General features: G+C 48.5%; 3 protein-coding genes across 4 annotated transcripts; 1 reads left to right on the top strand and 2 right to left on the bottom strand.

Moving 5' to 3' along the window:
• Positions 1 to 1,849: 1,849 nt before the first annotated feature.
• Positions 1,850 to 14,589, bottom strand: MKRN2 (makorin ring finger protein 2). Of its 2 annotated transcripts, XM_054387266.1 has the most exons (8): positions 14,564 to 14,589; positions 13,962 to 14,090; positions 12,424 to 12,599; positions 9,637 to 9,941; positions 7,465 to 7,679; positions 5,704 to 5,814; positions 3,233 to 3,377; positions 1,850 to 2,202 (listed from the first exon to the last, which is right to left on the bottom strand). In XM_054387266.1, the coding sequence occupies exons 1-8, from the start codon at positions 14,587 to 14,589 to the stop codon at positions 2,062 to 2,064; spliced, it is 1,248 nt and encodes a 415-aa protein (XP_054243241.1). In that variant the 3' UTR covers positions 1,850 to 2,061. The 2 variants fall into 2 exon arrangements, with proteins under 2 accessions (XP_054243241.1, XP_054243242.1); XM_054387267.1 differs by lacking the exon at positions 13,962 to 14,090.
• Positions 14,590 to 14,778: 189 nt separating this feature from the next.
• Positions 14,779 to 21,450, top strand: MKRN2OS (MKRN2 opposite strand). Its single transcript, XM_054387687.1, has 4 exons — positions 14,779 to 14,984; positions 15,397 to 15,446; positions 17,085 to 17,247; positions 21,230 to 21,450. The coding sequence occupies exons 1-4, from the start codon at positions 14,779 to 14,781 to the stop codon at positions 21,447 to 21,449; spliced, it is 639 nt and encodes a 212-aa protein (XP_054243662.1). The 3' UTR covers position 21,450.
• Positions 21,451 to 23,217: 1,767 nt separating this feature from the next.
• Positions 23,218 to 34,199, bottom strand: TSEN2 (tRNA splicing endonuclease subunit 2). The gene is made up of 12 exons (XM_054387686.1): positions 34,183 to 34,199; positions 33,262 to 33,457; positions 32,430 to 32,511; positions 31,841 to 31,877; positions 30,138 to 30,669; positions 29,946 to 30,023; positions 29,032 to 29,082; positions 28,473 to 28,611; positions 26,793 to 26,829; positions 26,048 to 26,159; positions 24,731 to 24,820; positions 23,218 to 23,486 (listed from the first exon to the last, which is right to left on the bottom strand). The coding sequence occupies exons 2-12, from the start codon at positions 33,433 to 33,435 to the stop codon at positions 23,427 to 23,429; spliced, it is 1,392 nt and encodes a 463-aa protein (XP_054243661.1). The 5' UTR covers positions 33,436 to 33,457; positions 34,183 to 34,199; the 3' UTR covers positions 23,218 to 23,426.
• Between the last annotated feature and the right edge of the window lie 26,749 nt (positions 34,200 to 60,948).

Here is a 60,948-nt window from a genome sequence, read left to right as displayed (position 1 = left end):
AAGATTATTTTCCTTTATTTCTAACTTCTCAAAAGAAACCTTTAACTCCTAATTGTTAAAAAAGGTTCTTTATTGTGTGTCTTGAAAAATGATTTTTGGTAAGTAGGTTTGTTTTGACCAGCATTTGATGCCAGATTTAGATGATGCCTGAGTTTCTGAGGGCAAGGGCTTGGAATCAGATGATCTTTAGGCTGGTATGGGTTGGAAGCAGCCTTTATTCTATTTTAGGGTAGAAAGAGTGCCTGGGCAAGTGTCCTTGAGCACTCCTTCTGGAGAGCTACATCTCTCTTGGTGATAGTTTATTTTCTTTCACCTTTTAATGATGAAGAATTACACTAATGACTTTCTGGAGTAAGACCTTCGCTGCTGCCTTCATATGCCAGGTCTAAAAAGCAGCTGACAAATGCTTTTAGACACTGACAGGCTAAGGCCTGACTTGCAGGAAACCCTGTTAAAAATTAATTTAAGGGGCAAATGCTTGTGGAAAAGAAGAGAGCAAAACATGCATGTTCCATGGGAGGGAGCTGTTGGCCAGCAGAGATTGGAGGAGCTTTCTCCTCTTGAGACCTTCACAGAAATGCAGTATGCCCATCTAGAATGTTTCTCAGCTTCACTTTTGACCCAGAAATGCCAACCAGCAGCTGAAGTAGATAATCCCAGAGTCACTGATTTGGTGCTGTTTAAAAATGTTTTAATCCCAGATGAAGGTTCCTGCTGTTTGCCTTATGGCAGTGACCCAGATCCTAGTTTTCCCCCATCAAAGCAGCACTCAGTTTGCAGAGGGCTGTTCCCCAGGTGCTTCTAACTATCCTCTTCTTCACAATACAAAAAATGTTTGTCTCTACACAGTTAACACAAGGGACTTAGCAGAACCGACTGCCTATGTCAAACTTCACTCTCTGCTTTTGCAACACAAAAATGAATGGAGTTTTAGCACAGAAGGCAGTAACGGTTTTGTTACCTCTGAAGTGCTGTGCCCCAACACCTCCCATCTAGGCCTTCAGCACTGCTGGCCTTCAGCTGGAGAAGGCAAAAGGCAGCTGGAGATGGAGACCTCCTAAAAAAGAACTAGAGGGGAAGGAATCTCACTCTGACAGAGGTACATGGGGATGGAAGAGCCCCACTCCCTGTGATAAGAAAAGCAGCAGATAAAACTGCTTGAGTCATTTGTAACTGAAATGATTTGTTGTGTAGTGGGAAACTGTAAGATCACTGACAGAAGGGGATCAGAACATTATTTACTGCATTTAGTTTTGGCTGCTTCATTTAACTGACTGAGGGTTTCCTTTCCAGTTAAATCCATTTGAACAGATGAAACTGAACCAGACCATGACTTTGGCTGTTGCTGGAGGTACCTCCTCACTTTTCCTTTCCATAACCCAATCTGTGCTGTCAGCTGGATTTAGCTGTGCTGTGACTCCAGTGAGTGCACTGGAGATCTCCATCAGTCTGGTTGTGATGGCTTTAGCAGTGGGGCACCAGGAGATGCCTGCTGTCACTCCAGATGGGGGCAGGGATTGAGCTGTGACACAGCCTTTGGGAGCCAGGCACTGTCCAGACCCCACTGAACCACTCACTGCAAGAACTTATTCTGCACTCCAGCCACTACTTTGGGGTGTCCTGGATTAGTTCTTACCTTTCCTTTTTAAGGGAGAAAAAGCTACACTGACCATTATCCCCAGTGGGTTTTTGTAGATGGACATTTAGTTGCTTTAGTAAGAAATAAAACACCCAAAGTAGCTTTAGCAACAATTTCAGCAGTTAAGCTTCAGGTGACAAGAGTGGATCTGTATGTATGCTACTGTTCAGCTCGCTGTTAGGCCAGAGAGGGAGAAAACCCTCTTGGGATTCAGGGATTTTTTTTTTCCCATGCAATTGATTTAACTTTTTTTAAAATGTGTTTTTAGTATTTTTGTTGCCATACAAAAGCTATCTGGAACCTTGACCAGGACTGCACAAGTAAACCACAGGGCACGTTCATTCTAACTGCTGTAGAGAGTAAAAGCACTGCTAAAGAGTGAGCTGGAGGGCTGCAGGAGCCAGCACCTTGAGGTCTCTCTGTTAAGAAGCAGCAGGATCCTCCTCAGCCCCAGAAAGGTGCATGAAAAGTTCTCCCAGTTCTGTGACTTCGTCATCTGCGTTGGTCACAGTCCTGCTTTCTCTGTCCTCAATGAAGTCCCACAGGCGAACAGAGTTGAAGAACTGCAACAGAAGAGAATCTGCCTGAGCATGAGCTGGTACCTGTCACAGCCCCACCTAAGGATTCTCCCTTCTCAGTCTTCTCTGGTTTTTAATGAAGAAAGGAGGTGAGGCTGACAAGCTGGGTTTGTGCTGGGATTTACTAACCCTGAGCAGCGCTGCCTGGCAAGGTGACCACCCCCCAGTTCAAGAGGGACAGGGATCTGCTGGAGAGAGTCCAAGGGAGGGATACAAGGATGATGAATGGACTGGAGCACTGCCTGGTGAGGAGAGGCTGAGAGCCCTGGGGGTGTTCAGTCTAGAGCAGAGAGCCCTGGGGCTGTTCAGTCTGGAGCAGAGACGACGGAGAGGGGACTTAATAAATGTCCATAAATATCTGAGGGCTGGGAGGCAAGAGGGAGGGGACAGCCTCTGCTCAGTTGCACCCTGTGATAGGACAAGGGGCAGTGGATGGAAACTACAGCACAGGAGGTTCCTCGTAAACATGAGCAGGAACTTTTTCACTGTGAGGATCACAGAGCACTGGAACAGTGCTCCTCAAGAGAGGTTGTGGAGCCTTCTTCTCTGGAGGCTTTCAAACCCTGTCTGGATGAGTTCCTGTCTCACCTCTCTTGGATTCTCTGGTCCTGCTCTGGCAGGGGGGTTGGAGTTGAAGCTCTCTAGAGGTCCCTTCCAACCCCTAACATACTCTGATCCTGTGATTACAGAGCTAAGGGGCTGTACTGACCTTGCTCAGGCTGCTGGCCAGGTCAGAAGAAGCTTTTGAGGTAGCTCTAACTTTTGTAGTTAGTTTGCCAGCTGCACCCAGGCATGGGAAATGAGGCTTCAATGCTGCAGCTGAAAGCTTCAGCAGCACAACTCCTCTGAAGGAAGATTTGCCATCAAAAAAAAAAGCGCTACTAGATTTGTGCTCCTAAAAGGTGCCTTTGCCTCTCCTTACTAACAGACCTTTACCTCAAGGTGTTTCCTTCACTTCTCCAAGGGGTCTGACACATAGCTAAGGAGCTGGTTTTAGTGGTGCTGGTTGCCTTACCCGCACTGTCCCCTCGGAGCTGAGCTGTTTCCTTGGTTTCTCAGGCTCAGCTCGGGTCCCATCTGGATAAGCATGAAGGTATAGACACTTCCCTCCAAAGGGGCAGGTTCCTTTCCCCTGTTCAAAGTACTTGCAGGGCTTCTTCCTGATTGAATTAGAAGAGAGAATTACTGGTGAGGAAGTAAAGAGTTCACTCTCTAGGGCTGCCTATCTCAGCCTTAGAGCTGCCAGGTGCTGCTGCTGGTAAGATACTGAGAGCTCTGCTCCCCCAGCCCCTCCTGAACAGCCAATAGAGTTGGGAAACATTATTAAAAGCAAACAAAACTAGATCAAATAACAGTATCCTGAGTCAAAACCATTAAACTGGCTTAGGAGATGGGAAGTGAAGGATGGTCAAATAATGGCATCCATCCTACACAGCTGCAGTTTCAACTACCATGAACAAATCCTTTGCTGGCTTTCCACAACCTTCCTCTCCTGTGTTTCCCACCACTCCATTTTTATGAACCAGTTCCTCCCATCACCTCCTTTGGAAGATGGTTTAATGGTCATGGTGGTCTTAGGATGATGGTTGGACTCCATGAGCTTGGAGGTCTTTTTCAACTGAAACTATGATTCTATGGTCTCTGGAAATACTTTGTAAATCCAAATTTCCAGCAGCTCTGTGGCTGAACCAAGCTGGTGTGTGTGGGCAGTTTGCACACAAGTGTCCCCTACAGGAGCAGAGGGGTGGAGGGTTCTGGAGAGAAAATGCCACTGGTCAGCTGAACCTGCACCTAGTACTTAATATGTGAGCTTTAATGAAACTGCTTCCTAAGACAGACACAATCTGGAAAATAGCAACTAAATGGAGAAGAAAGTCCAGCAGTAACAAAACCCCACAACTCAGACCCTGCAGAATGAATTGGTCTTGTTTTGGAAGTTAAATGGTCTGTGACTCCCAGGGTCCTAGGCCTGGCTCTTCTTCATCCTGCACCCATATAAAAAATGTGACCCCTGCTCTTTCCACTCCATTTTTTCATCCCATGCACTATGAAATCTTCACATGAACCTAACTGCCCAGAGCTCTGCCCCTAGAATTTCCACACCAAAGATGCTTTTCTCTACAACACAATGTATTGCTCTTAGCTCAGCTGATAAGCAGTGCCCCTTTTTGCGTTCTCTTCCATCCAAGAGGTTGCCAAAAGCCAATGCCCAGCACTGCCTGATACCTCCATTCCAGAGACAGCAGCTGATGTGTAAAAAGCACCAAACTGAGGCTGCCCTCAAAGTCCTCATGGAAAACCAAAGCAGCAGCAGGATACTGGAAACAAACTGTACCTGATGAAGAACCTCAAAATCATTCCTTTTATTCAAGTATCTTGCCTGCCTGTGAGCATAACAAACAAGATGCTGCATTAAACATGCAGCAGAGTAGTTCTGCTTCCAGCTCTTCTGCTGCTGCATCAGGAGAGGACTGTAGGCCTGCCAGCTCCCCCAGCAGCTGAGCACCTCATAGCAACAGCCCCACACAAGGTTTGTTTTGTTCTGCACTGCCGAGAGCAGCTTTGAAGGTTGGTGCACATCACAGAAACAAAGCTGCACAACCTTCAGTCCGTGCTGGCTCAGGTCAGGCACAGCCCTGCTTGTTTACCTTAGAGCAGGCAAGGAGATAAAGCCAGGGGGGCCTGCTGTGAACCACTGAACCCCTACGCATTCCAGGCAAAGCTGCTGGAAAACCACCCCTCAGGAGACCTCTCCCAGTGCTCCAAGCAGGACACAAATCATTACTAGACAATAAAAGGAATGCAGCCAGGTGATATGTTCTATTTCCAGGAGACATGACAAAAGCCCTGTGAATTCTTATCCCTTACTTCTAAAGGCTATCACATTTCCCTCCCCTCTTTGTTCTCCTCAGTAGCTGCCAAGCTCCCAGGCACTTAGGGCTCAGCAAAATGCAAGTTGGGCAACTGAACTGGAACAGCTTCAGCACTGCAGAGCTCTCTGCAGCTCCTGAGGGGAGGCTGGAGCCAGGTGAGGGCCAGCTTCTTCCTGGTAACAAGTGACAGGACAAGAGGAAGCGGCCTCAAGTTGCACCAGGGGAGGTTTAGGTTGGACATGAGGAACAATTTCTTTGCTGCAAGAGTGGTCAGGCATTGGAGCAGGCTGCCCAGGGAGGTGGTGGAGTCACCGTGGAGGTGTTCAAAAAAACATCTGAATGAGGAGCTTGGGGACATAGTCTAAGATGTTAGATTATGGATGGACTCAATGATCTCTGAGGTCTTTTCCAACCAGGCAGTCCTATGATTCCATGACTGTGAAGACTTTCTGAACCACAGTGCTGTGTCAGACCCTTCTGCAGCAGAGGCAAAGGGCAGTGCTGAGAGAGCTGCAGAGTCCTCTGCAGAAAGGTCTGTAATTACCCTCTGACTAAGTGTCACTGTACCTCTCTTGAGGCTGATGTAAACAGTGTCTGTGGGTGCTGGACTCACCCCACTCCCTGCTTAAAGGCTTCAATCAGTTGGTTCTTCTTCTCCTGCTCCTCCACCCAGTAGGCGCTGGGGATGACGAACTCGGAGATGACGCGGCACTCGGGGCACGACCTGCGTGCAGCAAACCAGCAAAGCTGTCACTGCCCCACAGCAAGGGCTCAGCCAGCCTGCCCCCAACAGCAGTCTCTGAGGGAAAGGCAGATGGTTTGCCACCCCTCCTCACACACACACACACAGAAGCCTCTTTCTTATTTCTTACTTTTTCCAGAAACTCCTAGCCTGGTGGGGTTGGAAGGGACCTCTGGTCCCTACAGCAGGGTACCCACAGCAGCTTGCCCAGGATCACAATGGCCAGGGGGGGAGTTGGGATCTCTCCAAAGACTCCACAACCTCACTGGGCAGCCTGCTCCAGGGCTCCAGCACCCTCACACCACAGAAGTTTCTCATGATGCTCAGGTGGAACGTCCTGGGTTCCACTTTGTGCCCACTGCTCCTTGTCCCATCATTGAGCACACTGAGAAGTGTCTGATTCCATCCCCTCGCCCCCCCACCCTTTAGCTGTTGCTGAGCATTGCTCAGATCCCTTCTGGGGCTGCTCTTCTCCAGGCTCAACAGCCCCAGGGCTCTCAGCCTTTGCTCCTCACAGAGATGCTCCAGGCCCCTCAGCATCTTCATCGCTTCTGCTGGACTCTGCTGTCTCTCTTGAACTGGGGAGCCCAGAACTGGATGCACTACTCCAGATGTGGCCTCGCCAGGGCAGAGCAGAGGGGAGCTTGAGGAAGCTTGAGAAAAGTCCACTAATGAAGCACAGAGGACTAAAGTCACTGTGCACCAGGGTACTGTCAGGGAGAGGTTACCAAGATCTAAGCTGTTCCAGGGTCCACTATGCCCAGCACCAACACCACGAGAGGGCTACAGCTCCATGAGCCAATCTCTTCCCACATGGAACTGCAGCACCAAAGGATACCTGATGTGCCCTGTTGATCCTGGGGGTGCTTCTCACAGCCACGCTCCAAAATCTGCAACCTGTCAGCACCTGGACCAGGATTTTCTGAGCTCAGAACTTACTGCCCTCTAAGTCATTCTTTACAGCTAGGAATCCCTTCTCAGCAAGGAATCCCTTCTCAGCAGCGTCATTTCCACATGGAGACAAAGCCCATCTCACCTGCCCAGCCCACAGGAGAACTCTTGTTAATCACAAGAGATTGGGATTCATGGAATGGTTTGGGTAGGAAAGGAAAAGACCTTGAAGATCAGCCAGTTCCAACCCCCTGCCATGGGCAGGGACACTTTCCGCTAGCCCAGGTTGCTCAAGGCCTCATCCAGCCTGGCCTTGAACGCTTCCAGGCAGGGGGCATCCACAGCCTCCCTGGGCAGCCTGTGCCAGTGTCTCTCCACCCTCACTGTAAAGCTCTTTCTGGTGGTGTGCAGTAGTAAGACAAGGGACAACAGGTTCAAGCTTGAACAGAGAAGGTTTCACCTCAGCACGAAGAGAAACTTTACAGTGAGGTGACAGAGCCCTGGAGCAGACTGTCCAGGGGGGTTGTGGAGTCTCCTTCTTTGGAGACTTTCCAACCCCACCTGGATGCATTCCTGTGCAGACTGCCCTGGGTGATGCAGCTCTGGCAGGGGGGTTGGACCTGATGATCTCTGGAGGTCCCTTCCAACCTCTAATGTTCTATGACTCTATGATCATAGAATCACAGAGCCTTGATTAGAGGCTCTGAACATGAACTTAACTCTCACTGCACATCAACTTACTTGATGATCGGGTTCTCAAACTGCTTGGCACATCTCCACTGCCGGATGCAGGACAAGCAGTAGGTGTGATTGCAGTTGGAGAGGATCCCAAACCTCCTCTCAGAGGCCGATGGCTTCTCGTACACCACTTCCATGCAGATGCTGCACACTTTGTCCTGGCTTGCCTGGAAGGCAAAGGCCTTCTCCATCTCATGCTCAAACGTTGCCATGCACATCTGTCACAGGAGAGATGACACTGGTTACTGCACCCAGGCACCACCCTCTTCCCTGCCAAACACAAGTGTCTGTGGAAGGGCATCATTCCTACCCCTCAGCATCCTCACTCAAAGGTGGTGAAATTCAATCCCAGCTTCCAGCCCTTCAATCTTCTCTGCAGCTTCAGGAGTACCAGAACTGAGCTTGTGCCAACCCTCTGACTTTACACCTTTCCCTATCTCTGTCATGGAACAGGTATTGCCCAAGGAGGTCTTCAAACACCCCTCAAGCCACCTCTGTCAGATGGGTGCCACACTGAGGACAGCACTCTGCTTGTTGTTAAGGCCACACTCAATCAGCAGATCAACACCAAGCCCCAGCTGAGGGATCCATCTCTTCTGACAGGCTTTCCACAGCACTTCTCCAGCACCTCGATGTCCTTCTTGGAGTGAGGGCCCCAAAACTGAAACCAGTACTGAAGACAGGGCCTCACCAGTGCCCAGCAGAGGGGCACAATCCCTTCCCTGCTCTTGCTGATCCAGGCCAGGATGCTGGTGGCTTTCTTGGCCACCTGGGCACTGCTGGCTCATCTTCAGCCAGCTGTCCATCAGCATCCCCAGGTCCTCTTCTACTGGGCAGTTTTCAGCCACTCTGCCCCGAGCCTGCAATGTCTGTGGGGTGGTTGTGACCCAAGTGCAGGACCCAGCACTTGGCTTTGTTGTGTCTCAGCCCAGTGGCCTTGGCTCAGGTCCCTCCAAAGAGCCTCCTACCCTACTCCCACCCAGCCTGGTGTCATCTGCAGATCACTGATAAAGGTATTAAAGAGAACTGGCCTCAAAACCGAGCCATGGGGAACACCACTTGTGACTGGATTTAACTCTTTGGGCCCAGGCAGCCAGCCAGGTTTTACCCAGTGAAGAGCACACCTGGTCTGAGGCCTGAGCAGCCAATAACGGTGACCCTGGCTGCTCAGGATCAGTTTTAAAGATAGAAAAACAACAAACCAGCAGCTTTTTGGAACAGGGGCCTCTTCTGCAAAGCAAATCAACCAAACTCTTCAGTGAGCACAGCAAAGCACCCACCAATTACAATCACAGAATTGTTTTGGCTGGAAAAGACCTTTAAGATCATCACTCTGCCAAGGCTGAGGCTAAATCATGTCCCTCAGCACCACATCTCTGCCTCTTTTAAACCCCTCCAGGGATGCAGATTCAACCATCTCCCTGAGGAGCCTGTTCCAGGGTTTAAGAACCCTTACAGGGAAGAAGTTTCATATAATGTCCAACCTAAACCTCCCCTGGGGCAACTTGTGGCCATTTCCTCTCTTCACAGAATCACAAAACAGTGGGGATTGGAAGGGACCTCTGAGGATCTTTTGAGTCCAAAAAGCAGGATCACCTAGTTGCATCCAGATGGGGCTTGAAAGTCTCCAGAGAAGGAGACTCCACCATCTCTCTGGGCAGCCTGCTCCAAGGCTCCAGCACCCTCACAGCAAAGAAGTTTCTCCTCATGTTGAGGTGGAACTTCCTCCAGTTTGTATCCACTGCCCCTTGTCCTGTCACAGGACACCACCAAAAAGAGCCTGGCCCCTTCTTGACACCACCCCTCAGACACCTAAGAAAACTGATCATAGAATTGTCAGGGCTGGAAGGGACCTCAAGGCTCAGCCAGTTCCAACCCCCCTGCCATGGGCAGGGACACCTCACACTACAGCAGGTTGCTCACAGCCACATCCAGCCTGGCTGCAAAAACCTCCAGGGATGAGGCTTCCACCACCTCCCTGGGCAAGCTCTGCCAGTCTCTCACCACCCTGATGGGGGAGAATTTCTTCCCCAACATCCAATCTGAATCTCCCCACTTCTGGTTTTGCTCCATCCCCCAGCCCTCTCAGTGCCCATCGGATCCCCTCTCAGGCTGTTCCTCTCCAGACTAAGCAGCCCCTCGGCTCGCAGCCCCTCCATGCCTCATGAACTTTACCATCTCGTGAGCCTTCCTCTGCTCGGGGTCGAAGGGGTGAAGCACCTGCAGGCCGCAGATCTCACAGAGGTCTCCGTGCAGGTAGAGGCAGCGCTCCCCGAACTGGCAGGTGCCAGCTGCCAGGTAGGGACACAGCTGCTCCCCGGCGGCGCAGCAGCCGCCTGCCACCGGCTCCTCCAGCCCGCTGCAGATGGCTTCCAGGTAGGAATGGGGCTTCACTTCCAGCTGCTCCCTCTGGTCACTGCACCTCCACACATCTTCTGTGCTGCCACTGGGCTCCTGCTTCTCTGCTGGGCCACACAAGTCTGCAGAAAAGGAAACCCAGGGGGAAGCATGCAAGGGACTGCACACAGCCACCCGGGAGCCATGGCATGGCTCAGCTGGTGCAGAGTGCACCACAACCACAGCAGCACCCATGGCATGGCTCAGCTGGTGCAGAGTGCACCACAACCACAGCAGCACCCATGGCATGGCTCAGCTGGTGCAGAGTGCACCACAACCACAGCAGCACCCATGGCATGGCTCAGCTGGTGCAGAGTGCACCACAACCACAGCAGCACCCATGGCATGGCTCAGCTGGTGCAGAGTGCACCACAACCACAGCAGGGACACACTACAGAAGACTCCAGAGAATGGCTCAGCTTAGAAGGGACCCCAGAGATCATCTCCTTCAACCTTCCTCCCATGGGCAGGGACACCTCTCAACTAGACTCAGCTGCTCAAGGCCTCATCCAGCCTGGCCTTGAACACCTCCAGGGAGGAGGCATCCACAGCCTCCCTGGGCAGCCTGTTCCAGAGTCTCACCACCCTCACACTGAAGAACTTCTTCCCAAGGTCCAGTCTAGCCCTGCTCTGCCTCAGCTTCAAACCATTCCTCCCTGTCCTGTCTCCAGACACCCTCAGGAAAAGTCCCTCTGCAGCCTGCCCTTTAGATACTGGGAGGCAGCTCCAAGGGCCCTGCAGAGTCTTCTCCTCTCCAGGAGGGGCTGAACAACCTCAGCTCCCTTTGCCTGTCCTCACAGCAGAGGTGCTCCAGCCCCTGGACACTACATAAAGTTTCTGTGCACTGGTTACCAGGGTTGCTCCTCAAGGCAATCTGATCTCTGAGCCCCTTGTGCTCACAAACAAGAAGAATTTGCACAACCTCCCTGCTGGAAAGGTTGATTTCAAACACTTCAGATGTCTGCTGCTTACAAACAGACTAAAAAAAAAAAATAAATCCTCATTTCCCATTCAGTCTGACAATGACTGCAGGTGGTGAGGGACTCAGCTCCTCTGCCCTGCCCACCAGGCATGGATGGATGTCTCCATGCTCATGATCCTGAGGGCTGGCACAACCCTCTGCAGAGCACATGCAGGCTCCCTGGCACAAGGCAGCCAGCTTTCAAATACCCTCAAGCTGAGAACAAAATGCATCAAAACCCCTAAATAAAAAAAAAAAAAAACAACACAACAAAACCCACCCAACTCACACACTGACAAAATCCCACCACCCCAAAAGTCCCCCAGAACAAACCCCATCCTTCAGGAGCACCACTCAGACAGGCACCAGCAGTACAAGGTGCTGGTGGGCACCGGTGCTCCCAGGGCAGAGGCCTCCTTCAGCACACATCACAAAGTCACCATCAAAGGTCTTCTTGTCCAGCCCCCCTGCAGTCAGCAGGGACATCTCCAATCAGATCAGGTTGCTCAGGGCCACACCAAGTTTGACCTGGAATATCTCCAGGGATGGGGCCTCCACCATGGCCCTGGGCAACCTGTTCCAGCATTTCACCACCTTCACTGTCAAGACCTTCCTCCTGATGTCCAACCTAAATCTACCCTGCTCCAGTTTCAAACCACTGCCCCCCATCCTGCCTCTACCAAGCTCTTCTAAACAGTCCCTCCCCAGCTCTCCTGGAGCCCCTTCAGGTACTGGCAGGCTGCTCTAAGGTCTCCCTGGAGCCTTCTCTTCTCCATGCTGAACAAGCCCAGCTCCCTCAGCCTGTCCTCACAGGGGAAGTGCTCCAGCCCTCTGATCATCTTTGTGGCATGCTCATCCTCTGGACCCTCTCCATCAGGTCTATGTCCTACCTGTGTTGAGGGCCCCAAAGCTGGACAGAGTTACTCCAGGTGAGGTCTCACCAGTGCCAGAATCACCTCTCTTGATCTGCTGGCCACACATCTTTTGATGCAGCCCAGGATGTGACTGGCTGCAAGTGTCCACTGCTGGCTCATGTCCAGCTTCTCACTCCCCTGCACCCACAAGCCCTCTTCTGCAGGGCTGCTCTCAATTTCATCATCCCCCCAGCCTGTTATCAGTATCTAGGATTGCCCCAACCTCGGTGCAGGACCTTGCACTTTGCTCTATTGAACTGAATGAAGTTCTCCTCAGCCACCTCTGCAGCCTGTCCAGGTCCCTCTGGATGGCACCCATCCCTCAGCCTTACCAGCTGCACCACTCAGCTTGCTATCACCTGCAAACTCGCTCAGGGTGCCCTCAGTCTCCTCTCTGCATCACTGATGAAGGTGCTGAACAGCACTGCTCCCAGTAGTGGGACACCACTTGTCACCTGCCTCTACCTGCACATGGGGCAGCTGACCACTACCCTTTGTAAGCAACCATCCAGCCAGCTCCTTACGCACTGCAGAGTCCACCCCTCAAATCCAGACCTCTGCGGCTCACAGACAATCCGCCTGTGACCCTCCAGCTGCCCACAAAACGCCAGCCATAACAGGAGGAAAACAAAGTAGCTGCTCTCAAGGGCGAGGGAGGACAGGGACAAGGAGAGAACCACTCCCACTCACTTCTGTCCCTGAGCACCAGTGTCTTCTTCTCCCGCTTGCCAGGCCCCTGCAGCTTGCTCCTGGTGATGGGGGCAGGGTGCTCGGGCGGGGGGCGAGGGCTGTGCAGCGAGGCCGAGGGCAGGGCAGGCGCGGGGGGCACGGCCCCCCCCGGGGCAGGGAGTCTGACGTGGTCGTACCTGCGGAGGGAACAGTCACAGTGAGCAGCAGGAAGGGCCTGGGGTGCGGCGTGACAGCAGCTGGAATCAGCCAGCACTCTGCCCAGCTGGACAAGAAGGCCTCCAGCATCCTGGCCTGGGTCAGCAATGGTGTGGGCAGCAGGAGCAGGGCAGGGATTGTGCTCCTGTGCTCAGCACTGGTGAGGCCACACCTTGAGTACTGGATTCAGTTTTGGGGCTCTCACTCCAAGAACATGGAGGGGCTGGAGCAGGTCCAGAGAAGGACAATGAAGCTGGGGAAGGGTCTGGAGAGCAGAGCTGGTGAGGAGCAGCTGAGGGAGCTGGGGGTGTTCAGCCTGGAGAAGAGGAAGCTGAGGGGAGACCTCATTGCTCTCTACAGCTCCCTGAAAGGAGACCACAGCTAGGTGGGGGTTGGTCTCTTCTTCCTAGTATCAGGTGATAGAACAAGAGCAAATGGCCTGAAATTGTGCCAGGGGAGGTTTAGGTTGGAGATCAGGAAAAGTTTCTTTGCTGCAAGAGTGTTCAGGCACTGGAACAGGCTGCCCAGGGAGGTGGTGGAGTCCCCATCCCTGGAGGTGTTCAAGAAACCTGTGGCCATGGCACTTGGGGACAGGGTTTAATGGCCATGGTGGTGTTGGGTTGGCAGCTGGACTCAATGATCTCAAAGGGCTTTTCCCAACCACAACAATTCTCCAGATTCTATTCTATTCTATGCTCAGCTTGGCACTGTGCTGCCCTGATGAATATTTAAACAAAATAATACTGAGCAGCTGCTTTGTTTTTTAAAGGATCGTTGTGGTAAGTTGCCTGAGCTGTTCACTCTCTTTCCTGGCTAGACTAGAAGGTCTCTCAGCCTCCAAAAAGAGATTTCTCTAAAGCATGGCCTCTATTTTCTCCTCCAGAGGCACCCAGCCTGGCACGTGCATATTAAACCAGCTCCTTGTCATCCCCTCACACAAACAGGTTTGCTGGTGTTTCTCAAGGAAACATCAAAACACTGGCCAGGAGGGAGTGGTGTTTTGTGGTGTTTTATGATGTTTCCCGTTGCAAGCTGCAACACTTAAGACTTTGTGCTCCCACAGCCAGCAACAGAAGGAGAGGAAATGGCTCTAAGCTGTGCCAGGGGAAGTTTACATTGCACATTAGGACAAAATGTCTTTCCTGAGTGGTCAGGCATTAGAACAGGCTGCCCAGGGAGGAAGCTTAACATATTATTTCATCCCTTTTGTCATCTTTTCTTAACCTTTGATTAATGGTTGATGATCTCAAAGGTCTCTTCCAACCACAACAACTCTACAGTTCCCGGGGGTTTAGAGCTGCCTGCATGGGGACTCCCTGTTCCAAAGAGAGCCAGGTCTTTACCTGCAGCGTGTTCCGTAGGCACACTGTCCCTTCTGGTAGTACTTGCAGACAGTGGAGGATTTGCTTGTAGATAAGTCATGTGAGAACAGACACTTACTTCCCTCCCGACACACTCCCTGCAAATAGTACCTGGGAGGAGAAGCAGGTCTGTTTAGTGAAGATGAGCATCAGGACGCCTTTACTTCCCAGAGGAAACTGACAAGCGTCCCCGTCCAACCCCGACCTCTCGGAGTACTCTGCTTTCGCAGAGTGCAGACCCATGCCGCACACAGGGGAGTGTAGCAGCTCCCTGCGGGGTTCGCTCCCCGCCCCCGGCAGCAGCAGCAGGCACAGGGCGCCAGCTGCGGCCGCCGCCTCCCGGGAGAGGCACCCTGCCCATTCCCGACCTGGCAGCAAGCGCTGCCCAGCACAGCCTTTCCCGGATGGAGGACAAGGCGCTCCCTCAACGTGCGCCGGGGGCCGGGGCAGCGCCAAGCCGACAAAGTGGCGACAACTGGGGACGGCCTCCGCGACCTCGTCCTGGCTACGAGCAGGCCGCGAGCGGCCCAAGGGGACCGGCGCCGAGAGGCAGAGGACAGGCCCCAGGCCCGGGCAGGGCTCACCTGCAGGTCACCTGCTTCGTGCTCATCTCGCCCCGCGCCAGCTCTCCCTGCCCGCCGGTCCGGCCGGCTCCCCGCGCCGCGCTCCAGGGTTCCGCCGAGCAGCGGAGAAGAAGGGCGGGGCCGGAACGCCACCTGCCCCTGCCGGCGGCCCGCACGGACACTATTCAGCGACGCACCGCGGGTGGTGCGCGGCTGGGCCGCACCACGGAGGCGCCATGGCGGAGGCTGCCATCCTGCGGGTGCGGCACTGCGGCGCCGATATCTTCTGCCGACGGCCGCCGCGGCTCTGTCCCGCCTGCGGCATCCCCCTGCGCGGGGCCGGGCTGGCCGCCGCCCCCCTCCGCCTGCCCAGCCCCTTCCGCCACGGCCACCGGCAGCCCCGGGCCTTCCTGCTCCGGCCCACTACCGGCACCTTCCTCGGGTAGGGCTCGGCGAGAGAGCGAGGGAGGGCGGAGGGGAGCAATGGCTGTAGGACAACACCGTAGCCAAGGGTCAAAGGTCCGGGGGAAAAAAAAGCAGTTTTTAGGTGGTTTTCAGGAGTTTTCCCGGTGCTGGAGCGATGCCTGCAGGCCCAGCAGCACCGCTGACCGCTCAGGTGCAAAGGGCCTTCCCCAGCCCCGCACCGGGGAGGTGCTAACGACCTGGCTGTAAGCCCTTACGGAACCCGTTTCTGGAAGTGAAAACGCCTTTTCCAGGCTTTCTGTGTAGAGTTTTCCCTCTTGGGTCCTGGCAGCGTGATAAGTGTCACCTGCTGGGAGGGAGCCAGCCTAAGGGTGTGTTTATCGGGGACAAGCACTGCTGCCATCCATCGCCAACACCAGGCTTTCTTCCAGAGGATACGACGGGAAATCGGATCTTCATGTGGGAATAACCAACAGTAATGGTAAAAAGTACCTCATAGTTGCCTTACAGACTCACCCCCATCTCCCATACCTTGTAGTTCGGCTGTGTGCCCAGTTCAGCTTTGCCCCCTGCCTGCCTGAGGTAACCCAAATTATCTGACAGCCATTTCAGAGCCACCTGTGCCTTTGTGGTTAAAAACAGAAGCTGCGCCACCCTCAGTGTGCCGCAGGGAGCAGCACCAAGAGCTTAGCTGTTTGCACAAAAGGTACAATGCAGAGTTCGAAAACCTCTCTGAGGCTAAGAGTTCCTTTGGCCTTCCAGCATTGAGCCTGCAGAACTTCACATCACTGTCAGCCTGTGCACCATTCAGTGAGATCTGGACAGGCTGGGGAGCTGGGCAAAGGGGAACCTAATCAGGTTCAGTAAGAATAATGTAGAGTCCTGCACCTGGGGAGGAACACTATGCATCAGTATAGATTAGGGGTTGACCTGCTGGAAAACAGCTCCACAGAGAAGGACCTTGGGAGTCCTGGTGGACAATAAATTACCCATGGGACAGTAATGTGCCAAGGCCAGTGGTCTCCTAGGGTGCATTGAGTGTGCCCAGCAGGTCAAGGGAGGTTCTTCTCCCCCTCTGCCCTGGTGAGGGCAGACCACATCTGGGGCATTGTGTTCAGTTTTGGGCTCCCCAGTTCAAGAGGGTACAGAGAACTACTAAAGAAAGTCCAGTGGGGGCTATGAAGATGCTGAGGGGACTGCAACACCTGTCTGATGAGGAAAGGCTGAGAGCCCTGGGGCTGTTTAGCCTGGAGAAGAGCAGCCCCAGAGGGGATCTTATTAATGTTCATAGTCTGAAGGGTGGGTGTCAAGAAGGGGCCAGTCTCTTTTCAGTAGTGTTCTGTGATAGGACAAGAGGCAAGGGACACAAACTGGAACAGAGGAAATTCCATCTCAGTATGAGGAAAATCTTTACTGTGAGGGTGCTGGAGCAGGCTGCCCAGAGAGGTTGTGGTTTCCTTCTCTGGAGACATAAGGCCCATCTGGATGCATTCCTGTGTGACCTGCCCTAGGTGACCAGGCTTTGGCAGGGGCATGGTCCTGATGGGGGTTCTCTGGTGGGGGTGGGAAGGGGCCTCCAGGCTATAGTTCTGTGATTTTCCAAAGCCACACACTGCTCCTCACCCTGCACAGAAGGTGACTTGTGCTCCCCTCAGAAGGGAATCAAAAGCTAGGCAGTCTGCTTTACAGAAGTTTCAGGACATGGTTTTTGTTAATTCTAAGAATACCCCTAAATAAAAAAAACCCCAAACCTCACACCAACCCAAAACACAAATGGAACTTTCAAAAGCCACATTAAAAATACCACCACCAGGTGCTCCTAGAGGAGAAATCTCACCTCTAATGGCTAATATGAAAATGCTCCAATTTGAGGGGCTTAAAAAGGAAGCCTGGTTGTCCCTGAGTTGCTTTCATCATCAAGAGACATCTGAAATGCCAGTGGAAGAGTTTTTGATAAAAGCAAGGATTGACTGCAGTGTCTGCTGTGTAGCTGCAGCTGATGGGAAGCCTGGGTGTAGCTACTCCAAGGCAGTATGGCAAACTAGTAGTAGCAGTAAACCAAAAAGGCTTTGGCTCCATTCTGCAGTGCCACCTGACATCTGCTGCTCTCCATTTTCAGGTGTGGTATACAATTACGACCAAGAGGGCATCCAGAGAGCTGAAACTGGATGGGAACAGTGCATCAGTATCCCACTAGTACAGCCAGACATGTTTGGGCTGCTCCAGCAGTGGGATCAGCTCCTAGAGGAATTCTCTGTGGGAGAGGCCTGGCTTCCTCACAGGTATGTAGCTGAGGAACTGGATGCAGTAGCAGATTTGAGTCTGGGATGTAAACTGGGTTGCTCTACTCCAGGCTCTGTGAGGGGTCTGGAATTGAGAGCCTTGCTCCCTGGAGCACACATTTCTAACAGACCACTCTACACAACACTGGGGGGTGTCTCTGAAACTCACTGCTCTCACTAAACAGTGTTCTGAAGTTGTGAGTAATAAACTCAGCTGCTGGAATGTAAAAGCTCTAAAGTAAGATTGGTTTAGAGAAGTTCTCTCAGCAACAAAAAAACCCAAACCCACCCAGTTCAGTGAAACATTAAGAGTGTGCTGTTGGTTACAGAAGTAGAGCAGTCCAGGAGAAATTCTGTAATTCTTTCTCCTAGATTTCAGCCATTTCAGGTCTCCTTGCACTTGAAGGCTGGCCACAGTGATGAGATTCCTGCCCAGATCTCACATCCAGGTGACTTCTTTGTTCTCAATGATAAGAAACACAGCCAGGCTCACTGCCAGCTCTTCCAGCTGCTTTGTAACATACTTCCACATACTCTGAATCAAACCAGTGTGTATCCACCAGAACCCTCAGTTCTTTGTAGCTTTCCTTGAAGTTAATGCCTGGGCAGAGTGTTAGAAGTCATGCACTGCCACATCCCCAAGCCAGCTGCTGGAGAAGAGAACTCCTTGTGCTGACCATCAGTAACAGGACAGGTACCAAACAGCCTGTCTGAGCAGAGTGCTGGGAAGTGTTCCAAGTAATGAAATGTCACCTTACAGAAAAGAAAAACAAACTACATCAAAGGCAGGTTTTAGCAACTTGGTATGTGCTGGAATCAAATTTCAGAGATTATTAACTCCCCAAGACCAAGAGATGAGGTAGAGCTGGAATAGAGTTTGTGCATGGCTATGGCACTTGTAAAGCCAACAGGATTTGTGTCTCTCTCTTTCCAAGGCAGTTCCCAGTGCCTTAATGTTGTTCCTAAAGTGTACTTGCTGTTGCAGACCATTGGTGGAAGGTGGGTAGATGTGTGCCTCTCCTCTACAAGCTTTCCTTTGCCTTTCCTCCATCTGGGCACTTTCCTCCTGAAAAAGTGAACTACTTTCTCCACAGATGGACCAGTGGCCACTGAGCTGCTGAAGTTTTCCTCGTTTCAAGATGTTAAATTAACTCCTCTGTTTGCTTTTGTTGTTTAGTTTTTTTTTTTCCAAGGGTCAGGAACTGCATTAAACCAATCTTATAGCTCCTTTGGGTTCAGGCAAAGCCTAATTCTAATTTTGGTTGCTTTTTCATTTACTGAAAGGATGATACTGAACAGCAGCAAAGAACAGCAGCTACAGCCATGACAATCTCTTAAATTACTGTGAGAGGCAGTGGGTTTGCTTGTCAGAGCCTCCCAAAAAGGAGAAGCTAACTGGAAAACACAGCTGGTAATGAGGTTACAGTGGGTTACAGTCCTCTGCAACATTGATCATAGAATCAGTCAGGGTTGGAAGGGACCACAAGGATCAGCCAGTTCCAACCCCCCTGCCATGGGCAGGGACACCTCACACTACAGCAGGCTGGCCAGAGCCTCATCCAGCCTGGCCTTAAACACCTCCAGGGATGGGCCTCAACCACCTCCCTGCACAACCCATTCCAGGCTCTCACCACTCTCATGGAGAAGAACTTCTTCCTCATGTCCAGCCTGAATCTCCCCACTTCCAGCTTTATTCCATTCCCCCCAGTCCTGTCACTACCTGAGATCCTAAATCCCTCCCCAGCTTTCTTGGAGCCCCCTTCAGATACTGGAAGGCCACAAGAAGGTCACCTTGGAGCCTTCTCTTCTCCAGATTGAACAGCCCCAGCTCTTTCAGTTTCTCCTCACAGGAGAGCAGCTCCAGCCCTCTGCTCATCCTCATGGCCCTCCTCTGGACACATGATGCAAAGATAGTGTGCAAGCAAAGATGAGGAAATGGTGGCAGTGCTTGGGGGGGCACTTGTGCACTCAGAAGTTATCCAGGCACACTGTGACACTCTGCAGGCCCAGCCCTGAGATGCTGAACCCATTTTTCAGTGTCACCTCCAGCTGGTCTGTCCTGCAGAGTGATGATGGCCACTCTGAGGGACATGGTTCAGTGGTGACCTGGCAGTATGGGGTTAATGGTTGGACCTGATGATGATTATTTTTCCTTATCAATGATTTTGATAGAGTGTAGCAAATCACTTGCTTACTCAATGGGAGCTCACAGGTCATGTCAGACACCCTAAAGCCAGAAGAGCTTTGAAGGAAGCAGTGAAGTGTCCTGAAGTAGGGACTCCACATGGCTTTGGATAACCCCAGTCCTCAGATGTTGCAGAAACACCTTGTAAATTCTCCAGGTTGGCAGGTGAGCCTCAAAGAGTCCCAGTGGCAACTGTGGGATAATACAAAGCAAGGAATGGCAGAACAAGGGAGAATAGATAGTTTCATAGAGTGGTTTGGGTTGGAAGAGACCTTAAAGATCATCTAGTTCCAACCCCCTGCCATGGGCAGGACACCTTCTGTTAGACCAGGTTGCTCAAGGCCTCAGCCAACCTGGCCTGGAACACCTCCAGGGAGGGGGCATCCACAACTTCCCTAGGCACAGGATGAGGCAGTTAGGGCAGAAGGTTAAGGATTAGGCAGGTGGGAAACAGGAGTCTGAGCAGGCCTGCAGCAAACAGTGTCATACATGGCCAGTGGAAAAAAAAGCAGCACAGCTGCTGAGGGAAGGGGACACAGGAATGAAGATGTCAGTGGCCAAGGTGAAATGTTTGGAGAACCTGAAAAGCATTCTGCCAGTGAAATGAGGAGGTCAGGGACATGCTCCTAGGTTGGAGCAGTGGGATAAAAAAAAAAAAAAGAAGGCAAATGGCTGCTCCTCCTGTTTGGGGGTAGAGGTGCTGTCCCTGCAGGATGGGCACTAATTAGTGTCAGTGGGAGTTTGACTGGCAGCTGACTGGCAGTTTGACACCACAGAGCAACTGAACCAACAGATTAGGGACAATTTGCTTGATACTTAAAGGCACCAGCCTCAAACCATGACATTAAGCTTCCAAGTTCATGCCACACTGAAAGAAGGGCACCTGGTAGGCATGGAGTTAACACTGAGGAGGAAGGTTTTCAAGAGAAGACAGAAACAAAACATGGAAGAGCAAAGGTCAAGCAGGTAAAAGCCAAGTGTGAAAAAGAGGAACTCATTAGTGTTCTAGTCTGCAGCCACTGTTCTGAGGGCAGCTGCTGGATGCTGCAGAGTGCAGGATTCCTTAGCTGACCAACTGCACACTGCCTAGAGCAAAACAATCACATTCCCTGTGTGCCAAGAGCAACATCCTCACCTTGGCACCCTGTGATTGGAACATGCTGCAGAAGCCACCTCCTTGACATGCTGGCACCTCTGACTGGGAAAAGATTGGAGCTTATGGATGTGGTTGGGTTTGACTGGTTAAGGATTGATAACAAAGAGTATAGAAACAGCCACCCCAAGCTATAAGGCAGCCTGGGGGGGTTAGGGCTGCTAGGGCCTTCTGCTTCTGTTAGCTTCTTCTGGCTAGGGCTTTGGTGTAGGGATGCTGCTAGGGATATGCTTGGGACTTCTGTTAGCTGTTAAGGGCTTCTGGGACTTCTGCTGCAAGTGGGACTCTGAGATTCTGTAATGTTGGAGATTCTACAATGCAGCAATTGAAGGACTTCTGGGAGAATTTCTGAGATTCTCTGCACTCTGGAATCTTGTTGCTATACAGCAGTGGGGTCCATGCCTTCATTTGTCACCCAGTGGCAGCCAAGATCAGGGGAGAAAAGCAACAGTAGCCCTCTTTGTGTTTTCATGCTCACAGCTTCTACTGTCCGTGGCTGGAAAGTACCAGTTGTGATGAATGGATTTCAGCACCAGCATTGCAGGAAGGTGGCAGCAGCTGGAGAGCTGCACTTCCTTATTTCAGTCAGGCAAACAGTGATGAATGCCTTAGTGCTAACTGTCCTGCTGGGCTGTCTTCCCTAGGTATGAGGAGGATGAGCACAACTGCTACACGTTCGCGCTGGCCTTCCTCAACAGCGTCCTGGCTGCAGAGGGCAAACAGCAGCTGAGCAAAAGGGAATTCACTGAGAGGTTTGTGATCCCCCAGACAAAGAGAGCTTCCAAATACATCACTCTGCAGCAGGAGCTCACAGCTAAGGACTTCTACATCGTACCCCTCCCTGATCCCCCCAAAGAGTGCTGAACTGGCAAGCTGTCCTCTCAGAACATTGACAACGTGCAAAAGGAAGCCTTAAGACTCCAGACCTCAGGGGTTAAGGTGCATGATTGACTTCAAGTATGTAAAAGTACAAAGAACTTTACACAGTAACCTGCACACCAGGGAGGGATCAGCAAACTGAGCTTGAGCACTGAGTGAAACCACAAACATACAACAGACACTACAGAAGACTTCATAGAATGGCTTAGGTTAGAAGGGATCCCAGAGATCATCTCCTTCAACCTTCCTGCCATGGGCAGGGATGCCTCTCAACTATACTTGGCTGCTCAAGGCCTCATCCAGCCTGGCCTTGAACACTTCCAGGGAGGAGGCATCCACAACCAATCAGGGCAACCTGTTCCAGAGTCTCATCACCATTGTACTGGAAAACTTCTTCCTAAGATCCAGCCTGAACCTACTCTACCTCAACTTAAAACCATTTTTCCTTGTCCTATCACTGGACACCCTTATGAGAAGTCCCTCTGCAGCCTTCCTGCAGGATCCCTTTAGATCCTGGAAGGCAGCTATAAGACCTCCCTGGTTGTTCAGCCTCTCCAGGCTGAGCAACCTCAGCTCCCTCAGCCTATCACAGAATATAGCTGGTTGGAAGAGACCTCCAAGCTCATCCAGTCCAACCCTTGACCCAGCACTGAAGGGTCAGCACTAAACCATGTCCCTAAGCACCAGCTCCACAGGCTGCTTAAACACCCCCAGGGATGGTGACTCCAGCACTGCCCTGGGCAGAACATTCCAATGTTTGAGAACCCTTCCAGTGCAGAAATACTTCCTAACATCCAGCCTGAACCTGCCCTGGGGCAGCTTGAAACCATTTCTTCTGGTGCTGTTGCTTGTCACCAAGGAGCAGAGGCTGTCCCCTCCTCACTGCAACCTCCCTTCAGGGAGCTGCAGAGAGCAATGAGGTCTCCTTCAGCCTCCTCTTCTCCAGCCTCAACACCCCCAGCTCCCTCAGCCCCTCCTCTAGCCCAGGGGCTCCAGGCCCTTCTCCAGCCTCATTGCCCTTCTCTGGACAGGCTCCTCAATGTCCTTCCTGCAGTGAGGTACCCAGAACTGAACACAGCACTCGAGGTGTGGCCTCCCCAGCACAGAAGGCAGAACTGCTCAGCACTGCCCTCCTTCTCTCTCCAAAACACATACTCCTGGCCAGAGCAAAGAGAGCTACGAGTGCACTGTGAGAATACATGTACAGACTGTTGGAGCTGCTGGGTAAAACAGGAAAAAAAGCAGTGATGGAACTGAGACTCTGGCCAAGTCACAGAGACTGAGCTCCTCTCATTAGCTCAGCAAATCTTCAGTATTTTGTGCTCAGAAACTCATCTTCAGCAGAAGTAAAAGGCTTTGACGTGTGCTCAGGGCATCTTGCTGTCATGGGATACGTTTAGGCTGAAAATCCCAAGGGAAGACCAACATGGAAAAAGGTTCCTAACTGCTGATCAGTGCTCAGACCCCATCCTTGCACATTTCTATGATTCTGGGGAGAATTCCTCAATTGTGAAAATGAGCCACGAAATTCCAGGGTCTAGGCACCCAACAGCAATGTGTTCCAATGCTCAATATTGTAACAACAACAACAACAAATCTCTCCCCAAATCCAAGTCTGTGCAGCTGTATCAAGGCTATGAAGTCAGATCCAGCCACCAAGCAGGGATATGAAACCAGCCCTAGCCACCATTCAGACACGAGTGGAGGTTTTAAGGAAATAAACAAGTATTTGGGGGTGGGACTCAGCTTTATTGTTTCCCTTTTGCTCTCATTATTACAGTTCTCCCAGGACGTTTTCCAACGTCCTCTCCAGCAAACAGGTTATACCTGACTTAAAATCCCATCAATACATACCAACTGTGTAAGCTGAGAGAAACTGCTCTCAGGCAGGGGGTCACCATGAAAAAAAAACTGGGTAAAAACCAAGAAGTGGTTCTGAATAAGCTTCTCCTATGCAATCCGTTAAAAGTCATCTTGCTCACTGCGCTCACGGGAAGAAACCCAACGACTTACAATGAGTTCCTGAAATAAAAAGCAGGAGTTGTAAGGCAGGGGGAGAGAGGGAGGGAGGAGAGCAAGGCAGGGGGAGAGAGAGAGGGAGGAGAGCAAGGCAGGGGGAGAGAGAGAGGGAGGAGAGCAAGGCAGGGGGGAGAGAGAGGGAGGAGAGCAAGGCAGGGGGAGAGAGAGAGGGAGGAGAGCAAGGCAGGGGGGGAGAGAGAGGGAGGAGAGCAAGGCAGGGGGAGAGAGAGAGGGAGGAGAGCAAGGCAGGGGGAGAGAGAGAGGGAGGAGAGCAAGGCAGGGGGAGAGAGAGAGGGAGGAGAGCAAGGCAGGGGGAGAGAGAGAGGGAGGAGAGCAAGGCAGGGGGAGAGAGAGAGGGAGGAGAGCAAGGCAGGGGGAGAGAGAGAGGGAGGAGAGCAAGGCAGGGGGAGAGAGAGAGGGAGGAGAGCAAGGCAGGGGGGGAGAGAGAGGGAGGAGAGCAAGGCAGGGGGGGAGAGAGAGGGAGGAGAGCAAGGCAGGGGGGGAGAGAGAGGGAGGAGAGCAAGGCAGGGGGGAGAGAGAGGGAGGAGAGCAAGGCAGGGGGGAGAGAGGGAGAGGCAGGGGGAGAGGAGGGAGAGCAAGGCAGGGGGAGAGAGAGAGGGAGGAGAGCAAGGCAGGGGGGGAGAGAGAGGGAGGAGAGCAAGGCAGGGGGGGAGAGAGAGGGAGGAGAGCAAGGCAGCGGGGGAGAGAGAGGGAGGAGAGCAAGGCAGGGGGGGAGAGAGAGGGAGGAGAGCAAGGCAGGGGGGAGAGAGAGGGAGGAGAGCAAGGCAGGGGGGGAGAGAGAGGGAGGAGAGCAAGGCAGGGGGGGAGAGAGAGGGAGGAGAGCAAGGCAGGGGGGGAGAGAGAGGGAGGAGAGCAAGGCAGGGGGGGAGAGAGAGAGAGAGGAGAGCAAGGCAGGGGGAGGGAGGAAGGAGAGGTACCCCCCATTTTCCTGTGCAAATGCTTATATTCACAGTATCAGCCACATAAAAATTAGGATTAGAATATTAGATTAGAATCTTCTAAGTCTTTAAAGAGCCCCAAAAGCACTTCCTGTGAACAGAACTGAGTTAGTTCTGTTCTAGCTGAAAGCAGGACAGGGGCACAGAGGAATCTTGTGCTTTTATTGCAGCTTTATAAAGCCCAAAGCAAGCTGAAGAGAAGCAGCAGCTCAAAGGGGCTCTGGCAGTCAGCTTTTTGGCAGCCCCAAAGCAAAGATACATGGGCAAAGGAGGGAAGCAATTACACACCTGAACCTTGATCCTTCTCATGCATTCTGGTGTTGCCATCTCCTCATCAGTCATGTCAGATGGTCTGATCAAATAGCACAACATCAGCTCCTGTGGTACACAGGACATAGAATCAGAATTAGGCTGGAAGAGAACTTCAAGATTGAGTGCAACCATTAACCCAACACTGCCAGGTCACCACTAAACCATGGCCCTCAGCACCACATCTACACAGCTCTGAAACCCCTTCAGGGATGGGGACTCCACCACTACCCTGGGCAGCATGTTCCAGAGCCAGACAACCCTGCTGGGGAAAAAATTGTTCCTCACATCCAATGGTGCAATTTGAGGCCATTTCTTCTTATCACTTGGAAGAAAAGACCAACCCCCACCTCACTACAACCTCCCTTTGGGCAGCTGTAGAGAGCAATAAGGTCTCCCCTCAGCCTCCTCTTCTCCAGACTAAACAACCTCAGTTCTCTCAGCTTCTCCTCACCAGACCTGCTCCAGCACCTCAATGCCCTTTTTGGTCTGAGGGCTCCAAACCTGAATCCAGTACTCAAGGTGTGGCCTCCACCAGTGCTGAGTACAGGAGGACAACCCCTGCCCTGCCCCTGCTGGCCATGCTCTTGCTGATCCAGGCCAGGATGCTGGTGCCCTTCATCTTCAGCCAGCTGTCAATCAACACTCCCAGGTCTTTCTATACTGAGCAGCTTTCCAGGCACTCTGCCCCAAGCCTGGAGTGTTCATGGGGTTGTTGTGACCCAGGTGTAGGACCTGGCACTCACCCTTGTTCATGGATACCTGAATTTCAATTCATTTATTTCTGTAAAACTTTTAGATTAATTAGAGATGCAGAGAGCAAGCTTCCTCCATGATGTCTTCTGCAAGCCAAGTTGGGGGAGCTGTATGATATGCATGTCTCATTATCAGAGCATAACACTGCTAGAAGATAAACTGGGAATACTACACCACACCTGAGCACCATGGCTGCAAGTGTGGAGCCACCACACCTGAGGCTCTACCACAGAGAAATCTTTTGGCAACCTGCACTTTCAATGTTCAAAAGAAAATTATGGTTGATGGAAAGGGCACAGAAGTGGCAAGCAGGAAAGAAGCATCCCTCAGGTATTCCTTCTGTTCCTCACACAACTTTTAATGTTCCTACAGGTGACAGAGCTTTAATCAGTTGCTTCCAGAATCCATCTGGATATTGACAAAGAAAACTTTTTTGCCTATGGACAACTCAACAATTTCTTCATCAGACTGGTGACATAAGAATGCTCCTGGGCTTTGGAACCAAACTGTGTATTTATCATTTTAAAGCCAGCATCTCACCTTAGAAGCATTAGCAGTTGTTCTGTTCAGCCCAGACAAGGCCTTCCAGCAGAGAGGTCTGCGAAGAGCACCTTCAAAGCTATCATCAACCAATTCAGCAATGACAGAGTAACTGGAAAAACAAAGCAGACAGGACAATTGTCAGGGGACAATCATCATTTGGGGATGACTGTGAGAAACTTAAGAATTAGAGCCTAAAAACACTATGCCAGCAAGCAAGGTCTGAAACTTCAAGCCTCTTTCTATCAGGAATGGAGGAGAAAAGATGAAGTTGTGAATACATTCACCAGTACCTTCCCTCCCCACTCTCCTGCTGCTGTTTGTGGCATTCCTAGAGGTCTTTTCCAACAGAAACAATTCTATGATTCTCTTCTGAATACCAATCTGACATTTATAACCCACTTAATATCTAATGAAGAAAAGACAATTTTCACCCATAAAAAGTTTTTCTCCCCAATTACAGAAATTATCCATACCACCTATTTTTGAAAGTCATTATTAGGACATCAAATTACTTTCCTGAGTGGATTAACCATGAGTGCCAAATAGTCTCATTTTCATTTCTTACTGTCTACTACTGTTACATGAATTCAAGTTGAAATGGTGTTGTTTAGTACCTCTGCTAAAAGGATTTTCTGAATTCCCAGTAGGAATGCATCTGGCAAAGTATTTTGAGTGCAGAGTATGTGCTTAACCAGTGAAGACACTAAATGAATAAATAAAGACAGAAACAGGAGCTTCAAACCTTGCATGATAGAAGGGGGGGCCTTTCCGATACAGCACTGAAAGCAAAGAGAAACACCTCGGTTAGACAATCACAGACTTTCCATCTGACTTTAATACCAGGGGCCAGAAACATTTTCAAATGCCTCAATTCTACCAGACAAGACTTCCAACACTTCTGAACTCTGCTCAGAATTAAGTTGTCCCATGGAGTGGAGAAAGAGGGAAGAGATTAAAAAAAAAAAAAACCAAGAGGGAACAGCAAGGTGACTCAGGGCAGGAGGGAGGCAGGTAAAGGAAAAAGATAAAGCAGAACACAGCCACAGGACAGTTAGCAATTCCCATGAGAGGAAGTTCAGGATGGAATTCTTCCACTACAAGCTCATGCTTTTAACACTATTTGCAACAGAAGTTGAGCAGATCACAACAAGCTCTGGAATTTCTGTTCCAAGCAAGCCTTTCCCACAAGCTTTAGGAGAGGCATGGGGCACAAGTTCTTACACACTGCCTGCCAGACCCACTGAGAGTTCCTTCTTTATACAAGGATACACAGGACTCATTGCAGATGGACTGATGTCACTGGGCTAAACCACCACAGGGGCTTCTTACAGAGGCATGGAGTGACAGCATGATGGCTTCAAACTGGAGGGGTGGTGAGGCACTGGAACAGGTTGCCCAGAGAAACTGGAGACTCCAAGCCCAAGCCTGGAAGTGTTGAAAGCCAGGTTGGATGAGGCCTTGAGCAATGTGGTCCAGCAGGAGGTGTCCCTACCCACAGCAGGGGGTTGGAACTGGAAGATCATTAGGTGCCTTCCCAACCCAAATGAGTCTATGATTCTCTGGTCTCCTGTCTTCCCTTTGTCATGAGCTCTAGGATGGGACTTTCTTTAACAAGCACAGCTTTTCTCATACAGCTGGCTAGCACAGAGCCTGTCAGGAGAAGGATGAGCAGCACTCTGTTCCAGGGACAACCATGAACTGCCAATTATTCATTATAATCAACTGCTGTAATACCAGCCCTAAGAAGGTACTACCAAACCCCAAGAAGCTAGAGGAGCTCAGCAACAGGGCAGAACTCCTGCTTGCCTCCCACAAGAAAAGGACTACAAAGATGCTGAGGGGTCTGGACCCACAAAGATGCTGAGGGGCCTGGAACATCTCTCTTATGAGAAAATACTGAGAGAATTGGGGCTGTTTAATGTGGAAAAGAGAAGACTGAGGGAGGATCTCATCAGTGCTGATCTGCTTAAAAGGTGGATGTCAGAAGCAGGGGACCAGGCTTTTCTCAGTGACAGGACAAGAGGTAACAGGCACAAAGTTGAACATAAGTTCCACCTAAACATGAGGAGGAAATTCTTTAAGGGTGATGGAGCACTGGAGCAGGCTGCCCAGAGAGGTTGTAGAGATCTATGTCTAGACACATTCTAAACCCACCTGGACATGTTCCTGTGTAATCTTCTCTAGGTGAGCCCTCCTTGGCAAGGGGGTTGGACTTGATCTCCAGAGGTCCCTTCTAACCCCTACCATTCTGTGATTGGTATCACTCATCCTATATTCATTGCTAACCCACTGTCTGGCCAGAAATGTCTTTGTCAACTGCAAGTAGCTGCTTCAGTCATGCAGCTGCTTATTGACCCACCTTTAGCACTGGAGTCTTGCACAGGCTGCAAATGGTTCCAAGCTTTTTAAGGGAGGTACTCACAGAGATCAGTTCCATACTTCAGCCCAACTTTGGGGACCCAGCCCTTGCTGCGAAAGTAGTGGTAGGCCATGTAGGTGGTTCTGAAGTGGGGCTTCACTTCACTGAAAACCTCCCAGAGCTTCACAATAGTCAGGGGCTCCTAAAAGACCACAAAAGGCAGCAGTGTGACTATGTATCAAGCAGATACAAATGACACAAATTGTCCTATCACGTGATTACTAGACAGACCACCCCCCACCTGGCTCCAAACTCCTTTCAGGGAGTTGCAGAGAGCAACTTTTCTCTCAGCCTCCTTTCCTCCAGACTAAACCACCCCAGTTCCCTCAGCCTCTCCTCACCAGCTCTGTTCTCCAGACCCTTCACCAGCTTTGTTGCCCTTCTCTGGAACTTTCCAGCAACTCAATGTCCTTCCTGGAATGAAGGGCCCAAAGCTACTGCTATAGGAGAGAAACATTTCAGACCAACCCATGTCTAACGACACCCCCAGGAATCCAAACTAATGTAAGCAAACCAAACTAATGGTATCTCCCACTAATCCAAAATGAATCCAGTTCCTTACCTCACCATAATAAATACTTAAGCATCCCAGAGCATAGACCAAGAAAAAAGCCTGAGAACATAAAGAGAGTGAGTTTAACTAAGACCTAGCCTCTACCTGCAGTTCATATTCCATGCAAGAACAAAAGCTCAAATTAATTATATACATGAATCCTTGTGTCATCAAGAGAAACAAGGTGCCTGAAAGTTTCCTTTCAGGTTTGCCTTCATGACCTTTCCATTCCAACAGACACAGCACTACAAAAACATCTACACATGTGCTGTCAAGTCCTGAAGGCAAGGTGTTAAAACTGACACGTGAGCATTTTCAGAAGCAGGATGTATACAAATGTTGTATTCCTGGTATTTCTATGCTCAAGTCCTGTCACTCTTTGTCAGGGGGATTACTCCTCTAAAGCAAATGGGATTGAACCCTATGTATTTTTTAAACCATTTTAATCATTTAGATACTGAAAGTAAATCTAAAATATAAGGCTGAAGGTTGGAGTCAATGATCTTAGAGGTCTTTTCCAACCAAAACATTTCTATGAATCTATGATTATGACAATTGAAATACTTAAAGAGACACAGCAGAAACTTCTACTTCAGAAAGAGGTATTAAATGATCACAGAATCACAGAATGTTAGGGGCTGGAAGGGACCTCAAAAGCTCATCCAGTGCAATCCTCTGCCAGAGCAGGATCACCTATACCAGATCACATAGGAACCCATCCAGGCAGGTTTTGAATTATCTCCAGAAAGGAAGACTCCACAAGCCCCCTGGGCAGCCTGTTCCAGTGTTCTGGCACCCTCACAGTGAAAACATCCTCCTGATGTTGCAACATAGATGAATGTTTACTTCTGAGATTAAAAGTGAAACAAGTTTTTGTTCTGAATGTATTGGAAACGTTTTGGGTTTATGTACTCGACACATACCTCCTCCAAGCTGAGTTGTAAATATTCAGAAATCCTAAATGGATTTTTTCTGCATACTAGTTTTTCCTTCTTGATGAGCTACAAGAAAAATTTACTCTATTACTACAACATTAAACTGGAAAAAAAAAACTGAATTCTGAAAATGGCACTGATAGAACTTTCCTAAAGGATTAGGAGAGACTTCATCCTTACATTTTCTTGTGCATGAGCACAGCCATCTTCAGGACTTAAGCCACCTTCTACTTCCTCCTCCACCAAGACATACTCTGGAGCACATCCTTCTGACCTGATCATCTCACCAGGTTTTTGCTCAGTGTCCTCCTTGGCTGTGCAGCTGCAGGGCACCAGAGCAGCATGCTTCTGGCAAGACACTTCAGCTTTCTCTTTCAGGTCACCTTGTTCCTGTTTTTCAGAGCCACATACAGCCACAGGGTCAAAGTGAGGGTCTCTTTCCAAACAGGCTTTCTTGAGGCCTTCGTGCTGACTGTCAGGACTTAGGGCTACTCTGTTTCCAGTGTCTGTAGAAGACTGTGTGGGCAGTTCTGTATTTTCTGTGTTTAGGCCAGTTCTGCTCCACCTGTTCCTGGTTTGGTCAGCTCTATCCTCTTCCAGAAGTGGCAGCTCAACAGGCTTAGTGTAATTCTCAAGGATTTTGGTAACTGAGCACTCATCCAATCCTTGCTCTTGTAAAACACTTTTAGCCCACTGGACACGGTGCTGGTACCTAGGAAACAAGTAAAATAAATGAATAGCTCTAGGGTGTTACAGCCTTTAATTGACATCCTAAACCCAGGAAGATTCAGCATGGTTCACTCAACACACACCCCAGTAGCTGCTATGCAAAATACATCATGCTGCAGACATCACCAAACATCAAGACTCTGCCAAAGACTTCTTTGGTTTTGTTTTGCCTTTTAAATTTCAATGGCAACAAACACCCTTAGGAAATGCTGCACAAGCAGCATGCAGTGAGGGTTACTGGAAGGTTCAGGAAGCAAGAACTTCACCAGGCAAAAGCTCCCTTCTCCCACAGAAGTCTTAACCCTGAACTCCTTTTTGTGATTAAAATGAACAACAGCACTGTGCATACAGATCAGCCCTCCAGTGTTTAAAAGGGTTAATCAGAAAGATGAGGGCAGAGCTTTTAGCAGAGCCTGTTGAGACAGGACAAGTGTGGATGGTTTGAAATTACAAGAGGGAGACTTACACCAGAGAGAAGGAAGGTATGTTTTACACTGGGGGCCATGAAACACTGGCCCAGGTTGCCCAGAGAGGTGGTAGAACCTCCATCCCTGGAACCACTTCAGGTCAGGCTGCTTGGGGCACTGAGCCACCTGCTCCAGTTGCAGGTGTCCCTGCTGACTACAGGGGATTGGACTAGATGAGCTTTAAAGGTTCCTTGCACCCCAAACCGTTCTGTGATTGTATGATTCCATGAGATAACAACTGAAAGCTGTAAATATTTCTAATGTTTTGCAATTATGATAGAGTTTTTAGTGCCCCTTTAACTATTTCTGCTACATTAATATCCACCTGAAGACATTAATCTTCATTCTGTGAAAGTTGCAAGTAGCTGATTGCAGCTATCCTCATTCAAATCTGGGCAACTCTAGCACAATATTCTTTATTTCCCCAAACAAAACCCACATTACTATGCCTGTACTCAATCCTGGCTTCCAGTCAGCAATTAATACATGCAGCCTTACATGAAAAACCATGCTGAGTGTCACCTGCTCTACTTCTGCTTTTACTGATGTGATTTATAAATGAAATAGAAAGAAATAGAAACAAGTCAGCACTCTCTATACAGCCAACTACCTGAACACCAGCAAGGTAAAACACAAAACAAAATGATCTGTTTTCTAAAAGAACAAGAACAATGTAAATTAACTTACTTTTTGGATGTGATTATAGGCAGGTTTAGGTTAGCACCTGTGTGAAGAAAAATCATAGTGTCATCAATATAAGAATGTTTCTGTGTGACTTTGAACACTGCAGCCCAATAATTACCCATATTTTCAATCCTCTATGCCATTTTGGTCTAACTTCCGTTCAAGAACACACCAGAACTCCCACAGGTACAGAGATGACAAAGGCTGAATGCCTTACACAAGGGGAACAACTAAATATACTGTCTTTTTTCCCCCAGCCTATAAAGGCAGAGTCTTTCTAAAAACTCCCAAGACAAAAAAATTCACATATCCTTGCCTCATGGATGCTAAAAATACAGATTAACACCAAGGAAAACCAGAAAATCATAGAAAGAAAAGCTCTAGGATGATACATTTCACTTACAGGCTTCCTAAGCCACAGATCAGTGAAGGCCAGGACAATGCTCTAAGGAGCTACTGACACATTCCCTGTTCTTCTGTTTTTCCTGGGGAATTTGTACTGGCCATCAGCAGGGCCTGTGATTCTATGCTCTTCAATAAGTGAAAAGTACTATTAGTGCAGTGTAGTGATGGAAGTACAGGCACAATTTACCTTGCCACTTAGCAACCAGTGAAGGATCTGAAATGCTGTACACTGGTCGACTTCTGGAAAGGATACCTTTCCCAAAATAGCCCTGAGAAGAAAAGGAAAAAAATCATTATTCTAGCAGCAGACAATATTGAACCCCTTTTCAAGCATAAAATGCCAGCTACCAAGATCAGTTAAAAACAGTAACTGAAATTCTGCAGCATTTCAGCTTTCCCTGAAGTTTGCTGCTCAGCTTCTGGTAACCAGTGCAGTAGCAAACACCTGCACTCAAAGATTATAACCAATGGAGGGTGTTGGGTCTTTTTCCCTCACTTCTAAACATTTGTCAGTCAGCACCTCCAAGGAGACTTTTGAAAGCAGCCACAGAACACACCTGTCTACCAACACTGTGACAAGCATCATGGGAAGCAAAGAGATGGCAACTCTACTGCTTAAGAATGAACACAGACATAAAAGACTTAAGATAGCTTATTTTACTCAGAACAAAATCACTCTGAAAGAACAGAATGATGTGTTTATAAAGAAAAATAAATATTCCAAACAGCTTTTAAAACAAGAAAATGCCTTTGCAAGGTTGCTTAAAATATTGTAAGGAGAAATAACAAACACGAAGCCTTTGCAGCTATGTTTTAGCTCACATCAACACTTGACTCCAAAAATGTATTTGCTGAGAGAAGAATGAAATACTTTTCACACTGCATACAGAATATTGAGTTCAGGAGATAGGATTAGTGCAGGCTGAAGGGGAAGGAAAACAAAGGCAGGCAGATTTTAGAAAGCACTGCACTCTGCCTATATCTAAAACAATAAAGGCACTGCAAAGAGGGTACAGCACCTTGTTATAAAGCAGTTCAATGTCTTCAGGGTTCCTCACAATCACATTGTTGTTCAAGATTTCAGCCCGGCATATCCTGAAATCCTTCCCACCTACAGCCACAGGAAAGGGAGAGTCATATGACTCAAAAATTCTTCTTTTCCTTCTGGGAGGATGAAAAACTGCTTCTGCCATTTCCTAATGTGAATGCTTCCTCCTAAAAAGTGGAAAAAACCCAACATTCAAGAGTTACAGTTCATCCATTTTTTTATTTATCAGCAATATTCCCTTCCCAATAGGAAATCAGTAATAAATCCCACAGGATACTGCAAATTTTATTCTGTAACTATTATGCCAGACAAACATAAGCAACAATTTGCTAATGTTATCTGCTAATCTTTTTCTCTTGAGCATTGCAGACCAAGGAGGGTTAATCCTCAGCCAGGAGTTCAAAAAGTAAACTTAAGATGAAATTACTGAAACTGATTCAAGAATGAAAAAGATGGAGTAGAATAGGCACAGATCACAGCACCCAAGTGCCTAATTATAAACTGTTTTGAATAATTAGGGAAATTAATTCTGAAGCATTTCCTGCGGCTGAGCAGGTTCCTCCTCTACAAACAGGACTCTCTTGCACAGGGAAGCCGGGCAGGAGGTGTAAGGCAGGGACCCACTGAGAAGGACGCTTCGCTCCAGCGCGACACTGGGCGACCCACCGAGAGGGCCACAACGCCTGCCGCTGCGTGCACAGCAACCACCTTTACCCAGGGGCCGGTCTGCCTCCGGCAGGATAACCGAAACCCGCCCGTCCGGACCCCTCGCGCGGCGTTAAGACAGGGGAAGGAGACCCGGAACCGGGACCGAGACTGGGACCGGAACCAAGACCAGGGCCAGAGAGCCATCCACACAGCACCCACCCCTCCTCGGTATCGGTAGCCCCACCTGGGCCGAGATGCTGGGGAGCCGGGTGGGAACAGGGACAGTCTGGGCCTGCCCCGCAACTGCGGGGCGGCCACGGGCCAGGCCCTGTCACCATAACAACCGCGCCCGCCACGCACCGCTCACCAGCGCGCGAGGGGGCCGCGCGCCGCCGGGCTGCTGCCACGGGACTCCCGCCACGTGACTCCCGCCACGTGATCCCTCCCCGCGAGCGGTCGCGCATGCGCACAGCCCAGGGTCTGGCGGGCGGTTAGCTGCGCGCGCTCGGCAGCAGCTGGTTAGTCTTCAGTGTCGGGGCTGCGGTTAGCGGCTGCGGGGCAGCTCTATTCGAGGTGTCCCAACCCCAGGCTTTGAGTAGTGGCAGCCGCGCTGTGTGTGGGGAAGAGGCGGACCCGGAATGAGGAGCGGCTGGGGGGCAGTGGGGTTGTTTAGCCTGGAAATAGGGGCCTCAAGGGAGACCTCGCTCCACAATGCGGAAAGCAGGTTGGAGCCAGGTGGGGGTTGGTCTCTTCTCCCAGGGAACAAACTATGGGACAAGAGGTAAACGGCCTTAAGCTGCACCAGGGGAGATTTAGATTGGACATGAGGAACAATGTCTTCCCCAAAAGTGTTGTCCAGCCCTGGAACAGGCTTCCCAGAGGGATGGTGGAGTCCCCATCCTTGGAGGGGCTGAAAAGCTGTGTAGATGTGGTGCTGAGGGACCTGGTTCAGTGGTGACCTGGCAGTGCTGGGTTAGCGTTGGACTTGATCTTAAAGGTCTCTTCCAACCGAAACGATTCTAAGGCGCCAGGCTCTCAGCTGCGGGGCAAGGCTCAGGTGGGCGCTGTGGAAGTGGCTGCCCTATGAGGAGGGGGAAGGCTGGGCTCTGGGGGGTGCTACACCACCCCTCTGCTTGTCTGTTTGCTTGGTACTGCAGCGATGTCCACGGATAGCAAACCAGCTGGCCGTGTAAAAATAATAAAAGTGAAGGGAAGATGACATTTTGTGTGGAACACCCATCCTGAAGTGAGTGATGAGCTTCGTCGTGAGGGACATAAATGACATTTTGTGTGGAACACCCATCCTTGAAATGAATGATGGGCTTCATAATGAGGGACATCTGAGATGGGTGAAAATTCATAGCTGTGGGAGGTGAGGCAGAGAGAGAATTTTCAGCTTGGAGGAATTGTTTTTGGCTCTGTAACAAACCCTTGATGTGGCCATGACTCATTTAACTGCCTGGGATTGCACAGTGCTCCTTACACAAGTTGTTAGCAGGGGTGATTGTCATCGTGCAGCTTGTCACCAGAGTTGGATACAGTGGAATTTAAAAAGCAAAAAGCACCCAAATTAAATGCAAAGCATCTTCACCAGTTAGAGGGAAAAATGTCCCTTTTTCTGTTCTGATACACATTACCAGTTGGAGCTTTACTCATCAACTCCATAACCATGCATGCAACTACAATGTAGCTATTTTTTTCTTATTCTGAGGTCAAATTATGAAGTGCTGCTGTCAAAGACAGAGGATCAAGACATTTTGGCTCCAGGAAGACGGACTGTCAGTAGAGAAGTCTGATTTTCAGCAGAGAGGTCAGTGAAGTCACTGAAGAAAAGCTGTAAAAATGCATCATTCTTATGGTATATATTGCTCCCATTTTACAAACAGACTCCTGAGACATGGGGAAGGCAGTGATGGTTATAAGGCCACACCAGAAGTGTAGCACAAAACTAAGGATACCAAACTAGGGGTTCTTGGGGTTGTTTCCTAGACATCCACTTTACATAGAAGCTACAGGGTGTTAATTGGTTTTGAATGGTAAGTGGCATACACAAGTGTTGAAGCTAAATCACAGAAGTCTCAGTTGAATTCCTGCCACCAAAGGACACAGCAATTCTCTGGTAACTTCAGGTTCATTCTTAGAGCTTAGAATCAGACAGTATCAAAGATGTCGCTCTAGTTCAAAATTCCTTCTGTCAAATCAAGTCTCATTTAAACAGAAGTGGAGTTCATCTGGGCTTGAGATATCTGTATTTGCTGATTGTGCAGACAGAGAGTCACAGAATCCCAGCATGGTGAGGGTTGGAAGGGACCTCTGGGGATCATCAAGTCTAACCCCCCTGCTAAAGCAGGGCACCCACAGCAGCTTGCCCAGGATTGCAATGGACAAGCAGGTCTGGAATCTCTCCAAGGAAGCAAACTCTACAATCTCTGTGGGCAGCCTGCTCCAGGGCTCCAGCACCCTCATGCCAAGGAACTTTTCCTTAACTTCAATAGAAACCTCCTGGGTTCCAGTTTGTGTCTGTTGCCCCTTGTCCTGTCTCTGGGCACCCCTGACAAGAGTCTGGCCCCATCCTCTTGCCCCCTTCTCTTTAGCTCTTGCTGAGCATTGCTCAGATCCCCTCTGGGGCTGCTCCTCTCCAGGCTCAACAGCCCCAGGGCTCTCAGCCTTCCCTCCTCACAGAGATGCTACAGGCCCCTCAGCATCTTTGTAGCCTCTGCTGGACTCTGTCCAGTAGTTCCTTGTCCTTCTTGAGCTGGGGAGCCCGGAATTGGACAAAGTACTCCAGATGTGGCCTCAGTAGGGCAGGAGAACCTTCCTCGACCTGCTGGCTGCAGTCTTCTTAATGCACCCCAGTAGACCATTTGCCTTCTGGGCCTTGAGGGCACATTCCTGGCTCATGGGGAACTTTTCCACCAGCACTCCCAGGCCCTTCTGTGCAGAGCTGCTTTCCAGCAGGTCCACCCCTCAGCTGTGCTGGTGCAGGGCATTATTGCTGCCCTGTTGCAGTACTCTACACTTGCCCTGGTTTGAACTTCATGAGGTTCTGCTCTGCCCAGCTCTCCAGCCTGCCCAGGTCACGTTCCTGTGGGACGTGTATTACAACAAGAAGTAGACAAAACACACCAAAGGTATAGGTCAGTTGCTTTCCTTCACCGTGGTGTTATCTTGGCACAGCCTTGAGAGGGAAACTGCAGCGTATGCCACTGAGTCAATTAACTCCATCACACTTGCTTCTTCATCTAAAGATCTGCTCCCATTTCTGATTATGAGTCCAATCTGTGCTTCAGGCAGAAATTTTGCTATCTGAAGGACAAGCTGCCTTTGGAATGAGTCATGCTTGGGCTTTTTGGGTTTTATTTTTTAGAATATTAATAATTGTACAGACACTTGCACAGATATCTGGATCTCCCTATTTTGTGATGAGACAGCAAATGACAGGGTGGCAGCTAAATGACTAGGCTGAAGCTTTGCAAAGCAAAGCCTGCAGATTAGAGTGAATCACAAAGCAGGCATGAGTCAGAATTGCTGTATCTCTGTCAAGAGTCAAGAAGAGAGTGACAAGAGTGACCTATGGGGAAGGACTAAAATAACTCAGGCTAGAAAAGGCCAAATGGGCAAAACAGACTGTTACAGACAGAGAGAAACAGAGTTTTGTGTGGCCACTGGAAAAGAATAGGAACAAGGAGAGAGAATTTTAACTAAGGCTTGTAGTGACAGGATGAGGGGGAATGGATTGAAGCTGGAAGAGGGGAGATTTGGGCTGGAGATTAGGAAGAAATTCTTTATAGTGAGGGTGGGGAGACCCTGGAACAGGTTGCCCAGGGAGGATGTGTCTGCCCCCTCGCTGGAAGTGTTCAAGGCCAGGTTGGATGAAGCAAGCTGGGCTGTGGGAGGTGTCCCTGCCCATGGCAGGAGGGTTGGAACTCGATGATCAATAAGGTCCCTTCCAACCCAAAGCATTTTAGTGTTCTATGATTCTATGGTTACTGCAAAATGATACTGTACCAGTGAGGGGAGGACAACCCTGGCATTACCTGGGAGGATTGTAGCCTGTCCATCACTAGGAATTTTAGGAGCAGTTTAAACAAACATCTTTCAGGAGAAATTCAAGTAAGTTAATCCTGCTTCGAGACAAGGGATTGCACTAAAAGCCCTGACAAAGCCTCTCAGGGGTGGTTTCAGGGTTTATCCTTCCAGGAGCTTTTCTGATCCCTCTGCAGTGCGGCAGAAAATGCAATGCTCCGTGCTGCCCTACGGAGGCTGAAGCCTGCAGCTCACCTTCAATCTGCCTTCAGTTTTCCCTTTCTGTTTTGCAGGCTTTCAGCTCAGGAATCTCCTGATGAGAACAGACTGCTTCATGTTGTCTCTGGCTTATTTGCTGCTTCGAAGCGGAGTGTTCAATTGCTCACTAATTCTTGATAGCTGAATTAGTCTGTTGCTCTTTATTGAATTTAAGGTCCAAACAGATGTCAGCTTTCTGGAAGGACTGACAGGAACCTCTTTTCCAAATTGTGATGAGAACAATTTGGTTGTAGCCCTTCAGTTCCAGAAATGCTTTGCTTCAAAATTTGACACAGTTGTCTCAGCTGCATGATTTTTAGTTGTCTGTGGCCTGTCAATGTCATTGAATCATAAAATGGCTTGAGTTGGAAGGGACCTTACAGATCATCTAATTCCAACTCCTCTGCCATGGTCAGGAGCACCTCCCACTAGACCAAGCTGCTGAGAGCCTCATCCAGGCTTTCAACACTTCAGGGATGAGGCATCAACAACTTCCATGGGCAACCTGTTCCAGTGTCTCAACACTCTCATAGTAAAAAACTTCTTCCTGATGTCTGATGTAAATCTACTCTGCTCTGGCTTCAAACCATTGCCCCTCACCCTATCACCACAGGCCCTTATAAACACTCCCTCTCCAGCTTTCCTGTAGTCCCTTTCAGGTACTGGAAGGCAGCTCTGAGGTCTCACTGGAGCCTTCTCTTCTCCAGGCTGACCAGCCCCAACTCTCTCAGCCTGTCCTCATAAGAGAGGTGCTCCACCCTCTGATCATCTTTGTGGCCCTCCCCTGGGCCCTCTCCAGCAGATTCATGTCCTGCTGTTTGCATTGCCGTCACCAGAACTTCCTAGAGCCTGGTCCCATTTGGGAGCCACACATAGCAGTCCCTCTGCACTAGCAATATGTCTTTCCATGGGGAATCTCCAAGCTTCTGCTCTGTGCTGTTACAGGATGTCTCAGTGCTGGGAGAGGAGCAGTTAAAACAGTCACAGTGGAGTGACTTGCCCTCAGCACCAGGCTTGTTAAACTCCTCCTGTAACATCCTTTAGGAGTATTTGCAGGCATCTACTGGGAGCCTTTCTATGGTTTTGTTGTGTTCTTCCACAGTAACAATCTTCTTGCAAACTTCATCTGGAATCATTTAGGTGAGACATTTCATTTATACCATAAGAGCTCATTTAATAGTACATGAAATAATATTCAACAGCTAATCTTAACTAATTATCATGCTGGGAAGATTCTAATGCCAGTAAAATGAAGTTGCCATCTGCAGGAAAGTGCTAGAATGTTCTGTTAGCCCAGGTGGTTGCTTTCTGAATGTTTGGGGACTTTTACAGGGAGTTGGGAAGTTGATTCCCAGTCCTATCCCAGCCAAAACATACAGGCCAGGTACTCTTAAAATACATATTTTACGTTCTTAGGCTTATTAAAAGAAAAAGAAATATCAGCCTGTCAAACTATTATAGCACTCTGAAGAAAGTCACTCATAAAACCATAAAAGGATGACCTATTCTTGTAGTGTCTTTAGGTAATTTGGGGTAACTTTAGCATAAAATCCCCTGAAATTTAATTCACCACAAGGTTCATTTCTGACTCTGGTTGCCACAGAACATTCCTGTACAGTTTTCTTACCCCATCCTAGTTGCAGTCAGCCAAAGAAATTTTTTTTACACTTCCTTTTCACCCAAGCTTGTTTCTTTCTCACAAGGTGATTTGAACAGTAGCTGGAGGATGGGCTGTAGTTATTTACATTATCCAGCTCCAGTTTCCTTGGACTGAGAGAAATTCCCATGGAAATTCTGGTTGCATTAACTTTGACAGAGATACAAGGCTGTTTTTGGAAACTTTAAAAAACCCTCAACAACTGGGGAATAGTTTCCCTTTTTATTAATGTGCAGTATCTTCATTTTGTTTATTAAAGAAATAAATCAAGGTTAGTTTCTGCTGAGCCTCAGATGATTTTCACAGGAGACAAAAAAAGACAAGGCAGACAAATATTGGCCAAGCATCAACCCAGTAAAAAAAAATCCCCAAACAGCAGAAATCCCAAGGTGGATGGCAATAAAGTGAATAGCATGAGAAAAGAGGATGTTAAAATTGAGCTTGTTGTTAGCATGCTTGCTCCAGACATGGAACATGAGGTTGTGTTTTTGGAGGTTAAACACTCCTTGATGAGGAGTTCTTGCAGAACCATTTGGTGCAGCTGACATCCCATCAGACCAGTCTCTCTCTGCAGACAATCACAGACTCATATCAGTTAGAAAAGACAAAGATCATCAAACCCAACCATTCTCTAACTCTACCAGTCTGGGGCTAAACTCTGTTCCCCAGCACCACCTCTCTGCATCTTTGAGACACCTCCAGGGATGGGGATTCAGCCACTATCCTGGGCAGCCTGTGCCAGAGAACCCTTCCAGGGAAGAAGTTTCTTCTAATATCCAGCCTAAACTTGCCTTCATGCAACTTGAGGACATTTCTTCTCATCCTATCACGTGTTACTAGGGAGAAGAGACTAACCCCCACCGTGCTCCAACCTCCTTTCAGGGAGTTGTAGAGATTGAGGTCTCTCCTCAGCCTCCTTTGCTTCAGGGTGAACAACCCCAGTTCCCTCAGCTGCTCCTCACCAGCCCTGTTCTCCAGACCCTTCCCCAGCTTCCTTGCCCTTCTCTGGACTCACTCCAGCACCTCAATACCTTTCTGTAAAGACACCACAGTACACAGTCTTTGTTGTGTCCTTATAGCTTCCTCTCGATGTGTATGGCAAAATTCACACCTTGGAAAATCTAAACAGTCATTTTCGTTGCATCAAGGCTTTCAGTACCTCCAAAATGATCACTTTCCTTCTCCTCATGGACACTAATGCAAAAGGTCTGAACTTGCAATTTCAAGGGAAATTAAGGGCACTTAGAACCTCTGATTTTTGCCCATCCCTTGTGCTCCCACATCAGATTAATTTACCTTTTGTGAAGAAACATTTGTTCCCTCATGGCTCATTAGTTTTTCTGCTTCATCAGCCACCCAGGTAAGTTAAGTGACCCACAGCTTTTGTTTTGACAAATTCTGACTCTTGTCACCTTCACCTCCTGCAATTAAGCAATGGGCCAGGCAGTGAAAAGCAAGGACAAAACTCTAGGCTCCAGAAAGATCATCAGCCAAAGTCCCTTTGAATTTGTTCTTTCTTTCCGTTGGGAAGAGGACTGTAATCATGAGATGCCTCCACTAGATGTCCATATTTCAGCAATTTTCCTTTATAATTTCAGTGAAGGTAGCTGCCAGCACATCCCAGTGCCACAATCCACTGAAAGATACAAATACAAGAGAGATTTTCATATTAGTGAAGTTGTGCCCCTGGCTTTTGGTCTAAAAAGACACCAAACCTAGTGCAAAACCCCTCAGAAAACACCTTTTGCTTCATACACCTTGTTCTCTCAGGAAAGGTCCTTTCAGGCTGTCAGACTTCTCAGGGATTGAATATTACCCCTCTGGATGTTTACAATATTCTAGTCTGAGGTGCCCCTGCCCATGGCAGGGTTGGAACTAGATGATCCTTGTGGTCCCTTCCAACCCTGACTGATTCTATGATTCTATGATCCTTGCTTTGCTCATTATTTTTTTCTCAATTATTATGGGCTTTGTATTCACTTGGAGGAATAAATATTTGCTTTGGAAGAAGCTTTCAAGATTCTTACTGTTTGACTGGGTTTGGGTTGGTTTGGGATTTTTTGGGATTTTGTTTTTGTTTTTTTCAGTTTGGCTTCTGTTTTTTCTGTGCATGTTTTCTGTTTGGAGTTCAGCTCTCTCTGTAAGTTCCAAACCTACTGGCTCAGATTTTTAGACATGCCTGCATAATTGTAAAATAATTGCTTTGCTCATTACATTTCTCTTCAAATATTGATGGCTAATATTTACCTTCTTTCTCTGGGTATCTAATGGGTGTTGGAAAGCACAGTTATGCTCATGTGCACGTAAGTAGGATAACTGAGCTTGTGTTCTTTTTACGCTCACAAATTTAAACAAGCTGAGTGTAGACAGCCTTTTGGCCTCGGTGTTCACTGACTGAAGATGCTTTTCTGCTTGCTGTAGAGGGGGTTGGACTAGATGACCTTTGGAGGTCCCTTCCAACCCAGGCCATTCCATGATTCCATTGTGATTGTATGATTTTGTGACTCTATGATTCTGTGATTCTATGATTCTGTGACTCTATGATTCCATGATTCTATGATTCTGTGACTCTCTGATTCTGAATCCATGATTCTGTGACTCTATGATTCCATGATTCTGTGATTCTGTGATTCTATGATTCTATGATTCTGAGACTCTATGATTCTGTGACTCTGTGATCCTGTGACTATGATTCTGATTCTATGATTCCATGATTCTGTGACTCTATGACTCTATGATTCTGTGACTCTATGATTCTGTGACTCTATGATTCCATGATTCTACAATTCTGTGACTCTGTGATTCTATGATTCCATGTTTCTGTGATTATGATTCTGTAACTCTGTGATTCTGTAACTCTATGATTCTATGATTCTGTGATTCTGTAATTCCATGATTCTATGATTCTGTGACTATGATTCTGATTCTGTGATTCTGTGACTCTATGACTCTGATTCTATGATTCCACGATTCTATGATTCCATGATTCTATGATTCTGTGACTATGATTCTATGATTCCATGATTCTAAGAGCAAGGTGCACACCATTTTAAACATGTGCTCATCTTCTGCCAAAGCAGTGTGTGTTGTGGTGTGGGAAATGCCAGGATACAACTCCAAATCTGTCTTTGTGTGTGTTAGCACTCTGCTCATCTGCCTCAGAAGATCAAGAGAGTCACTGCAGTGTCTTGGTGCTGGTGAGGCCACACCTCAAATACCACATTCAGTTCTGGGGCCCTCAGTCCAAGAAGGACATCAAGGTGCTGGAGCAGGTCAGAGAAGCACAATGAAGCTGATGAAGGGTCTGGAGGACAGGGCTGGTGAGAAGTAGCTGAGGGAACTGGGGTTGTTTAGCATGAAGAAAAGGAGGCTAAGGCGAGACCTCCCTCTCTATGGCTGCCTGGATGGAGGCAGGGGTCGGTCTCTTCTCCCTGCTAATGACTAATAAGTGACAGGACAAGAGGAAGCAGCCTCAGGTTTCACCAGAGGAGGTTTAGTTTGGATGGTACAAAGATTTCTTCCCCAAAATAGTGGTAAAGCCCTGGAAATACTCAAGAAACGTGTAGATGTGGTGCTGAAGGACATGGCTTGGTGGCAGGCTTGGCAGTGCTGGGTTACCAGTTGAACTCAAAGATCCTGGAGTTCTTTTCCAGCCTTAATGATTCTATGGTCTTATCTTTATCATTCCTCCCGACTTCCTCACTTACCTGTCATACTACAAACAGAGATACCAGTTTATGTCCCCTGTGACGGTTTGTGATTTGCATACCCAGCCACTGAAACCAGGTCAGAGCCCAGGGATTTTAGGTCAAGTATAGGGAATTCCAAGAAGCTGAAACGAAGGCCTTATTTAAGATTCCTGAATTCCTTTCTAGGAATAACCCAGGAGAGAGGCTTTTTTTCCACTGTTTTTCTTTTGGTTTCCCAGGCATTTTCAGTTTTGTTAAGTGGAAGGATGGAATACATTGCAGAGAATGCTATGTACCAGACCATCTCAAGGCAGCTGCCAGGCCCAGATGCAAACTAGGCACTAAGTGACTTCTAATTCCTATAGTGTTAACATCTACAACTGAATTGGTCTCCAACACTTTTACCTCATTTACAGCACTGAGGACACAGACTAGGCAAATTTTTTTTTTTTAATTCTTTGCTATGAGGGTAGTGGAACACTGGAACACCCAGGGAGGTGAACACAGACTAGGCTTTTTTTTTTCTTTTTTAATTCTTTACTATGAGGGTAGTGGAACACTGGAACACCCAGGGAGGTAGACAGAGACTAGACTTTTCTTTTCTTTTTTAATTCTTTACTATCAGGGTAGTGGAACACTGGAACACCCAGGGAGGTGGCTGGGGCCCCTTCCTTGGAGATATTCAAGGTGAGGCTGGACAGGACTCTGGGCAACCTGATCTAGTTGAGGATGTCCCTTCTGACTGTGGGGAGGTTGGACTGGATGAGCTTTTGAGGTCCCTTCCAGCCCAGACCATTCTATGATTCTATTCTAAAACACACTGAAATTTGGTGTCACTCCATTTATAGACTCATAGGTTGGAAAGACCTCTTAAGTTCATCAAGTCCAACCATGTCTGGTCCAGGAATGTGCTTAAACAGGGCTGTCTGCCTCTAAGCACGTGCACAATCCTCCTGCATTCAGCTGAAATGTGTCTCAAAGCTCATCCTAAATTCTCCCTAGGTTCCTGTGTCATAGCTGACAGAAGGACAAAATAACAAGCAAATCAAGACAAATCCCTACCTCATCACATTCTAAGAACCAAAATAAACCAAATAAATTGCTTGGTTGCCAAAAGAATATACATTTTGTTAAGCACAAATAAACCCCAGAACATCCTCTTATGGACTATATCCCAATCTTGACTATTTACTTTCCGCTTGTTTAATAACAGGAAAAAGGTTTGGAGCTCTTTTGTTGAGTTTTACATGTCAGCATCTTAATATTCCTATGGCATTCTGAAAACTTTTACCAGGAAAAGCATACCAGTGCCATGCCCTAGAGTAGGAAATGTTCTGTTTATTTTAAACGCATTGATGAGCACACTCTCAAAAGGCAAACAATTACCTATGGTAAAGCAAAGGAGCAACTCCTAATGGCTTGGTGTCTCATTTGTACTTCTTTATATAGTGCCTTGGCTCATTTGTCCCTGCCCTTCCTGTGTTCAGCTTGTTACTTCTCTCTGTACCTTTTGAACTCCAAGGCTAGATGAAATCCTTCTTCTTAAATTCTTTTTTAAAACAAAATTTTGTTTTCCCCACTACCTGTTGAGCTCTGCTGCTCTCAGTGCATCTAAGCCACAGTGAACAGTGGGCTGAAGGTTTGTCCTATATCTGTTGCTGGATCCATAGGACAAGGATTGTCCCTGGCATGAAGAAGTGGATCCCTACACTGAACTCTTGCTTTTTTTAAGTGCACAGCCCTTAGGCTAGACTCTGAGAGCATGGCAAGTAGCTTTCAGAGATTGTTAGACCTCTTACAGAAGTATTTCAACCTCTTTTCATAGAACCATAGAATGGTCCAGGCTGGAGGGGACCTCCAAAGCTCATCCAGTCTGACCTCCCTGCAGTCAGCAGGGGCATCCTCAAATAGATCAGGCTGCCCAGGGCCACGTTGAGTCTTACCTTGAATATCTCCATCCTCCACTAGATCAGGTTGCCCAGAGCCCTATTGAGCATCACTTTCAATATCTCCAGGGATGGGGCCTCAACCACCTCCCTGGGCAACCTGTTCCAGTGTTACACCTCCCTCATAGTGAAGAACTTGTTCCTAACATCCAATCTCAATCTGCTCTGCTCTAGTTTGAAGCCATTGCCCCTGGTCCTGTCCCTGCAGGCCTTTGCAAACAGTCTCTCTCCATCCTTCTCGTAGCCCCCTTCAGGTCCTGGCAGGTTGCTATTAGGTCTCCCTGGAGCCTTCTCTTCTCCAGGCTGAACACCCCCAGCTCCCTCAGCCTGTCCTCAGAGCAGAGCTGCTCCAACCCCCTGAGCATTTTTGTGGCCCTCTCCATCAGGTCCATGTCCTTCCTATACTGAAGGCTCCAGACCTGTACCTGTTCTATTGTGGCAACTGCAGTAAGTACAGCAAGTTTTGACCTAATCCTGTTTAAAAAGTAGGATAATTCTGCCACTGTGGGACAGAGCAGACTCTGTCAAACAGGGTAGTTCTCCTCACATAGTTAGAGCATGATGTGGGCTTGTTTAAACAGTGAGTAAGGTACAAACAGCTAGTGACTGCATTCCCTGCAGTTATAGCTGTGGGCACGGTAGTGTTTGAAAGGCAGGCTTCAGATTAAAACAAAACAAAACAAAAAAAAAAAGGAGAAAAGAAAGTAAATAACTCATAAAAGGAAGTGCAAACAGTAGGGAAATCTTGTTTCCATCTGTCAAGCTGTGTAAAGTCATACTGAAAAGAAAATTTAGCTTTAGGGAGGCTACTGGGGCTCTGACTTTGAGGATATCTTACTTGCGGTAGCTGGGGGAGGGTGAATGATCTTCTCTCAATTGTTCTGCATCTTCATTAACAGCCACAAAAGAGATGCAGGCACCAAGGTTTCAGAGGTAAATGTCAGGCTCAGAGACCCAGGCTTCATTGGTGCTGGGTTGCACTAGGTATAGTGTGGGCAGCAGGAGCACGGCAGTGATTGTTCCCCTGTGCTCAGCACTGGTGAGGCTACACCTTGAGTACTGGGTCCAGTTTTGGGGCCCTCACTACAAAAAAGACATTGAGATGCTGGAGCAGAGAAGGGCAATGAAGCTGGGGAAGGGTCTGGAGAACAGGGCTGGTGAGGAGCAGCTGAGGGAACTGGGGTTGTCTAGTCTGGAGAAAAGGAGGCTGAAGGGAGACCTTACTGCTCTCTATAACTTGATGATCTTAAAGGTCTTTCCCAGCTGAACGACTCTGTGACTCTATAATCATATCTACTTCCTGATTATTTTCCTAAAATGAGCTTCAGCAGAAATCTAGGACCGTTACATCTCTTTTTAAAATGGCTAATCTCACAGCCATGCTAATCTCAAGCAATGCTGTGGGTCTGAGGGAGTCACTGGGTCTAGGAAACACTTTTCACAACTCAGAGGCCTGTGCCCAGTTATCTCTAGAATGGGTAGGTCAGGCATGGGCTTTTAAACTGCATGCTAATATGGACATGGAATTCCGGCTGGAGTAGTCCTTACAGGAAGATACAAGGTCTGGGGTGGGTGTCAGGAGGATAGGGCCAGTATTTTTTCAGTGGTGCCAGTGACAGGATGAGAGGTAATGGACACAAACTTGAAAAAGGGAAGTTCCAGCTAACCATGAGGATGAAATTCTTTACATTAAGGATAGTGGAGCACTGGAACGTGCTGCCCAAAGTAGTAGTGTAGTGGAGTCAATGTCTCTGGAGTCACTTAAAGCCCACCTGGATGTTGTGATCCCAGGCAACCTGCTCTAGGTGAACCTGTTCTGGCAGGGGGGGTTGGACTTGGTGATTTCCAGAGGTTCTTTCCAGCCCCTGTCATTCTGTAATTCTGTGATTCTGTGTGAATTTAGATGTTGTTTAGTGGTGAGGTCACTGCTAAACCATATCCCTCAGCACCACATCTGCCATGTCATAGATGGCTTTGTTTTCATTGCTGAAAACACAGGCTTTTACACCTTGAAATAAATAACTGCAGGAACTACTTTGAAGTGACAAGAGAAGCCCAAACACTTTCTTTTTACCATGATGTAACTCTGCTGTTATCCAGGCCCACACTTGGAGCTGACCTTGGTGTGCTTAACTCAAGGCTAAATTGAAGCTCTTGATCTTCACTGTGCTTTTACCTCGGGATTGCTTCTGCACCTTAGTTGCCACAAAGCAAACCCTTACTCTACTCTTCTGCAAGGTTATTTTCACACATGATAAAATGTACAAGAAGCTGCAATTCTTTTGCTTCTTCCAGAGCAGGGACACATAGCCAGGCAGTATGGATGGCTGCATTAGAATGTGAACAGTCCTGTCATTGTGTTGCAGCTTGTTATGAAACCTGCTGTGCAATTCATCCCATGATTGGATTTCGTCTCACAAGGGAAGAAGATGATTAACAGGCCAATGACTGCAAGATGCTGGTTTTCAGGTTTGTGAAACAAAGAGAGACAAACCTGCAAACCATACACATGTAACGGAGTGTCCCAGCAAAACTACAGAGACAACCCTTTTCTCATGTCCTCTCCCTGGCAAGAGCAGGTAGAAATCACACACATGATTTCCTGATCTAAAATCTATTGGCTTCCATCATTTATCAGAGAACCAGAGAATTGTTTCAGTTGGAAAAGCTCTCTAAGATCATTGAGTCAAACCATCACCACCATGACCATTAAACCAGGTCCCAAAGTGCCATGGCCACAGGTTTCTTGAACTCTTCTAGGGGTGGTGACTCCACCACCTCCCTGGGCAGCCTGCTCCAATGCCTGACCACTCTTGCAGCAATGAAATTGTTCCTAATCTCCAGCCTAAACCTCCCCTGGCACAATTTTAGGCCATTTGCTCTTGTTCTATCTCCTGATACTAGGGAGAAGAGACCAACCCCCACCTCACTGTAACCTCCTTTCAGGGAGGTGTAGAGAGCAGTGAGGTCTTCCCCCAGCCTCCTTTTCTCCAAACTAAGCAACCCCATTTCCCTCAGCTGCTCCTCATAAGTTCTAGACCCTTCACCAGCTCATGGAAGTGATTTCCATCCTGTTGCATCCTGAAACGTGAGAGAAAAACGAGGAATAGTTGAATTGTTGAAGACCTTCAACCTGTCACAGATGCAAAACTCCACCCTATAGATGAGCATGTTCCATTCATTGTGTAATATCCACAAAGTCCTGCAGGAGAATCAGGATTGTTGGAACACCTTTAGGGCACTGGATTAAGTGTTTGGATCTCGGCTTAGGAAAATCACTTGTAGCTGAGAGCACCCTGCTGAGTACACCTCTGAGAAGGCTCATGTGCATGCTGATTGAAGTGGTTAAGCTCTGGAACATCTTACCCCATCAATTTGTTCTAGAGATGGTGATTGCATGAGTTGAATATGTAGGCTGCCTAGAACAATGGGATTGAACCTGCTGGTTTGCCACAGCATTGTCCACCTGGGGCGAACAGAGAATCCTTGTGTGCTGATACCTAGCACTTGGTTACCTGGGGAAGGGGAATAGAACCATATTGTGAAGGGGCAGACTGCAAGGCACAGGTGTTTCACAGCTGCACTTTGCATGGGTTCCTGTTACATGCAGGTTGCTGTCAGGGGGTAGCTGCACTTTAGGAGCCTAATTCTGCAGTGATATGAAGAGAAATTCATTACATCTACAGACCAGAGTCATCTAGTGGCCCCTGAACTTCACTGCTGATGGATGAAAACTTAATTCTCTTCAGCTATCAGCTATAAATTTCTTCCTAAGATGTAGACAGCATACCAGGAAGAAATTCTTTCCAGTGAGGGTGGTGAGACACTGGAACAGGTTGCTCAGGGAGGTTTTGGATGCCTCAGCCCTGGAGGTGTTCAAGGTCAGGTTGGAGGAGGCCTTGAAGCAGCTTGATCTAGTGGAAGGTGTCCCTGCCCAAGGCAGGGGGTTGGAGCTAGATGATGTTAAAAAGTCCCTTCCAACCTAAACCATTCTATGAATCTATGAATTTCTGTGCTTGCTTCTAAGGATTGTTACACTTCAAACCATGCATCCTTTCCTTGCTCAAGGGATGTTCAGCTTTCTGGGCTGCAAGAGCACACTGTTGGCTCATGGCCAGCGTTTCACCCACCAGCAACCCCAAGTCCTTCTCCTTAGGGCTGCTCTCCAGCCCTTCAGCCCCCAGCCTGTGTTGATTTTGGGGATTGTCCCATCCCAGGTGCAGGACCTTGCACTTGGCCTTATTGAACTTCATGAGGCTCACATGGTCCCACTTGAGCTTGTCCAGGTCCCTGGGCTGGGTCCCATCCCTTAGGCATGTCAACTGCACCACTCAGCTTGGTGTCATCTGCAAACCTCCATCCCAGTAGCTCTCTCTCATTAATACTAAGCAGTACTGGTCCCAGTACTCAGCTTGTAATAGCTACTTGTGCCTTGCCTCAGCCTTTTCTAGGCCAGAGACTGTTTTCAAATGTAGCCTTAGAGCAGCAAATTAGAATCTTCTTCCTGCTTGGATCCTTCACACAGCTTCAATACAAATTTTGGGGCAGTGTGGATAATGATTTAAAGATGGAGTTCCTCAGGGGGCAAGTCTCTCAGGTCCCAAATTAGTGACACTTTTGTAAAGTCCATATTACTAATCTATGGAATTTATGACAAAGGTGTTGAAATCACTTCACTTTTGCTGAGTCATTCCCCACCACCACTCTACCCTGGGGATGGGTGGGTGACCTCAGAAAGCCCCTTGCAGAAGTTCAGGGCACATAGTTGCCATCTGTACTGTGAAAAACACACTGAACTACACTGACCTCTCAACTCCAGTTCATGCTAAAGTTTGGACTTGATCCCTCACAGTGCTGCAAGCCCAAGGCTGCTACAGCCCCCTCCTTTTTGTGATCTGCTGTGACTCAGCTGCTAAGGTAGTGTGGTATTGACTAAATATCTCTATCACCACGAATTTATCTTGCCAGGAGAAGTTAAATGGTTACCTATTAAGAAGATTTTATAAGCATGCTATGCCAGAGCAAACATGAGTAAAAGCTGTTCTTAAACTATTTCTGTCTTCTGTTGGGAAACAAATTATTGAGGCTTGAAGGGGAAGGCTGCTTAATAAAAGGAAGGAGAGTTAAACACAGAGAGGTTTCAAAGGAACTCTGCTTTGCTGATTAAGTGCTTTCTGCAGAAATGCAACTAATGTTTCCTTTTTTTTTTTTTTTTCCTTTAAATTCTTAAATCAGGCCCAAGTGCCAGTAAATTACTCTCTTTACAGTGGGTGGAGGTTTATTTTTAGTCAGCAGGATAGTATAGATTAAGGCAGGAGGCTGAAAATCAAGGCTAAAACCATCTGCCACACACTTAACTCTTGGTGTCAACTCATTCATCTCAGCGTGGCTCGGTTTAACTTGCTCTTAGAGGTGACTTTCCAGCAGCCATCTGGAGAGGTGGGCACAAGCCAACCTCATGAGGTTCAACAAGACCAAGGGCAAGGTCCTGCAGCTGGGTCAAGGCAATCCCAAGCACAAATCCAGGCTGGGCAGGGACTGGCTGGAGAGCAGCCCTGAGGAGAGGGACTTGGGGGTGCTGGTGGATGAGAAGCTCAGCATGAGCCAGCAGTGAGTACTTGCAGCCCAGAGAGCCAAGCAGAGCCTGGGCTGCAGCAAGAGAAGTGTGGCCAGCAGGGCCAGGGAGGGGATTCTCCCCCTCTACTCCACTCTGCTGAGACCCCACCTGGAGTACTGTGTCCAGTTCTGGAGTCTCTGTTACAAGAGGGATCTGGACATGCTGGAAGGTGTCCAGAGAAGGGCCATGAGGATGAGCAGAGGGCTGAAGCTGCTCTGCTCTGGAGACAGACTGAGAGAGTTGGGGCTGTTCAGTCTGGAGAAGAGAAGGCTCTGAGGTGACCTTCTTGTGACCTTCCAGTATCTGAAGAGGGCTACAAGAAAGCTGGGGAGGGACTTTCTAGGACCTCAGGTAGTGACAGGACTGGGGGGAATGGAACAAAGCTGGAAGTGGGGAGATTCAGGCTGAACATAAGGTAGTTCTGCACCATGAGAGTGGTGAGACCCAGGCTAAACATCCCCAGCTCACCTAGGTCTCAGAAGTGCTGAAAGAGTGGATTGAGAAGCTGCCTGAGAAGCATACAAAACCTCTGGGAAATACACTGTTTGGGTTCACTTAAGTGCAAATCTACTCTGAAAACTGGAGTGCACACAGTGCTGCTCCTCCCATAGAGTCGTACTTTGTTCCTATCAGCTGATAGTTAAAAGCCCTTGAAAAGTTTGTTGGTTTTTTTTTCACTCCTCTTCATACTGTGCAGTTAACACAACTCCAAGTGAGTGAACTGCTGATTACAGTTCATCTTCTGGAACCTCAAACAGAATTGTTGACAGACTTGCACTCAGTTACACCTACACAAAGTCATTGTCAGTGGCAGGTGGGTCACTAGGGTGCAGTTTGCTGGTATCAGGCAGAGAGAGGATGAATTTGAAGGCCTAACCTGACCTCTTGAACTTTATACTTTTGGACACATGTAAGGAACCTGAAAGAATCTTCTCTTGTGTTCCAGAACCCAATCATTGAATTGTTTCAGTCGGAAATGACCTCTGAGATCATCCTGTCCAACCATTGTTTAACTCTGCCAATCTGATGCAAAACTGTGGCCCTCAGCACCACATCTCTGCATCTTTGAAACACCTCTAGGGATGGGGATTCAACCAGCTTCCTGGGCAGCCTGTGCCAGTGTTTGACAGCCCTTTCAGGGAAGAAGTTTCTTCTGATATCCAACCAAATCCTCTCCTGGTGTGACCAGGGGACATTTCCTCTCATTCCATCACTTGTTACTAGGAAAAAGAGACCAACACTCACCTCACTCCAACCTCCTTTCAGGGAGTCGTAGAGAGCAGTGAGATCTCCCCTCAGCCTCCTCTTCTCCAGGATGAACAACCCCACTCCCCTCAGCTGCTCCACACTGGCTCTCTTCTCCAGACCCTCCACCAACTTCCTTGTCCTTCTCTGGACTTGCTCCAGCACCTCGATGTCCTTCTTGTTGTGAGGGGCCCCAAACTGAACCCAGTACCCAGAGTGTGGCTTCACAGGCTGTGTTTGCCAGTCATGTAGTATGCAAAAGAATGTTTCTGCAGTGTCTGGAGATGGTTTAACTTCATATTCACAGAAATCTACATGCCTGTTGTCCTCAAACACATGGTAAAGGCGTGTACCAGCCCTTACTGCTTGCTGTGGAAATCATACAAAGTAAATACCACAGTATCACAGTGGCACAGTACATTAGAGGTTGGAAGGGACCTCCAGAGATCATCCTGTGCAACCCCCCTGCCAAAGCAGCATCACTTAGGATAGTCTGCACAGCAATGCATCCAGGTGGGGTTTGAATTTGTCCAGAGAAGGAGACTCCACAACCCCCCTGGGCAGCCTGCTCCAGGGCTCTGTCACCCTCACTGTAGAGAAGTTTCTCCTCATGTTGAGGTGAAACCTTCTATGTTCCAGTTTGTATCCATTGGTCCTTGTCTTACAGCAGCTGCATGTTGCTTTGACCCCAACTGCTGAACTCCCCTTAATGCAAGAATGATAAGATGGAAATAAGTCCTGGGAGAGCTACTTGTCATGGAGGGACACTCAATAATTCATACTCAACAGTTCACTCTGCTTAGAATTTCACTGCTTTTTAGAATCTGTTCCTTTTTTGCCCTCTAACACTATGGCCAGGCAGACAGTCTGGTTATGGTGTGCACCACCCAAAAGAGCCTGGCCCCCTCCCCTTGACCCCCACCCCTCAGCTATTGATAGACATTGATCAGATCCCCTCTCAGCCTTCTCTTCTCCAGACTAAACTAAACTCTCAGTCTCTCTTCACAGGGGAGGTGCTCAAATCCCCTAATCACCCTCATGGCTCTCTCTTGGACTCTCTCCAGCAGGTCTCTGTCTCTCTTCAACTGAGTAGCCCAAAACTGGACCATGGATTCCTGCAAAAATCTTGGGATTTGAGGATGCTGGATGTTGTTTTGCAGTCCTGGCGTGGTTATCCAACAACAGCCTGGTGCCAGTAATTAATGGCACATCTGGGGACTGCAGATGATTAACACAACTCACTGCAAGACTGCAGCAGGATTGCATCAATTCTTGCAATGGCTGTATGAATCCCTTGAGCCAGTGCTGTCTGATTAAAAAAAATGACTTGTGGCTGGATTTGAATGCTTGGAATAAATAAGGCAGCAACTGACTGTTATGCAAGGTCTGTATACTTTCCCCATAGCCTTCCACAAAAATGCCACATTTCTGACACCTTTCCAGCAGCCTATTTAGAGGCACCATGGCAGAGGCAAACAGGATGGGAGAGACCTTCTTGCTCTCTACAACTCCCTGAAAGGAGGTTGGAGAGAGGTTGAATCATAGTATCATAGAATCATAGAATCAAGAAGGCTGGAAGAGACCTCAAGGATCATCGAGTCCAACCTGTCACCCTAAACCTCATGACTATCTAAACCATGGCACCAAGTGCCACGTCCAATCCCCTCTTGAGGTTGGTCTCTTCTCCCTTGTAACAAGTGATGGGATGAGAGGAAATGTCCCCTGGTCGCACCAGGAGAGGATTTGGTTGGATATCAGAAGAAACTTCTTCCCTGAAAGGGCTGTCAAACACTGGCACAGGCTGCCCAGGAAGCTGGTTGAATCCCCATCCCTAGAGGTGTTTCAAAGATGCAGAGATGTGGTGCTGAGGGCCACAGTTTTGCATCAGATTGGCAGAGTTAAACAATGGTTGGACAGGATGATCTCAGAGGTCATTTCCGACTGAAACAATTCAATGATTGGGTTCTGGAACACAAGAGAAGATTCTTTCAGGTTCCTTACATGTGTCCAAAAGTATAAAGTTCAAGAGGTCAGGTTAGGCCTTCAAATTCATCCTCTCTCTGCCTGATACCAGCAAACTGCACCCTAGTGACCCACCTGCCACTGACAATGACTTTGTGTAGGTGTAACTGAGTGCAAGTCTGTCAACAATTCTGTTTGAGGTTCCAGAAGATGAACTGTAATCAGCAGTTCACTCACTTGGAGGTGTGTTTAGCCCTAGACTTGGTAGAGTTAGAGAATGGTTGGACTGGATGATCTTAAAATGTCTTTTCCAGCCAAAAAATGTCTATGGTTCTATGACTCTGTCAATATTTGGTCCTGTTCCCCATTCCAGCATGTGACTGGCATTCCCAGCATCCCTCTTTGCAACATGGAATGAAGCTCCTTCCACCCCACTTTGATAATGATAGAGAATAGAACTTTAAGACTTTAAGATAGAGAATAGTTATTTAAGACTTACTCTTTCTTATAATTCCTTTTAAAAAAAAGCCCTTTTAAAAGTAATTATTTCACCAAAAATTCATTTAAAAATGATTATGTATTCATGGGAATAGTTGCATCTATCTAAATGCAAATTTACTCCTTCATCCTCTCAAGGATCTGTAATACATATTTAAAATCTCCCTGAGCCTCCTTATTCCATAAGGAACATTCTGGTCTCTTAGGTAAGCAGCAGGAATTCAGAGAGGCTTTGTGCTGTGCACTCATGGTCTGTGTGCAGGTTGCAGCAAACTGGGAAGAGCCAGAATGTGGATTGAAGTCAAACTGCTCTTAGGGCACAGTGTAACTGTTCCTTCACCTCTGCAGCTTGGAAAGAGCTGTAATGGCAGAAGGTCAGACTCTGAACCATAGAAAAGGCCACTCCATGGCATCTGATAACATGGGAGTTCCTCTAACATCATGTTTTTAAGGCCAGGCTGGATGTGGCTCTGGGCAACCTGATCTAGTGTGAGGTGTCCCTGCCTGTGGCAGGGGGATTGGAACTAGATGATCCTTGGGGTCCTTTCCAACCCTGACAATTCTATGATTCTGTAGTTGTAGAGGGTCTGAGGACCATCATTTCTTTACATCACTGAGGAATTATTCTATCAATTGAAACATGAGAAGTATTGCTTGTTTCTGATTTTACAAGAGACACTGAAACAGAAGAGAGCTGAGATAAACTCATTCAAAATCACAGACTCACAGACTGGTTTGGTTTGGAAGGGACCTTAAAGATCAGCTAGTTCCAACCCCCTGTCATAGGCAAGGACACCTCCTACTAGAGCAGCTTGCTCAAGGCCCCATCTAACCAGGCTTGGAACACTTCCAGGCTTGGAGCCTCCACAAATTTTCTGGGCCACCTCTTCCAGTGCCTCACCACAGAGAAGGTGTGAAAGAAGAATGCAAAGTGCTGCATTTCTGCCAAAGCTGCAGCCTTTGCTGGAGCAATGGTCATGGTAGGCTGAGCAAAGACCTTAACTGCATGGCTTTAAGCTTCTTGTCAAGAGGTAATCCCTTTCTCAGCACACAACTGGTCTCTTCTCCCAGATAACTGGCAATAGGACAAGAGGAAACAGGCTTAAGTTTTGCAAGGGGAGGTTTAGCTTGGATATTAGGAACAACTTCTTGACTGAGAGAGTGGTGAGGCATTGGAGCACGCTGCCCAGGGAGGTGGTGTCCAGCAGGTCAAGGGAGGTTCTCCTCCCCCTCTACTCTGCCCCAGTGAGGCCCCACCTGGAATATTGCATTCAGTTCTGGGCTCCCCAGTTCAAGACAGACAGGGAGAGAGTCCAACAGAGGGCTACAAGGATGCTGAAGGGACTGCAGCACTGCCTGGAGAGGAGAGGCTGAGAGCCCTGGGGCTGTTTGGTGTGGAGAGGAGAAGACTGAGAGGGATCTGATCAATGTCTATCAGTATCTGAGGGCTGGGAGTCAGGAAGGAAGGGACAGGGACAGCCTCTGCTCAGCTGTGCCCTGTGACAGGACAAGGGGCAATGGACAGAAACTCCAGCACAGGAGGTTCCACCTCAACATGGGGAAGAACTTTACTGTAATGGTCCCAGAGCCCTGGAACAGGCTGCCCAGAGAGGTTGTGGAGTCTCCTTCTCTGCAGCCTTTCCAGCCCTCTCTGGATGTGTTCCTGTGTGACCTGTGCTGGATTCTCTGGTCCTGCTCAGGCAGGGGGATTGGACTGATGATCTCCTGAGGTCCCTTCCAACCCCTAACATCCTCTGATCCCGTGATCCTGTGACTACTGAAGCAGCCAGCTTACATGAGGTGTCTGAGGAAGGCCCTGGGAAGGGCCTTTTTACAAGGGCTTGTAGTGATAGGGCAAGGAGCAATGGCTTTGAGCTGGAAGAGGGAAGATTTAGACTGGAGATAAGAAATTCCTTCCAGTGAGGGTGGGGAGACACTGGAACAGGTTGCCCAGGGAGGTTGTGGATGCCCCCTCCCTGGAGCTGTTGGATGGGGCTATGAGCAACCTGGGCTAGTGGGACATGTCTCTACCTATGGCAGGGAGTTTGGAACTAGATGGTGTTTAAGGGCTCTTCCAACCCAAATCATTCTATGAAACTATGAAATCCTCCCCTTGATGCCAGCTCTGAAGCTGTGGATGGTTCCCATTCAGTACAATGGTTCCCATTCAGACTGTGCCACACAAACCAAGAAGGGTTTGGACCTGTGTCTGAGACCTCCAGTGCCAGCCTGGCTTCTCTGCTGCTGTCTCAAGTGCCATCTTTCCAGAGGCATGCAAGACAACTGCTGCAAGGCTAACTGTTGTTCAGATTATTTCTATCTCTTGTGTTTTAGTAAGAGTTTTAGGATTAGGAAGGATCATGGAGCTCATCACTGTAATTTAGACTTCTGCAGAGAGTATCCATGCAGATAATCACCCCACTGTATCTTCCACATACCAGAGCTTCAAGGCAAGCTCAACTGTTTAGTCTCTGCCATGCTGCTGCAAAGTTAAATAATGTCAGTGTGCACTGATGTCCTAATAAGTGCTTTATTGCCTATGATATAACCACTTCTGCTTGCACCACAGGGGCCCTAAGCTAGGGCTGCTAGCTGCTCTCTGAACAGTTCAGAGGTGTGAGCTGTGTTACTTTTTGGGGGTTTTTTTTTGAGGCAGCATGTTAATTAGAATTAGCTGATTCCAATTATCAGTGAAGAAAGGGGAGTGACTTCTTTCAGGAGCCTGCTGTATCTTATCTTTGTACAGCCAAAACAAAAAGGGGTGCCAAAGCTCTCTCCAGAGATACCCTCCTGCTATCTGTCTAGTGCCATTGAACAGAAGGATCCAATGTCATCAGGGTCTGACTTTGCCACACAGTACTTTGGTGGCATTGGCAGGATGTGGAACACAGTGGAAGCCAAAGGGGTTGATCATTTCCTCCCTGCTTGCAGCCACTTTTGGGAGGAGAATTTTCAATAGCAGTCAGTTCACATTGGCAATAAAACAAAGCAAGTCTGCTAGGAAGAAGGGAAGCTTCATTTGTGAGGGAACATAAAGGTGGACATAGTAAAATGAGTGTGGACACAGTAAAATGAGTGTGGACACAGTAAAGTGAGTGTTTTCACAGAAACACAGAATTACTGAGGCTGGGATAGACTTCTGAGATCATCAAGTCCAACCTATGACCTGACACCACCCCACCTACTAGACCACGGCACTAAACTATTTTAAAACTGGCTAGGATCCCTGTGAATATCATTAATTCTTGAGGGTGGGGGGTTCACATCAGTGGGCAGAATCTTTATTTCATGAAACCAGTGCTGCAACATTCACAAGCACAAAAGGAAGTGAAAGGGGTTACATGGACTGTTAGCCCACCCAGAATTGTTTGGTGCAGTAAAGCTTTTATTTAATCTATCTTTCATAGAACCATGGAATTGTCAGGGTTGGAAGGGACCTCAAGGCTCAGCCAGTTCCAACCCCCCTGCCATGGGCAGGGACACCTCACACTACAGCAGGTTGCTCACAGCCACATCCAGCCTGGCTGCAAAAACCTCCAGGGATGAGGCTTCCACCACCTCCCTGGGCACCCTGTTCCAGTCTCTCACCACCCTCATGGTTTAAAACTTCTTCCTAACATCCAATCTGAGTCTATCCACTTATAGTTTTGTTCCATTCCCCCCAGTCCTGTCACTACCTGAGATCCTAAAAAGTCCCTCCCCAGCTTTCTTGTAGCCCCCTTCAGATTCTGGAAGGCCACAAGAAGGTCTCCTCAGAGCTTCCTCTTCTCCAAACTGAACAGCTGTCAGTCTGTCTTCATAGGGGAGGTGCTCCAGCCCTCTGCTCATCCTTGTGGCCCTTCTCTGGACACCTTCCAGCCCCTCCAGATCCTTCTTGTAACAGAGGCTCCAGAACTGGACCCAGAGCTCCAGGTGTGGTCTGAGCAGAGTGGAGCAGAGGGGGAGAATCCCCTCCCTGGCCCTGCTGGCCACACTTCTCTTGCTGCAGCCCAGGCTCTGCTTGGCTCTCTGGGCTGCAAGTGCTCACTGCTGGCTCCTGTTGAGCTTCTCATCTCCCAGCACTCCCAAGTCCCTCTCCTCAGGGCTGCTCTCCAGCCAGTCACTACCCAGTCTGTATTGGTGCTTAGGATTGCCTTGACCCAGCTGCAGGACCTTGCCCTTGGTCTTGTTGAACCTCATGAGGTTGTCATGGGCCCAGCTCTGCAGCCTGCCAGGGTCCCTCTGGATGGATCCCTTCCCTCCACTGTGTCAGGTGCACCAAACAGCTTGGTGTAGTTGGTGAACTTGCTGAGGGTGCACTCAATGCCACTGTCCATGGCACCAACAAAGATGTTAAACAAGACTGGTCCCAGTCTTTAGGCCTCTCCTGATCATTAATATCAAAAATGTCCTCAACTCTCTGGTGATCCTGAAGTAAATTCTTCCATTCTGTTAAAGCTGAAAGTCAAACAGAACTTGGAGTCTGAACTCAAAGGCCATCTGAGCCATCTCCTAGTCTGCCTTCATTCAATGTTGTAAAACTTCTTTCAAGGCTAGAAAGTCCATAGCAGCAGCAGCTGTATGTTGCTTTGACCCAAACTGCTGAACTCCCCTTAAAGCAAGAAGATAAGCTGAAAATAAATCCTGGGAGAGCTACTTGTCATGGAGGGACACTCAACAATTCACATTCAACAGTTTACTCTGCTTAGAATTTCACAGCTTTTTAGAATCTGTTCCTTTTTTGCCCTCTAACACTATGGCCAGGCAGACAGTCTGGTTATGGTGTGCATTGTCTAAGCATGTGGCCTTTGGTCTCCTTTACCCTTCCTGGCTCAGAGACTTTGATTCACTCTTCACATGACTGCAGAAAAGAAGAGAATTTTCAGAGGGAAGAGAGATGGATAGGGAAAAAGGGGAAAGAGGAGGGACATCAGTCAGGACTTCCCCTGCAATTTGCCACATTTGTACTCCCTCTACTCCTTACAGAATCCCAGCATGGTAGGGATTGGAAGGGACCTCTGGAGATCAGCCAGTCCAAGCCCTCTGCTAAAGCAGGGCACCCACAGCACTTTGCCCAGGATTACAATGGCCAGGGGGGGAGTTGGAATCTCTCCAGAGAAAGAGACTCCACAGCCTCTCAGGGCAGCCTGCTCCAGCAGTCTCCACAGAAATTTCTCCTTCTGTTCAGATGGAACCTCCTGGGCTCCAGTTTGTGCCCATTGTCCCTTGTCCTGTCACTGGGCACCACTGAAAAGAGTCTTGCCCCATCCTCTTGATATCCTTTAGCTCTTGCTGAGCATTGCTCAGATCTCCTTTGGGGCTGCTCTTCTCCAGGCTCAACACCCCCAGGGCTCTCAGCCTTTCCTCCTCACAGAGCTGCTCCAGGCCCCTCAGCATCTTTGTAACCTGCACTGGACTCTCTCCAGTAGTTTCCTGTCTCTCTTGCACTGGGGAGCCCAGAGGCAGACCCAGTACTGCAGGGCAGAGGGGCAGGAGGACCTCCCTTGAACCTGCTGCACTCTCCACTGGGATCTTCCCTAATTTTGAGAAATTCTTATACAAGTGAGAAAGACATCTCAGGAAGATTAAGGTAACTTTAAGGTCAATGCTAAATACCAGGAAAATTTTGCTCTTAAGATCCCAAGAATTGGAATTTAGCATGGAAGAGATATTTTCCCATTGTGGTCTTCCAGTTTTCCTTAACTTTTAACCCAAAGCTCTTTTGTGTGACAGTGTTCTCTTACTCCCAGCTGCATTTGCACACACTCTACCTTGTTTCCCTCCCCACATGAACGTGCTCTGAGCCCTTAGCCGACAAGATTCCATCACCATACTTCAGCCCCATCACTCCAAAGGCACTTGAAGGGCACCTGGGGCAAAGAGGCCACAAGAAGGTCTTCCCGTGGTGGAGCAGTGCCAGACATCTGCTGTCTGTGGGGCTTTGTCTGGTGCTGAGATGCCTTTTGCAGACACAGGCCCTATTGCAGCACTGCAGGCTCCTGTTGCATCAACCCAAGGTTTCAAAACATAAGCAAAGCAAACTTGGCCCCATATTATTTATTTATTGGATACTAATGCCTAGGAAAGCAGCAGCAGTACTGACAGCAAGAGGATTCCAAGCATCTGCCCTGAG

Source organism: Indicator indicator, chromosome 15 (genome assembly GCF_027791375.1).
Source record: "Indicator indicator isolate 239-I01 chromosome 15, UM_Iind_1.1, whole genome shotgun sequence".
Classification (NCBI taxonomy): domain Eukaryota; kingdom Metazoa; phylum Chordata; class Aves; order Piciformes; family Indicatoridae; genus Indicator; species Indicator indicator.
The sequence above is the reverse complement of the archived record's forward strand: the minus strand, read 5'-3'. Positions and strand labels throughout refer to the sequence as shown.

Coding starts and splice junctions, on each gene's coding strand:
- MKRN2 (XM_054387266.1), bottom strand. CDS start 14,589: ATGAGCACGAAGCAGGTGACCTGCAG. Junction 12,600..13,961: donor GCCTACGGAACACGCTGCAG/GTAAAGACCTGG, acceptor TTCCCTCCGCAG/GTACGACCACGTCAGACTCC. Junction 7,680..9,636: donor AGAGGAAGGCTCACGAGATG/GTAAAGTTCATG, acceptor CTCCTGTGACAG/ATGTGCATGGCAACGTTTGA.
- MKRN2OS (XM_054387687.1), top strand. CDS start 14,779: ATGGCGGAGGCTGCCATCCTGCGGGTGCGGCACTGCGGCGCCGATATC. Junction 15,447..17,084: donor GGGAATAACCAACAGTAATG/GTAAAAAGTACC, acceptor CTCCATTTTCAG/GTGTGGTATACAATTACGAC. Junction 17,248..21,229: donor GAGGCCTGGCTTCCTCACAG/GTATGTAGCTGA, acceptor TGTCTTCCCTAG/GTATGAGGAGGATGAGCACA.
- TSEN2 (XM_054387686.1), bottom strand. CDS start 33,435: ATGGCAGAAGCAGTTTTTCATCCTCCCAGAAGGAAAAGAAGAATTTTT. Junction 28,612..29,031: donor TAAGTATTTATTATGGTGAG/GTAAGGAACTGG, acceptor GTGGTCTTTTAG/GAGCCCCTGACTATTGTGAA. Junction 26,830..28,472: donor GAAGTATGGAACTGATCTCT/GTGAGTACCTCC, acceptor CTTTGCTTTCAG/TGCTGTATCGGAAAGGCCCC.